The sequence below is a fragment of the Pararge aegeria genome, chromosome 4, assembly GCF_905163445.1.
Source record: "Pararge aegeria chromosome 4, ilParAegt1.1, whole genome shotgun sequence".
Classification (NCBI taxonomy): Eukaryota; Metazoa; Arthropoda; class Insecta; order Lepidoptera; family Nymphalidae; genus Pararge; species Pararge aegeria.
Window position 1 is genome coordinate 19,720,760 of NC_053183.1, and position 72,089 is coordinate 19,792,848.

At 35.1% G+C, this 72,089-nt stretch overlaps 1 protein-coding gene across 1 annotated transcript; it reads right to left on the reverse strand.

Annotated features, from left to right (window-relative positions):
* Positions 1-10,234: 10,234 nt before the first annotated feature.
* LOC120623407 lies at positions 10,235-45,814 on the reverse strand. The gene is made up of 12 exons (XM_039889425.1): positions 45,408-45,814; positions 40,711-40,902; positions 27,399-27,545; positions 26,772-26,960; positions 21,216-21,366; positions 20,084-20,215; positions 16,580-16,747; positions 15,508-15,697; positions 14,472-14,623; positions 13,566-13,681; positions 12,930-13,091; positions 10,235-12,768 (listed from the first exon to the last, which is right to left on the reverse strand). The coding sequence occupies exons 1-12, from the start codon at positions 45,691-45,693 to the stop codon at positions 10,235-10,237; spliced, it is 4,419 nt and encodes a 1,472-aa protein (XP_039745359.1). The 5' UTR covers positions 45,694-45,814.
* Between the last annotated feature and the right edge of the window lie 26,275 nt (positions 45,815-72,089).

Sequence of the window (72,089 nt, forward strand, 5' to 3'; positions counted from 1 at the left end):
ATAAATAATAATAAAAGTTTTACTTTAATCGCGCGTAAAGGTTACACGCACACACTTATTCCAAAGTAATATTATTTGACAATATATATAGAGCAACACTTTACTGGGCGTGCAAGGAACAAATATATCCTGGAAGGGGCCACCCTGTCTACATTAATCGGAGGTTTAGGTGTTAAACCTCATATGCTTGTTATTACACCGGAAACCACGCCCTAGACTGGAGCATAGCATTTGCAACAATGTTGCTTAGCGGCAGAAACGTGGGTGTCGTACTTCCGGACGAGCTCTGGCACAAAAAGTACTAAAACACCGTTCATTACTGCGATTGTTGTGCGATTGGTGTTATAAGTTTGAAGTTTGACGTGTCTCTTGTGTTCGTGTGCGGATGAACCGATTTTGATGATAATCGGTCCAAGGTGGTCGCTGTCACAAAATGGAGAATTGCATTGTTTTTGTGAATTGCATTGTTGCAAATGCTGCTTAGCGGCAGAAACGTGGTTGTCGTACTTCCGGACGAGCTCTGGCACAAAAAGTATTAAAACACCATTCTTTACTGCGATTGTTAATGTAAATTATCAACGTTATTTTTTGAAGATACTGAAATTTTACACAATACAATGTAGGAGGTAAATTTTCTCGCGCATTGAATTTTAAACAAAATCAGATAGGGAACAAGCAATAAAACTGTGCCTCAAACTAGTTTCTACCGGGAGTAGGTAGGTAGGTAGTACGTTAGGTAATATTTCCTGGCTGTTTTGCGTTATCTGCCTCAAACCAGATTGTATTTGAAAACAGCAACGTGGGCAGTATTCAATTGAAACATGTCACACGAGAGGTAGGCGTTGCATGCGATTGAATGGAAATACTGAAACATTTTGGATTAGAGCTGACGTTTTGGTTTTGCGTCCAGTTACGATACTGTCATGTGTGTTAGCTAACACAAAGAGCTATAAGAGAGCTATAGTCGTAGTAGGGCAAAACGGCTTTGGAAACCGGTGTTTTTGAATCTATTCTTACTATATTTATTTGCAACTAATATCATTTTTTCCTTATAGCGACCGATCTAACTAATGATATATTATAAATTGAAAATTTAAATACCCCCATTTTCAATGAAGTGTTCATTATTCTACTAGTCAAGCCCTTTCATATTATATCAAAAAAATGTTGAAAATAAAATGTAATTCTCCGTTTTGTGGCAAACACAAAAGACACGTCAAACGTCAAACTAATAACACCTCGTAATTTTTGCGTCGGGGTTTAAAAATTGTTGCTATTTTAACACTAAAATATTATAAAGATATTGGTAAACAAGTCACATTTTTATGTCGTTTTTGTTAGCTCTTACATAGAGCTGTATAACGAGGTAACAGACGGGTTTTGAAGTCAGTGGTTATGAATAGCATTTTTATTTTGTGGATTGAAGTTCGAATTATTTGCAACATCCTATCATTCATGGCGGCCGACTGGCGCGGTGAGCAGCGACCCTGCTTTCTGAGTGAGTGAGTGAGTGAGTGAGTGGGTTCGATTCTCACGACTGAAAAATGTTTGTGTGATGAACATGAATGTTTTTCAGTGTCTGGGTGTTTATTTGTATATTATAAGTATTTATGTATATTATTCATAAAAATATTCACAGTCATCTTAGTACCCATATCACAAGCTACGCTTACTTTGGAGCTAGATGGCATTTTGTGTAATGTTGTAGTATATTTATTTATTATTAATTTATTCTTTAATTCTCATTCACGCTTATACGAAAACATATTATTATTTTTACAATAAATACAATTTCGGTAAATTTCGGTCTGTTTTATCATCTAAATCATCATCACATCAACCCGTTACCTGCCCACTACACAGCACGGGTCTCCTCCTACAAAGAGAAGGGGTTAAGGCCGTAGTCCACCACGCTGGCCCAGTGCGGATTGGTGGACTCACTCACACACCTTTGAGATCATTATGTAGAACTCTCAGGCATGCAGGTTTACTCATAATGTTGTCCTTCATCGTTGAACATAACTAAGAAAAATTAGAGGTGCGTGCTGGGATTCGAACTGGGCCCCCCGAAAGTGAAGTCAAGCTCCTACCCAATGCGCAATCACTGCTTCAGTATTTGTTCAGTAAATTTATGATGAAAAGCTAAATAAGACCAGTTAAGTGGTTCTATAGTAAGGCGAGCATAGCAAACTGGTTCTGTAGTCGATATTTGGAATAGACTTTTTCTTTTTAGGCTTTTCATTTCAAATTGAGAATTCGAACTGCAATGCAAAAAATTACAAACTATATTCTGTTAATTAACGCTTGTACTATTGACAATAACTATTATAAATATTAAAAATAATTAAAAATTTTAGCACATTTTCTTCTCTTTTATTAATTATCCAAAATATCATTTAAATCAGCCAATTAAACTTGATTCTGTGAGAATAAAGGTACATGCTACAGGATTCTGCATAAACCAGATTCTACTGAAATATACAAGCAGGCGTACAATGCAATATTTGCCCCCTATTTTGCGTAATCTGCCCTAAACCAGATTGTATTGGAAAACAGCAACGTGGGCTGTATTCAATTGAAATATGTCACACCGCGATAGGCGTTCCACACAATCAATGGAAATGCTGGCGCATTTTGGATTAGAGCTGACGTTTTAGTTTTATGTCGAGCTACAATATGCTGACGTGTTACTACATACTATGATATGACGGCCGATTGGCGCAGTGGGAAGCGACCCTGCTTTCTGAGTCCAAGGCCGTGGGTTCGATTCCCACAACTGGACAATATTTGTGTGATGAACATGAATGTTTTTTCAGTTTCTGGGTGTTTATCTATATATTATAAGTTATTATGTATATTATTCATAAAAAATATTCATCAGTTATCTAAGTACCCATAACACAAGCTAAGCTTTCTTTTGGGCTAGATGGTGATATGTGTATTGTCGTAGTATATTTATTTATTTATTTAAAGCTGTGTACAGCTTCCATGCTATAGTGCTAGTTAACAATTTTTTTTTATGTACTCATAAAATGTATATTTCCTTTTCGATATTAAAGAGTTATTAATACGCTTCTTAAATATAATTACAATAAGAGAACTCTTAATAATAATTACAAAATAACATTAATATTTACAATAAATATAAGCCGTCTTCACTTATGAGCATATTACCCAAAATGCTGGCGCTATTGCACCTTTGATTTCTAGACTTAGCCGTTGGGCTAAATAAGCGCCAGCTCTTGGATCACCGGACGTCAAGACTAATTTTTACACGTTAGTAAAAACACGGGACACGATGTTAGTAACATTTTTCGTGTTCGAAGACCATGTGTCCAGAGTCTCAAACGCAAGCGCCGTAAAAACGTAGTCATTATAAATAACGGAGTATTTACTGCGCTTAAGCATTTGTTATTTCAATAGTGCTAGTTGATATGTGTGGGCATTTAATACTTTTTAATGGTAAAATAATAAGTGACGAGCCACCTGTTGTAATAGGAAAATCAGCGCTTGTAAACAGATTAAGACTTTTCAAGGCAAACCACTTCCTACAATGTGCCTTCCTGTGTCCTTACAATTACCCACTACACGCGAATGGGCGGCAGAAGCATTGTAGTAGAACTTATCCGCACGAGCTCTGTCACAAAAAGCTTTACGCTACTATTTATGTTTGCTATAGGTTACGATAGAACTTAGTTATTTTGGTGGACTAGAGTTAACTGATCACCTAATTTTTACTTTCAAATCCCCAACGCAAAAACAAGTTTGACGTGCCTGTGCGGCATATATGTGTGTATGTGTGTGTATGTGTGTGTGTGAGTGTATGTGTGTGTGTGTGTGTGTGTGTGTGTGTGTGTATGTGTATGTGTGTATGATAGGCGAACAAATTGGGAGTGTTCTTAGCTATGTCTCATGAAAATGTGTCGTTAATAGCCACCGACACAAATGGTGGATAAAATATTTTTTTACAATCCTCTATATGAGTATCAACCGATGAAAGGGCTTGACTAGTAGGAACTATTTTGAAAACTATTATCCAAGTCAAGTTTTTTTCAATTTTTATTTATAATAGTTATGTATAAATATAGCAATCGTGCATTCTACTTTTGAGGAATTAATCTATTTTGTGTGTTAGTGCGTTATAAACCCCACTTTGTCAAAAGAAATAAAGAAAATCATTTGTACCAAACAAAATCCCACTTCTGATATTAAATCCTCCAGTCATTTTTAGTCATTTTTATTAAAACTCAGACAATAATAAAGAATTTCTAACCTAACATTTTTTATTCCTAAAAACTATGTAAAATATATCAAAAATGCATACATTCATCTGAGACTTCATTGTTGGTACAAGTGATAGCAGTAGTGATAAACACAACTGAGATCATAAAAGCCTCAAATATCATGGATAATCAAAGCATCTTCTGCTTTTGTACTAAATACGACGCCACTTCTGTTATAAGTGAAATCCGTCCACCTCATTACTCAAATGATAACTACAAATAACCTTACGTTACGTCCTTTATTCCAACCCACGATTCTTACCTCATTCACTCCACATACACTGATATTTGCTTAATCATTCCTCCTTTTCAAATAAATCCGTGTCAACGAAACTCGGGTGACAATTAAAACCGGAAGTTTTATTGCGCTAGTCAGTCTCAATCAGCATCATCAAGCATTCTATCTAGGGTATACACTAAGCGGGAAAATGATATAAAATGAAAAAAAATCTAGTCCGAGTTATAGAAAACCTTAGGATAGGCATCGATAGAGTTATAAAAGACTACCCTTAAATTTTTACAGCTCCTACTGGAGATTATCTTCATTATATACCATCTGCATACCCTGTGCATACCCGCTATACACGCCACTGTCTTCTTGTACGTACATACATTTTGACAATGTTCCTAAACTGGTTTGTATCTAATAAATGGATTGATATATACATTGATTTTAATTGAATACTTTTCGGACTAGCCTTAGAAATAGGAATAAGGTCTACATGTTTCAATGAATTGTTGTTATTGTGGAAGTGTACTAATTTTTAATTCAAATGTATGATGTTAATTCACACTTGTGGCAAGAGTGAATAAAAGTCTTAAAATATAACAAAGAAAGCCACTGACGTTGTACAGAAATTCTTCGTGCTTACTTCCAAATAATTTTCTAGCTCGACTTCACTTTCGGGGGGCTGAGTTCGATTCCCAGCACGCGCCTCTAACTTTTCTAAGTTGTGTGCATTTTAAGTAATTTAAATATCACTTGCTTAAACGGTGAAGGATAACATCGTGAGAAAATCTGCACGCATGAGAGTTCTACATAATGTTCTCAAAGGTGTGTGGAGTCCACCAATCCACACTTGGCCAGCGTGGTGGATTACGGCCTTAACCCCTTCTCATTGTGGGCGGAGACCCATGCCCTGCAGTAGGCTAGTAATAGGTGGATATGATGATGATGATGGGGCAGTTTGTTTGCGCGATATTAATATAAAAAAAATACGAATAGCACCGGTGTTGCGCAATTAAGCCCCCAGATGAAAAACAGTTGAAAGCACCCCGGGTTCATTGTTGCTCGGATTCCATACGACCGGAATAAAAGTGTGTAATCATACTTTTAATTACGATGTCTCCTATAAAATATTCCGAGGAATGGTGTACGTGGGTCCACTGGGTAACTTAACAATCGAAGTTTACAACTAGAACTGAGTGCAAAAAGATATTTGAGACCTGAATTTGTTATTCACTCAACTAGCCAAGTTTCGATGGAGCTGCTTATTTATCTCTAAAAAGTAATGAAATCTAGACAAAGTCGTATCAAGTCTAAGGGTCCTAACTGCGATTTCCTATAGTTAATGTTGTGTGACTTGGCCGTTCAAGGGTACAAAACCAGGTGTTCCATGACACAGTTGACCAATCTGTCGCCAGAACCGCTGCCCATTGACGATGGAAAATTTCCAATTGGAAAACGTTGATTCAATAACCATTCATTTGTAGGCTTGATAAAGCTGTGTATTTCAATAATATTTATGTATAGGCGAGCCTAGAACAAACAGTTTTTTTTTTTTTCAGTACAGACGAACTTCTAATCATTGATAGAAGTCCGTCTGTACGTCCATTTTATGTTTGATCGGTGATCGATTTGGCGCTCAAAAAAGATGAGGGCAGAAGTTGGCATTTTCAATGCTGAATGCATGTGTTGCACAATCTACAACATAAAGTGAGACACTAGCGTCCAATTACCAATACCAGTATGGGCTATTATCGCTTAACAAACATGGCAGTTACAACAAATATAACATTACGTGTAAAAAAAATTTACTTGTCCCCATTAATGTATAAGAATGTTCAACGGCCAAGTCACATAACTTTAACTATAATAGTAAAGAAATCGCATTAAGGAATCTTAGACTTGACACGACTTTGTCTAGATCATTACTTTTTAGAGATGAACAAGCAGCTCCATCGAGACTTGGCTAGTTTTTTACAGAATGTTTTTGGTGGGATAATCCTTTAGGATTACTTTAACATTAAAAAACCTTGAGTAAGAATTTTTGCTTTAACCAGGATACTGTTCTAATAATTTTAAATGACAACGTGTGATGGTGATAAGAAAAAAAAGCACCAAGCTAAGAAGAAGCCCTACTTCCTCTTGGACTAGGGTGCGTTTGGAATCCTTTTTAGTTTTAGTTTAAGTTATCGAACATGGTTATCGCCATTAACTCACTACTATGCACAAATTAAGTGAAATAATGGATTAAGGTGTCATGGATGCCCCATGCTATAAAATAAAAAAAACTTTTTTTTATATTGTGTAGACTTAAGATATTTTGGACTGGAACTTTTTTTTTTCATGTAATCTATGCAAAGACTACGTGTTTGGGCCTTCGTGAATAAAGATATTGTTGACTTTGACTTTGTAGAAGCCTATATTCAGATAGGCTAATCTAGGTTGACGAGAAAAAAACACGACTACTCTGTTATTATTCCACAAAAGTTAGCCATTGACTGCAATGTCACCTGGTAGTCAGTGATGATGCAGTCTAAGATGGTACCGGGCTCACCGGTTACGGAGTATGGTAGTTATACATCACACCGGAACGCTAAATCGTTAGCGGCACGTGTTTGTTGGTAAGGTGGTTACTAGCCACAGCCAAAGCCTCCCACCAGACCAGACCAGAGAAAATTAAGAAATTATAAATTCCCCGGTCGGGGATCGAACCCGGGACCTCTTACTTAAATTCACAGCAGTCACCGTTGCGCCAAGTCGTCAGAAAATTATTCCACGAACTGCCAGAGTTATTGAGACCCGGGCCCTTTCACGTATAAGGCAAGCCAGTAGGTACCTATTATTGTATACAACGTAAATTGACGTTTATCTTACGACCCGTAACGTAAGTAATGTTGGCATCTCAAATACATTAACATTTTCACAAAGATTAAAATACAGATTTCTCTGTTCTGGTTTCGTTTTAAACTCGAAACTTAAGCTAAATTTTCAATAAAATTCCTTTATAAGAAGCTATAAAGTCACAGAAGAGTTAGAGCTATTATGTTATTTTAGTAATGAAAACATCAATTTAAGCGACTCACAGTCCTTAAATAACCCTCGGATGCAAGTAAATTGCTAAAAATTTGCATGTAAACTGTTGAAAATATCTACTGCGGAGTAGTTAAATTGGAAGTTTATTCGTAAAACCGCGACAGAAGTCTCCTAGCACAATATCTTAAACAGATAAATTTTAAGAAAATGTGGATATAAAACCTTTACTGAAAATTATTTACACTACACGACTATGAGATTAACTTAATAATTGTTTTTCGAGATGCATAAACTGCTGCCTTGCTCAGAATATTGTGTTCGAAAAATAATTATAAAGATTGTTTTATTTCTTAACAAGATTTATCTTTAATTAAATGGGTCGATTTCATTTCATCTTTCATCTTGTAATGCGTGCTATTGGAATATATTATATTTAGTCATCATCACATGTATCAAAGCATAACCGGTCCGCTAGTATTAGTATAGCTTTTTGTAGTAATAGTATACCTTTTGTGATAGAGCTCGTCCGACTCGTCTAAAATAGTTCAGCGCATCAAGGCCTCTAAGAAATAAAAATAGACAGTTACATGAAATCGCAATGTTTCTCGCGTTATTAGGACTTCAATGTCATATTAGGAGTTATGGCCTTAGGCCCAGTATATTCGTAAGGTTGCGACAAATTATCCAATAGTGTTAGTAAAATTTGTAAACACAATTGAACATTTGACTGTAAATTAAAGCTTTGGTAACACGGTTCCTATATAGTCTTATTCTTATTCAAATAAATAGCTTTATCATCAAGGGTATTTATATTAAACACTTTTTAATTAATTTCAATCGGAATTTTAATATAGAAGTTATAGCGAGTTTAATAATTTAAGGACTACAACTACACAAAACAGTAATATTAAGAAATACACTTAATTGAAAAAGTAATTTTTTTACCAAAAATTCTATTAACATCGTGTCCCAATAATTGGTCTTGACGCCCGGTGATCCAAGAGCTGGCGCTTATTTAGCCCAACGGCTAAGTCTAGAAAATCAAAGGTGCAATAGCGTGCTTTATGGGTAATATGCCCATAAGTGTCTTCACTTATGGGCATATAATAATTTGTTACGGCTTATATTTTTTGTAAATATATTAATGTTAGTTTGTAATTATTATTATGTGTTTTCTAATTTGAATTATATTTAGGCGAATTAAAAAAAAATGTTTACAATAATACACAACTTAAAAATATGTTTCAAAAACAAAACTAAACGCCGATGAAGTCGGCAACAGCTAGTAGAGTATAAACCTGTATAGAAGGTTGTGTGACTTTTGTCTATGATTCACTATGTGTGTACTTTTTCCAAATCATATCGAACTCGTGTCGTTTACTATAACTAAGACCATTTCTTCAAACCACACGGGAGCCATACCGCCTGTTGTTCGTAGAAAATATGACACGATTACAATAAATTTTTGTGCTGCATTTGAATACACAAATTCTCTATCGCCTTTGAACGTGACATTCCGAAAAATGGAGTAAATCCAACCTGGATTTTATTTCGGAGTCGGTGATAATTTTAGTATATTATATCGCTGACATGTAACGCATCACCATGCTGCGACGTAACCGTATAAATAAATATATATTACAATATTTCTATTTGTATTATTTACAGCATAGGAAATCGAGATTGACTACGATATTCAACAACATAAATCCAGTAGAGATTAAAAAATGTGACAAATTTGTGCGTTTGCCCAGTGTTAATTGTAAATTACTAACTCGTGATGAGTGAGAGTCTGAATCTGAATTGATTTGTAATATTTACAGCATAAGAAATCGACTCAAATATAGCACTGAGCTCAGAGTCATGATAATAGATATTCAACATAACATAAATCCAGTAGAGATTTTAAAACTGTGTCAATATTATTAAGCTAATGAAAAAGTGACATGTTTTCAGCATTATGTGTCTCGAATGTGTCGCGAACCGTGGCTGGGTTTAACTAGTAAATTCAAATCAATTTTTTTTTTGTGACATTTATACGGTTAATATCATCCATTCTCGTAGCTTGCACCATACACAGAGAAGTCCTAAAGATGAAACAAAGTCGTATCACTTCAAATAATTTAAGAGATTAAGGATGTTAACTAAGACTGTTTAACTCAAATTTTGCTAAATGCTTTTGTCTCATGAGAAAACATTTGGTTTTTTTTTATTTTGTCATGTTATCCTTATATAAGTAATACTAGTGATAAGAAATAAAAAAAGAGAATTGGAAGAATGAGTATATTAATAAAGGTTACTAAAATGTGACAATATTATAAAGTTAATACAATGAAACAATGCTTGAGTAAAACGTGTTTTATTTTTAAATGCATATTTTGTTATAAGATAAATTGTAAGGGCAATTTGGTCGGATTTCATTACATGAATTTCTCACTTACATTACAACCATCGAACATCCTAATCTAACTCTAATTTCACTTAACTGATAATCTTATTAGACTAAATTAGATTTGTATAACAAAAACTAAATTTTAAAGCTTCCAGGATCTAATCTCATTATAAGCTAATATACAAAATTAGCGATTTTTAAGATTAACTATTAATAACAATATACAATCAGTTACTAAATGCGATACAGTAAACATTTCTCGTGCTAATATTATTAAAAAAATATTTCAGAATAAGCATTTCACTTTAAATTAATAACAGTTCCTGTACTAGTTTCTGTGTCATTTGAAGAACCAGAATTAGAATGTTCTAGTTTACTAGAGTCACTTTCAAACTTAGCACTCTTACTAGTCTTCGATGACCTATTAAGAAGCCCAGAAGGTTTGATTGTCCTTTTCGTTTTTACTTTTACCGCCTTTTCTGGAGGCCTATTTATACTTTCACTTCTATTCTTTAGCTTGTTCAGACCAAAGTTAGGTTTAATTTTTGCCGTAGGTTCTGTACCACTTATTTCTGGTAATAGCAAATCTGAAATGCATACATAATCATCTTTACTATTAGATCTAACTAGGGTTGGGTTTATTTTGACTGGTACAATTTCTACTTTCTTTTCAAAAATGGTTTCAGGTCCTTTCGAGTCCAATACATCCATGCTTGTAGGAGACTCTACTCCACCAACAAGTTCTTGTATTAGCTTGTCTTCAGCTAAATCATCCAGAAATGTTTCATCAACAACATCATCAATATCGTCATCTGAGCAAAATGATGAAAATGAAGTGACAGATCCGGAAGCATGTGAGTGAAAATCATCCGGCAATCTAACTCTGGCCACATTCCTTGATATTTCTATTTGACTTGGGGAAGGTTTTATTATAATCGTTGGCTCAGGAGTATTTGGCGTATCACTGGAAGCAATTATTACTTTTGGGTATTCTCTATGACTCATTGAAATTATTGGATGCGATTTATCAGTTGAAGGTACATACTCAAAAGATTTATTACTGAGTTTTGTATTGTCCGAATAGCGTGTTAAATTGTCAATATTTTCATAGTTTCTGCTAGATATATAAGATTCTGGTATCTTTTTCATATTTGAAACATCGAAGGATGACAGAGGTTTTGTATTTTTATATGCAAGCCGTCGATCCAAAGTTGTAGTACGCGGCGGTGGCTGCGGTGGAACTTTTGGCCTGTCAACTTGGTTTTCAAAACTCCCAAGTCCAGCATAGCCTCTAAAACTTTGTAAGGATGTTGGTTGTAGAGACAACCTCTTTTGCGCTTTTGGTAAATCTGGAAGAACTTTTGGGAAGTTTCTTCTTTTAATTGTTAACAAACTTTCTTCTGCTGACAAAGGTTGTCGACATTTATCATCTCGAGAAGTTACGTTTACTTCGTTTCGAAATGTGACTGGAGGAAGAATATCAACTATTTCATTTTCCCGTCTCAATTTTTCTTGAAGAAGCTCATAATTAACATCAGTTACCGGATCAGAAGAGGAATGTTTGTGTGTAATTTTTAAGGGGGAATTTTTCCCTAAGGATAAAGTTACCTCGTTAGTATATATTTTGCTTTCTTCTTTTTGATTAAGACTGCTTTCTGCAAGCTTGATAGAATTATCAGTTTTTGATCTTTGCAATTTATTTTCAGCTATGGAATGTGTTGTTTCTTTTTCATCCAAAGACTTTGAAAGTTCTATAGGTTCTTGTTTTAAAATAGAATTAGTTCGTGCTGACGGCGTAGCATCAATTGCAACAGATACTTTCCTTGATTTTATACTATCAGTTCTTTTACTTTTTAAAGAGTCACTTGATTTGTTTGTGCGTTTGCCCAGTGTTGATTGTTGATTACTTACTAGTGATGAGTGAGAGTCTAAAGCTGAAGTTGATGTCGTTTTCTCAGATGTTTTATTTTTACCACTATAACTTTTTGCGAGAAGATTTTTCGGACATATTGAATCATCAACTTTGATTGTTCCTTTAGTAGTTTTTCTACTGTCAGACAGCAACTCTTCTGACCTAGTAAAAGGTTTCGTTCCTATGTATGCTTTATTATTTAATTCACTGCTAGATTTCCTCAATATACTAGGCGAACAACGATGCATTACTTCATTTGCAATCCAATCTCTGACTTTAGTGTGTGCATCTAATGTACTTGTTGATAAATGTCTCCTTAATTGGAATCTCTCCCTAAAACCACCAGAATCATCTGACTTGGGAGTTTTGCACACCTCTTTTTTCTTAACCTTCTTATTGCTACTTCGCATTTTATGAATACTAATGGACTTAATAACGCTACAACCGTTCTTGAACGTTTGCAATGCACTTTTATCGTCCTTAGAACTCTTTTGACCTATCATATCAACTTCTCCTATTTCAGCTCGCGGTTGGTGCGTGGTTTCGGACGTTGTAGTTCTATTTAGAGATTTTTTTTTCTTATAATAGAAAACTGCACATATACCGATGTTAATAGCTACAAAGAGTACTCCAAGAGATACTACGAGAGTTACTGTAGCACTGGAGGTTTTGACAGGCATGTTAATTACTGGTTTGTCTGTTTGTGTTGTATGTATTTCTCTATCTACTTTTTCCATAAAACTAGGAGGGATTTGTCTTGATGGTGTTTTGATTGCCTGTATTTCTCGGTATATGGAATCTGTGTCTTGTTTTGGTCCAGGTAATGAGTACGGTCGTAATTTTCCGTAGGTAGAAGCCGAGCTAAAATGTGAAGGACTGTATACCTGTGGCACGTATGTTTTTCGCCCTACTTCGATGCGATCTGAAAAATATAGAAATATAACATTTTATAGAGATTTTTCCCAATTTCTTTACTATAAAGGTGTCCATCCGAGTTCCTATCGTCCGTAGATAAAAGGCAAATAGGTTTATTAATTAAATTAGCTGCATACTACACGGTTTTGGGATGGCAAAATGTTTTACCGATAGTTGTTCTGTGAGCAGGTCTAGGTTTAGTTACGGCTGGCTTCGGAGTAAATTCAAACAACGGGTCAACCATGAACCTTTTCATTTTATTGGGTAAAGTCTCAATCCAGAAGTTGGTATAATTCGATCTGTATAAGCTGTTAATGACTGGAGGTAAATCTGGAAACAAAAAATTTGTTGTTACAGGCTGAATCAAGACCGTAGGCTACACAAATTTGAAAAGTACCAAATGTATGTCACAAATGTCAATACCCCAGGCTATTGACATTTGTGACATACAACTTGAAAGTCTTTATACGCATGGATTTCTTTTATATTTATAATTGACCAAGCAGATGGGCCACCTGACGGTAAGTGGAAAACCATCGCCTATAAATAGATGTACACTTCAAAGGGCATGCAAGAGCTGCCCTGAGTCCATCAATTTGGGGCGTAGGTGTCAAGCCTCATGTGCCTGTAATTAAAAAATATACATATAAAGATATACGTATTTTATATATTAAATCCGAATTTTCTAAGCACTAGCACCCAATTTTAGGCATCAATTAGCATAAGGATACAAATAAAGAGTATAAATAGATAAATAAATAAGGTGAGATCTTTAAGTACAAACAATTAGTGTAATAATTTTACCTATCCTCAAATATGGCTGATGAACAACATTGTATTCGGGCCACTCGACGTTATACTGGTTCCATAGCTTTTTATCAAGTGTGAAGTACTCATTTACGCTCTGGGTGTTTGGAGAACTGAAAGTGACAAAATATGTAGATTGTACCTCACCATACATTACATACTGCCATACAGTACATTAAAGTTTCATACATAGATTTTTTTTATATAACTTTAATGTTTATTTAAATGTATTCTTTACGATAAAAGAGAATAGGATAGGAATATAAACTAAATGTTGATGTTCTAATAGTTGTTATTGATAATTCTATTGGTTTGGTCTTATTGCGACAGGTTGAATCAAGCGACACTTTCAAGCTTTCAGTAATGAATTTGAGAAATTTTTGCAGACCAATATTTTACAGATGTTTCGAACTATGTATAGCGCTTCCACCATGTGTGGTGAACACGGCGCTATCAGCATATGCCAAGGAAAATCTGCGGTACAATGGGATAAAATAGAAAATCTGAGGCACTCCAAGAAATTCTTGCGGTAATCGTAGCAGGTTTTCCAAACCAGGTAAACAAACTAAGAAGAGACAGGCAAGACATAACAGCACAATATGGCACAGGGTCCATGCTGTGCTATTATGCATTAAAAATAGTCATTATTTATGACCCTACATGTGGGGCCCGCAACAAGAACGTTGAGTCTATGGAGCAAATGCTTTGTGAATGCAACGAATTGGCTAGAAAGTGATTGGAATATTTGGCAGTGGCCTATACACACCCAGAGGATTACTGTGCCTCCAACAGTAATCCTTAGAGTTGGTAATTGAAGCTATGTAGGGTGAGGGGTATTTAAGTGAGTACATAAGATCCTGAACAGTCGAAGATATTTAGATACACTTTACAATAAACACATACCCATTTTTTACGAAATTGGTCCAAAGTCTCATAATAACTTCACTTAATAGTTTCTCCTGTTGCGTGTATTCCGAATGGAAGTGAGTATTGGCGCCTCCTAGAGGAATACCCAGAACATATGGCATTTCTTCTCCATTAACGCTTTTGTTCAGCTGTAACCAAACATCTCTTTATACTTCATATTTCAAAACTTTATTAGAAAAATAGAAATGTCTTTTTGTCTTCCAAGTTCTATCATGGAACTCTTTTCCTTGAAAAATATGTTACTGTTTGACACCTAGTGAATATGAATTATTAAGTGTCTCGCTCGCTTTTCCAGGAATCTAATTTCGTTTTCCATATTCCTGATCGCATCACATGTTTACACAAAAAGCGAGAGCCAAAAGACTATTATGTCGCCTTCTGTCTCTCGCGTTCTCGCAGCGATCTAATATAAAAATCACATCGTGAATTACTAATCAGCTATAACTGATAACGGCGTTTAGTTTCTCTAGCGTTTACACGGAACTCTAAGGAGCCCTCTCTGAACAAAAGTGAATGCAAAAACAACTTTGTTTTTTGATTCCTATATAACTACAGCAAGATTTTATCTTAATTGTCATTAAATCTGTTCTGATATGCACTTGATCAGTTTTGTGTTACTTTTTTTTTTATTCTTCTAATTTTGCCCTGTTTGATACTTTTTCAAAATTACATTTTGATGATAAAAAGAAGAAAATTTATTTAATAGCTTTTCAAGGGAAACAAAGAGTACTATTACACATAAGAGTAAAGCCGTACAGCGTAAGCTAGTTATAGATAAATAATAACATTAACCACATATTATACTAGTATCTTCAGTATTTTTTCAATTAATTTATTAAGAATTATTTTCTTTATATTAGTGAAGAGCGTCTAAATTTCATAATTCATGCAGAGTAAGCCTGCAAGTGGGGTATAAAATGTATAAATTATAATAGATTTTAGACATTGTATAACGTTAGCTTCCTAATAAATAAATAAATAATTTTAAAAGTATATTTTTTTATGAACTTACCGGTGCATACTCTGTGCTGACCGAGTTATGGGCAAATACATAGAAGTATGACTGTCTGTTAGCTTTAGATTGGTAATTGGCGAAGTTGATCATGGGAGCAAGGGTCCTGGCATCACTGAAGAGGTTCAAAACCACATCGCGGTTAGTTTCCACGTTCCAGCGTTGTGGATCCAGCTTTGACGATGAATATCTGTTAAAAATATTTTAACACTTATAATATTCAAACATCTTATACTTGCCGTGCCATAATTTCATTTAGTTATTAAATTTTCAAATGGTATGATGATAATAACAGAGTTAAGTCTTTTAGCAGTTTAAGGAAATCCTACAGAACGGGATGGTACTATTCATCACCATCATCATATCAACCCTTTATCGGCCAACTACAGGGTACGGGCCTCCTCCCACAAAGAGAATGGCTTAGGCCGTAGTCCACCACGCTGACCCAGTGCGGATTGTTGAACTCCACACACCCTTAAGAGCATTATGGAGAATTCTCAGGCACACAGGTTTCCTCACGATGTTTTCCTTCACCGTTGAAGCAAGTGTTTTTAATGGCTAAAAACGCACATAACTTATAAAAGTGAGAGGTGCTGAGATTCGAACTCGGCCCCTCGAAAGTGAAGTGAACCTAATGCCCTATCACCGCTTCAATAATACTGCTTACTATTGCCGCCCGATTACCGGGAATCGAAACCACGCCCCAAGGCCGTGGTTTCGATTCCCACAACTAGAAAATGTTTGTGTGATGAGCATTAATGTTTTTCAGTGTCCGGGTGTTTACATGTATATTCTAATTATTTATGTATATTATTCATAAAAATATTCATCAGTCATCTAAGTACCCATAACACGAGCTACGCTTACTTTGGGGCTAGATGGCGATGTGTGTATTTTCGTAGTATATTTATTTATTTATTTATTTACTATTAGATAATATTTAAATATAATAACTTGTAGTGCAATAAAAAAGTCAAGTTCCATTTCTAGACTTGTATCTACGTCTAAACTGAAATGATGTATTGTTTAAATATTAATTGAAAATTGTATATTTGATTTTATAGTTACGTACTGTTTCAATATTTCGTCCAGTGCTTCGTCTTCAGCACCTTCGAAAACCATTTTCACGAATTTTGTGATAAACTCGTCCCTCTGGTTCTCCAATATACCGTGATCTAGTTCGATTACACCAAAATCGTGATAGCTCTCTAACTCAGTTACACCGCTCAGCAACTGATATCTGAAAAACATAAACCTTAATAAATGTTGCTACTAACTTCGTCTGAGTTCGGCTTGTTGAAAATCCCACGGGGACCGTAAGTACTGCTGCAAGGCATTGGCAGTAGACAGACTTCATTTTCTTCAGTTTTACCAAATCTCCAAGCAATGGCCAACGAGTGGAAATAATTTCCAAATAGTATACATGTAAACACAGTATTAAGAACATACATAATCGTCATTCATCCATTATTGCATGCATTGTGTCCAAAATCAGAAGACGTTCCGAGTTCGTCTAACTTTACACCAGCCGAATGTTGCTAGCTCACAAACTTTTCCCATTTTCCTCATTTTGCGGTAAGCGTTTAAAACATTAGTGAAGTGACTGACCGCCTTGACTGACCGTTCGAGATACACTACTATAGTGGAATGGTTTTTGACGATTTATTTACGTGTACACGGATTCTGTATGCTCTTAATTCTTTGCATGTAATAATAAACGGGGGTAAACTTTTCAATTTTCCAGTGCATTGGCAGGTAGACACGTAAATAATATCCTTTGATAGGGTATATCATTAGGGGAATATAATTTCTGTATTTGACGGCCGACTGGCGCAGTGGGCAGCGACCCTGCTTTCTGAGTCCAAGGCCGTGGGTTCGATTCCCACAACTGAAAAATGTTTATGTGATGAACATGAATGTTTTTCAGTGTCTGGGTGTTTATATGAATATTATAAGTATTTATTTATATTATTAATAAAAATATTCATCAATTATCTTAGTACCCATAACACAAGCTACGCTTACTTTGGTACTAGATGGCGGTGTGTGTATTGCCGTAGTATTTTTTTTAACCGTGCTCGGTTTAAAAGCAGCCTATGTATGTCTCGACGCAATCTATCACTATGTAAAATTTTACTGAGATCATTTGTATTTAAAGTTTTGCATGCCTAAAGTTATTAAGGCAAAAAAAGATCAGTAGCCGTAAGATCAGTGGAATAAATTGCCTACGCTGGGGTGACAAATTGATGATCGCAGTATATGTTGGTGGTATAAGGATATTCTTATTTCCGGTATTCTTATTTATATACTTCTTATATATCCGGATAAGGAATTCTTCGCAGATTAAAAATAAATTTGAAAAATTTTGAATTAAAATTAATCTATGTGTTTTATACGTGATCATCTTATTTTCAAAACTTTATTAATAGTACGTTAATTTTTACAGTTACGAGTAGAATATGTCTAATTTTGTTTATCCTACGAATCCCTTTGAATACATCATTAATGTTGATTACAAATTGGCAAACTTTTGTCATTTCAAATAGAGCATATTCATTCGTTATTATCACCATCATTAATCTGTATATTGTCCATCATTTAAACCAAATTACAATTTCAATTAGTTTTAATTTGGCTTTATGTCCAGCGTTAAATTATGAGAGTAAATTATAGAATTGATTGCATTGAGCGTGCGGATAACATCAATTAATCCGTCTTTTACAATTAATCATTTAATTATGACCTAGAACCTCATCTTCTATCTATCTATATATATAAAAGAGAAAGTGTGTGGGTATGTTCCGTATAGGCTCCGAAACGGCTGGACCGATTTCAATGAAACTTTCAGGGATTCTCCGGATTGACCTGGCGAGTAATCCTGTAAAGTTTGGTGACGATCGGAGCACTCCTATTTTTGAACTGTCAAACTGTCAAATACAGCTTTTATTTACTATGATGATATTCTATTGTTGTACATGGGTGTAGATAATGATCTTCACCCACTCGAGAAGAGAATAGAAGAGAATGAATACGGAGAGAAATAAATGATTTAATATATTATGAGACTTAAATTAAAAATTTAATGATGTAAGTTTATTGTTTAAAAAAATAAAGCATAATCTAGCCCGGCGAAGCGGGCTGGGTACGCTAGTGACCTATAAATGAACTAGCGTTAAATTATAATTATCGACGATGTAAAGTGACATTTCTTAAATATAGTTCAACGGGTACATACCACGATAATATTTTGGATTTGTCGACATTTCGACCCAGTTGCATGGATCGTGGTCACGACGGGACTGCGTAGGTACAAGATGTCAAGTTGGATGTCACGAGCAGAATCTAACTACCCGATTTCGTGTTTTTTTTGTCGGTATTTCACGAACTGAATTCAGAGTGATAGTAATAACCGCATTCGTTAACTTAAAACTAAAGCTAGGAGGGCTCCAAATGCGCCCTGGTCGAAGAAGAGCCCACAATTAATTTAGCCAGGTTTTTTTTTGCTATCACCATCTCACAGTCTATATCCCAGAGTTATTGTTTAGCTATGAAGTTAGCGCAAGTCATACCTAAGCTTTTTTATCATATACATGAATGAAATTTATAATAGGATTTTTCTATAAGCTTACGTTTTATATTAACTTATTGAGAGACATCTCAAGGAAAATATATTTATATTTAAATCTCCAAATATTCGCACTGCTGGTGAACTGCAGAACAGACAGACAGAACTCTCTTATGTTATTTTATTGTAGCGGCAAGAGATATCTATGTATACTGATATCATAATGACAAACAATTCCTTTTTTTGGATTTAATTTTCTATGCCTCTTATTTTTTCTTTTTTTTTTTTTCACTGTTTTTTTTCTTCCTTTCCAGTGAGTACCATATGAGTACAGAATAAGATTTCATCCTGAATTAATATTATTTGTAAGGTAAGCGAGTGTAAAAATGCTATTTTTATTCAATTCTATTTTTTTCGCTTGCACTAAATAAATAGTCCATCACATGAAAATACTACGCTAAACAAAATATGCTATATATATCTATCTTTTGACGGCCGATTGGCGCAGTGAGTAGCGCTGCCCTGCTTTCTGAGTCAAGGCTGTGGGTTCGATTCCCACAACTAGAAAATGTTTGTGTGATGAACATGAATGTGTTTCAGTGGCTAGGTGTTTATTTGTGTATTATAAGTATTTATGTATATTATTCAGAAAAAATATTCATCGGCTTCTTAGTACCCATAACACAAGCTACGCTTTCTTTGGGGCTAATTGGCGATGTGTGTAGTGTCGTAGTATATTTATTTATTTATCTCTTATAAAAAAGTCACGAAAATGCCTGTTACATTGAAAATAATTTCAATCTTTATTATAAGGCAGAATATGAATAAATGAATGAATGAAGGAATACACTTTTATTGCACACCAAAGAAAAAAAAGTAGTTACAAAGATATAAATACATATCAATATGAATCGTTTTAAAAAGCTATTTTTTTATTAAGATATTCTTACGTAGATATTCAATAAATGGGGTACACGAAAATAATAAACAAAAAAAATGAAGAAACCTTACGTGCTTAGCAGGTTGGGGAATGACGCCATAGTATTGGCTGGTTCACTCGGTATGAAGGAGCCCGCTACAACAGGTCCGAGTGGCGTCTCGAACCGCCGCGCCAGAATTTGTACCTTCTTGATTTCTGATAACCTGCAAGGCGTAATTTGAAAAGTTTCTGAATTTTCTTCGCGTGGCTAGTTACTACTCAATCGGCAAAAACCGCCAAGCGATTCTGGTACAGTGTTGCGTAGAAACTGATATGGATATAATTTAACTGCCATACCCCAAACAGGTTAGCCCGTTACCATCATATACTGCATCATCACTGAACATCTGGTACGATTGTAGACAAAGGCTAAGTCGTAATGAAAAAAAAAGAGACCACAGCTTAGACAAGTTGATATCGTGGGTTTTGCCACTAGCATCAGGGGTCCTAATTAAAATTAAAATTCAAAACTGTTTTATTCATGTAGACCTTGTCACAGGCTCTTATGAAGCGTTCATACATTTATAATGTTAATACTAATGTTAGTGATGGTGATAACTGCATTCGTTAACTTAAAACTAAGGATTCCAAACGCGCCCTGGTCCTTTTCTTTTTAGCCTACTAAGTAAACTAGTAACAGTGATAGCCTAGGAGAGAACGGCTTTAAATTTTCTTTCTGGGTCGTTCCGTGGGACACATGCCTAACTTTTCGGAGTTATGTGCTTTTTAAGTAATTAAATATCACTTGCATCACGAAAACGTCATGATGTAACTTGTATTCCTGAGAGTTCTCCATAATGTTTTGAAAGGCGCATGGATTCACTAACCCGCTCATAGCCAGCGGTAGTGGACTACGGTTTACACCCTTGGCATTCTGAGAGGAGACTCTGTGAAGATGCCTGACAGTTCTTTACGTTTTAAAGGTCGTGCGAAGTCACCAATCCGCACTTAGCCAGCGTGGTGGACTACGGCGTAAATCTTTCTCATCTCAGGAGACCCCGTGAAGAAGCCTGTATGCCTGACTGTTCTACATGTTCTCAAGGGCATTTGAAGTCACTATTCCGCACTTTTCCAGCGTGGTGGGCTTCAGCCCCTCCTTATGCGGATTAGAGACTCGTGCGTTAGTGGGTCGGTCATGGGTTGATAATGAAGAAGAAAACTTACGGTTTATTCTGCAAGCATGTCATCATGTTTTTCGAGCTGGGGTTACAACCGAGGCTCTGAGCAACTTGCAGCGTGTACTGTGTAGGATTCCTCGTCATAGCTGCGTCAGATAACGCTGAGCCTGACATAAGGATCGCTCGGTGGAATAAGCCTGGAAATAAGTGGAACATTAATATATCACCAAATAATAGATATTTATCTCCATCTATATATCTTGTGGTGGAGCTCACTTCGGGTGATGTACTTCGAGGTTTTCACGCTTTTTAGTGGCTATATTGCTATATCTAAGTCAATTGTCAGTTGTAAGCCGCCATTTTGTTATAAAAAATGCACATGCAACTGTTACGTTTCTAGCGCTGTGTTTATATAACGATATTTTTTTTTACTTGGACCGGTTTTTTAGCTCCTTAAAGTAAATTAAAACTGCATTACTCTTTATTTAAGATATATCAAAAGTATAAAAGTAGATCAAAAGATGCAGTTTTCTTGTTCGCTGTTTTTAATAATTATGTACCTACCTGTACTTTTTCATGTTTAGAATATGTTAGAAGATTTTTATTATACGTATTAATAAAAAAAAGTAAAACAAAATCAAAGTTAACTGTTTATAACCTTTTACAAAATAATTATTTTTTTGAACCTGGGACGTTTATGGTTTAGGGGTTCTCCCGGCACTTCACCTTAAACAGCTTTATTGTGTTATACTTCCTGTATAAATGCCTGTGTATTGAACTGCCTACGAACTATAATCGAATCCCAACCCGTGTATTATTACTGTGTAGAACCGTTGGCCATCCCTAGTCTTCATCATAAGTTTAACTTGACCAAATGCTGCTCGTCGAAAGCAAAAGCATAACTTAACTCGAAGAGTTTCCTTAATTTCTCCGGGATCTTTTCAACAGACTTGCTGAATATATACACATGGAAGGTATACCGTTTGCAATAAAAAAATATTTTTCAAATCGGTTCATAAATGACTGAGTTCTGAGATTTTATATTCGATTTTATATCATAAAAAAAAATACTTTTTGTGAGTTGGTTTTAAAGTACCAAGATTAAAGTAAAAAGTTAAAAACTTTGCTCTGAGAAATAAGTGAGTCGTGGTCACATTGATCAAGGCACTGTGGTCATGACAGCTTGAATAACTTAAAAATAATTCTACTTCTAAAAACTAAGAAATTATTTACAGTTTAAAGAACAAAAATATTTCTCTTCATTAAACAATTTTCGCCAAAACTTCGTAAACAATCGTGACTTTAGCGGACGTAAGTCGCCCTTAGTTCAATGAGATAGGCTTGAAGCTTAGATCGGTTATTAGATGTAAAAAATTGTGACTATACAAAACATTTAACTTTAACTTTCTCTCGTCTATAATCTCTATGCAACATGTTTAAGTACAATTTTTCTTTTGCCATGACAATTGCACATTGCATGGTCATTTATTTTATTTATTTATTTAAGCCTTATAACTTTCCTGTACTTAACTTATACAACTACTATACAACTACAGTGAATTATGTACTACTTAATCTATTATTCAACTATTATTACTTTATGTATAATTTTTATGTATCAGGAACCCTCTTCGGTGAAGGCCTCCTCCAAGACTTGCCATCTTTCCCTATCCTGAGCTATTTGGATCCATTGTGGACCCGCGATTTTCTTAATGTCATCATCCCATCGAGTACACGGTCTGCCTCTGTTGCGCTTGCCTGGTGGGCCTCTCCATGTGGTTACTGTTTTGGTCCACCTGTGATCTGTGAGGCGCGCCACGTGACCCGCCCATTTCCACTTTAGTTTTTTTGCGTAGCTTAGTGCATCTATTATTTTCGTGGCTGATCTTATTTTTGTGTGTCTTATCTTGTGTAGCTTTTTAATGTTTAACATGCTCCGTTCCATTCCTCTTTGACATGTATTTATATTGTTTTTTGTTTTATTTGTAAATTTCCATGTTTGGCATGCATATGTCAGGCATGGAATAAGGCATGATTCCATAACTTTCTTCTTAAGTATTATAGGTATATCGCTCTTAAATATCTCCTTGCAGCTCCAGTATTTGTTCCACGTATTTTTTATTCTTCTCGCAATTTTTTTATCGTTTCTGTCTCTACTGAATCCAATTAATTTTCCTAAGTAATTATACTGTTCGACATATTCTAATTCGTCATTTTCAATTTTTATAGCTGATCTTTTGTAATTGGTCATGGCTTTCGTTTTTGTTACATTCATTTGTAGACCTACTTGTATGCTAGCCTTGTGTAAGGATTCTATCATATTTTGAAGTTCGTTACTCATTTCTGATAGCAAACCTACGTCGTCTGCAAATCTCAAGTGGTTCAAGTATTTGCCTTGGATGTACAAGCCTTGATTTTTCCAATCTAGCTTTCTAATGATGTATTCTAGTATTGCAATAAAAATTTTTGGGGAGACAGGGTCACCTTGCCTAGCTCCTCTACTCACTGGAAAACTTGGTCCAATAGATTCTAGCTTTACTCTACTAGTGCTGTTTTCATATATATTTTTTAGTATCGTTATGGATCTCTACATTTTGTGCTTTTAGTGTTTCCCATATACATTCGTGTGAGACAGTATCGAAGGCTTTTTGGTAGTCAATAAATGCAATGTAGAGAGGTCTTTGCTGCTCTTGATATTTTTCTATTACTAACTCTAAAGCATGTATATGGTCCAGAGTAGAGAACTTTTTCCTAAAACCAGCTTGTTCTTTGGGTTGATGTTGTTCTAAGGTTGCGCTTATTCTTTGATTTAACATTGTAGAGAAGATTTTATATATACTTGGTAGTAGACTAATGGGCCGGTAATTGCCTATGTCTTTAGGATCTCCTTTTTTGTAGAGCAAGATAATATTAGATTCCGACCATTGTGATGGAGTATGGGTTGTTTTAAGTATCATATTAAACAATTTTGCTAGTGGTAGAGCCAGTATAATACTGGCTGCTTTAATTGCATCGTTTGTAATATTGTCTGACCCTGGGCATTTTTCAGGTTTAAGTTTGTTTATAATTCCTAAAATTTCCATAGCTTGTACTGGCTTTATAGAGCGTTGTGGTCCCTCGGATTCAACGGATTCATTCAGATCCAGACTGCAACTGCTTTGCGTTTTTGGTGCGCTATATAAGGTTTTGTAGAAGTCAGTCGCAATTTTAATGATATCTTTACGGTTATTAGTTACTATACCAGACTCTTTTAAACCTTCAACCCACGTTTTCTTTGTTCGAAGCTCTTTGTATCCTCTTTTTAGGCTTCCTTTTTGCTATAGGTACTTACTAATGACTTCGGTTCTGTATTTCTTGTAGTCATTTTTTATGCATTTACTTGATAATTTGTATAGAGCCTTAAGTTCGTTTTTCATGGGCAGAGTTTTGTTTTTGGCTTTTTGTAGTTCTTGTCTTCTGCATTGCATGGTCATATTTAATGATTATTAAACAAAAAAGGCACATTATGTGGTGATTCTCTTTGCGTTAATTCCATCGTCTAACAAAAAAAAAAAGTATATAATAAAAGTATCAACAGGTTGTATAATGTAAAAATGTATCAAACAACAAGCTCATAATATACATAATAATATATCTAAAACAATGTAATAAATAACAAGCTGCAGAACTCATTCGTACACTCGCTTGCTCGTTTTACATATTTTTGGAGAAACCATATTAGCGTTACAGTTGGTTTCAAGCCGCTCAGTCAACGATGAGCGTGATTTGTTGCCATGGAAATTATGACTCTGGGTAAATATCTACGTAGCAACTAAATCTTATTGAGCAAGATGCATGAAGCTTTTACAAAGCAAAGAAGGAATAAAGGATTTGACGGCCGACTGGCGCAGTTGGCAGCGACCCTGCTTTCTGAGTCCAAGGCCGTGGGTTCGATTCCCACAGCTGGAAAATGTTTGTGTGATGAGCATAAGTGTTTTTCAGTGTCTGGGTGTTTATATGTATTTTCTAAGTATTTATGTATATATAATTCATAAAAATATTCATCAGTTATCTTAGTACCCATAACACAAGCTACGCTTACTTTGGGGCTAGGTGGCGATGTGTGTATTGTCGTAGTATATTTATTTATTATTTATTATATTTATTATTATTATTATTTATTTAAAAAGTAAAGCTGATAATGCGCAGAAACCTTCACTAAACTTCATCCTTTGTACTAGACTTTAACCTTGCCATAATTTTTGTGGGCTTCTTTTTTACATTAGGGGTATTTAGGGGTATAAACCGAGTAAAACCTCGAAAATATTGTCGCTCTTTTTTCAGAATTTAAATTTCTGGACGTTGTTCTGACTTTGAAATTGTATTGTCCTATCTGATGCTTTAAAGTTTTGAATACATCTCCGCCTTAGATTAATTACTCGCGTCTCAATGGTCAGATGCCTTGAAATTCCCTGTTTTTGATAACGAAGCACCATTAGTCAAAAGATTGTTTTCGCTCGTTAGCAGTTTTCTTAATAACATCAGAAAATAACAGGAACAGGCATTTGTTGGTAATTAAAAAAATGAAGCGAGAAAGCAGCCATTTATGCTTTTAAGAATTTGGTAGTAAATTCTAAATTTAAAATTATTGAATCGAATAAGTCTATCATCATCATCAACAATGGGTCTCCTCGTGTGGCGAGAAGGGGTTAAGGCCGTAGTCCACCACGCTGGCCCAGTGCAGATTGGTGGACTCCACACACCTTTGAAAACATTATGTAGAACTCTCGGGCATGTAGGTTTCCATATTATGCAAATTAAGCTTAATTTGCTATACTCCGAGAACAGCAGGAGAATCTGTATGGTGTAATTATAATTTCTTCAATCCTTGTACTGTACACCAAACAGATCTTCGGCAATGTACCCTCTACCCTACGCTCGCACGTTTCGCTCCTTAACCTGAGCATCTTCAGGAGATGTTGACTTTACAATGAATAATTGTTAAGACTATTGACTTAACAATTATTCATTGTAAAGTCAACATCTCCTGGGTGTGGAGTATAAGGATTGAAGAAATTACACCATACAGATTCTCCTGCTGTTCGCGGAGTATAGCAAATTAAGCTTAATTTTCATAATATATTATGGATTTCCGCAAAGTAACGCCTGCTTCTATCTAATACGTAGGTTTCCTCACGATGTTTTCCTTCGCCGTAGAAGCAAGTGATATTTTTATTGATTAATTTTTAGTTTAACTTCAAGTTAGTAATTGACTGCAATCTATACGGTAACTACTAGGATGATAACACTTATATTAAACTCGTAACTCTTATCGGCGTCTAGGCGCCATCGTACCAGAACGCTAAGTCTGTAAAATGTAATTTCATTACCATGCGGTTAGTATTTAGTTAATTAAGCCATAGTTAATATTATTGACCAAACTTATGTAAGAAAAACAGGTGCTTGTGCACGGTGCATTTATTTTGAACGCAGTGTTTGCAGACAGATGACCTGAATAAAGTCGCAAAGAGTCGCTGTATACAGGCGGTAAAAAACCGCAGTGAGTGGAAGTCCAGCAGTGGACGTCAATCGGTTGAAATGGTGACGATAATGCTGACCATACCATTGGAAATAGGTGACAGCATCAGGAAGTTGACGCACGCTGCCCCAGTGCCGTGGCCCATCAGTGTCACAGAGTGCGGGTCTCCGTTCAAGTCCTCTATATTGTCTTTGATCCACTGCAGCCCCGCCAACTGATCTAGCAAGCCGTTGTTACCATAGACGTGCTCGGTTAGACTGGGTTTCATGAAACCTGTACATAGTTAAATTCATATTATTTTCGTACAATTCCTCATCGCTTAAGGGAATATTTATATTTATGACGATGTAGTGTGATAGAGAACTATGAAAATCGCCAGGTTGTGAAATTAAAATTAAATGTTAAAATGTTTATTAACATAAGAAGCGTTCATACAAAACGTTAACATAAAACGAAAAGCTGTACAGTTGATCGAACTCGGTGCCCCAAAAGGCAGGCTCAACTCTCTAACACTAGGCTATCACTTTAATTATATATTTTTTATGGTCCTAAGTACTAACCACTTATTCATTTGTAAAATACTAAGGTAGTTAATAAAATTATATAATATGGATTAATAAAGTCATAATAATAATTTTGTGTTTTAATATGTAGTCTACATCAAATAAAAAAAAATTATATAAGATTGTTTTTTTGTAGGAATTTACTTACCCAGCACACCGAGTCTAAAGTTGACTGTCACCACCATGACGTTACCATACGACGAGAGTATCCTACCATCGTACGGATTGCCAGAACTCCACTCGAACGAGTCCCCGTGTATGAAAACCAGAACCGGGAATTTCTTAGATTTGTGCTCTGAAATAAAAAGGTTTTCGATTCAATTCAATTCAATTCTTGATTGGTTTTACAATGTTGGTAAATAAAATACGAGGACAAACAATCCGCCTTACATGGCATACAAAAAAAAATATATACTTTCTGACACTAATTCCTACTTTATATAATAACTAGCTGTTGCCCGCGACTTCGTCTGCGTTTGATTTTGTAATCGCGTTTTTGAAATCGGTTATAATTTGTTTTATTATGGTGTAAAATCGACAAACACTCATCCCCTCTCCCAAAGGAACCGAGCTTAATGTCGGGATAAAAAGTATCATATATTACTTCTAACATTTCCAAGAATATATGTACAAAGTTTCATGAGGATAGGTTAAGTAGTTTTTGCGTGAAAGCGTAACAAACAAACTTACATTGACATTTATAATATTAGTAGGGATACGATCCTAAATCAATAGACATTATTAAAATAAGAATCAAATTTCAATACTGACATCAAAATTACAAAGATCTAATCTATTAATACTTATATCAAACATTACATGCATTTGCTATACGCATGTATGTTTGTCGCACATTTTTTTTTTAATAGAAATGTTTGACTACCCAAGAAGATAGCCCACCTGATGGTAAGTGGAAAAACCATCGCTTATAAACAGCCACACTTCGCAGGACATGAAAGGAACAAGTTCCTGCCCTGTCTCCATCAACCTGAGATATGGGTGGTAAATATTTTGTGCCTGTAATTACAGCGGCACCCACGCCCTTCTGCCGCTAAGCAGCATTGCAACAATGCTACTTAGTGGCAGAAATAAGCATGGTTATGGTACTTCCCCGGACGAGCTCTGGCAAAAGCTCGACTACTATTTTAATAAAAGAAAGAATTATAAGAGATATTTTGGTTTAAAACTATAGTTTACGTAACGTTGACGGCCGATTGGTGCAGTGGGCAGCGACTCTGCTTTCTGAGTCGTGTTCAATTCCCCGTACTGGAAAGTTCATTAGTCATCTAAATATCCATAACACGAGCTACGCTTACTTTGGGGTCGTAGTATATTTATTTAGTACTAGCGTACCCAACCCGCTTCGCCGGGCTTGATTTTGCTTTATTTTATATAAACAATAAACTTACATCATTAAATTTTAAATTTCAGTCTCTTAATATATTAAATCACTTATTTCTCTCCGTATTCATTCTCTTCTATTCTCTTCTCCAGCGGGTGAAGATTATTATCTACAGCCATGTACACCCAACAATAAAATATCATCATAGTAAATAAAAGCTGTATTTGACAGTTTACCAGTTCAAAAATAGGAGTGCTTCGATCGTCAACAAACTTTACAGGATTACTGGCCAGGTCAATCCGGAGATTCCCTGAAAGTTTCATTGAAATCGGTCCAGCCTATACGGAACATACCCACACACTTTCTCTTTTATAAATAATATATATATAAATAGATTATTTTATTTATTTACTATTAGTTGTCACCAAAAAAAATACGATAGAATCATGATAGTATTTTTATAATACCTTTTTTTTGCTATAGTGACATCTATGTCGAGCTTTGGGAAACACTTTCACAAAAAATATTAGACCCATTTTTCAAGTTATATTAAATTTCTTATTTCTTAGCTAGTATTACCAAAAGCTTTAAATATTTTAATTTGATTCTATTATCATAAAAAATACTACGAGGTGTACGTTCAATGAATACAGAATTCATCTCTTGGAAGCGCCATCCGTGTAAAAAGTATGGAACTAGAATAGAACCTCAAACTTGAACACTACGATGTGTTGGTTCTTTTCAACACTTTATGAAAAACTTTCAGCATGTTTTCATAGATGGCACCACAGTTCTGATTAATTTTAATTTTAAATCCTTTAAATATTGTGTTGTGTAACTCTAGTATAAGCGAAAGCAGCTTCGTGCTGACTCCTGAGGTGGAACCCTATTTGTCCACATGCAGTAAGCATGTGGACAAATAGGGTTCGTATTTTTGTTGGGTAAACTGTTCGTATTTTTGTTAATTATATTTTTTGTTTACAATTGTAAGCAATTATGTATGCAAATATAAAATCTCTTTCTTTCTTAGTATATTACTGAACAATATTTTTTAGGCGTTTAGTGGATGCCATCAATATAGGTACTTATTATTGTATACCAAATGTTTAACTAATCAGTTGACACCGAAGGTTAGGATATAATATATAAAAACAACTGATGAGTTGTTTCCCGACCTCTTCTCGAGTCAATGTACAAACAAAAATATAATAAACAAATTTGAAAAAAAATTATCGTCAAAAAACTATAAATCACGCTTGGTATATAAACCAAACTGATTTCTACCTGTTAGTTTAATTTAATCACAAAAGAATTTTAAAATTAACAATAATCCTGGTTTATGGACTATGGATGAAAAATATGATGTTTTTCATCCATAGTCGATAGTCGAGTCAAATTAAAAAAAATCTTATTATTCTATTTGAAATTGGAAATCTTATCAAACAAGTCTATTGTCGTCGATATATCTACAAAGTTTGAACGAAATCAGACCTTTTATAGAGGGTCAAAATCAAGTGCAAGGTAGTCGGTTAAGGTACAGGTAAGGCTAATATTAAGCGTGTAATAATTTTTTTTATTTATATTTATAAATAGTATTTAGTTCGGTTTATTTTAAAGGAAAACATATTATTAAGCTATTTACTTGCCGGAAAGGTGTGAAAGTAATATCCTTCATAAACTTTGTGAATATTTATTTTACCCCGCGTCTAATGGACCGTTCCGAAACTTAGATTGCCTGTTTAGGAACAGAATGGCCGGATTGTGATTCTCAATCGGAATCGCTTTCAGAATATTTCTTGCAAACTTTGATTAAAATCATCTGGCATATCATTTCAGCGGAAAATGGTATGAGCTATATTCGGAAAATCTTTTTGTGCTACCATCAAAAAAGCGGAGATTCAAGTCATGCAGAGTCTCGACGAAATAATATCTTAATTTGCAATAAGAGCGTTGGTTGACGCCTACTAAGTAGGCGTATTAGGTAAATACGATGAACATAGCCGCTGGTAAAAAGTGAAAGAATCCTTGTCCGTTAGTCCCTCGATTGAGATGATGATGCTATTAAAGTACCAGTTGATAGCCTGGAGATGTCTCTTAAAAAGTTCAAGTTAAACGTGAAACGAGCTTATAGAAAAGTCCAATTGTAGAATTAAGTACCACGTCAACGATGAAAAAGCTTGGGTCAGCGTATTGCTCTAACCAAATTCTTAAATAGTTTTAAATGACAATGTGATAACAAGAAACAAAGAACAACCGGCTAAATTTGTTGTGGGCTTTTGGAAGCCTCGTATCTTTATTTTTAAGTTCACGGCCTTATTATAGCCTAATGGATATAATTAAATTCTCACTTCAATGTTATATATTTTTATACGTAGGTAATGTACGCCTCAAAAGTACCATCTATGTGCCTATTTGAATAAATAATTATTTGTATTCAATCTAATGTAAATTAAAAACAACTACATAGCCAAGAAAGTAAGAATGTGGTTTGCATCAGTATATTAATCTTAGTTGGTCGTTATAAGAAAGGTTTTAAAGAACAGTTTTAAAATCACAAACCTAAAGTCTATTTCTTGTCTTATTATGTAAACAATATTTTTGAATGAAGTTTATTTCCAAATTTTTTTTATTGCGTTTGTTTTTTTTTTCGCTCTTGTTTTTTTTATATTTTCAAAACATACTCTACTCCAAACAGTACCGAAAAGATTGCATTATAAGACAAAGATAAAAAATGTAGTGTATATTATGCACAAAAAATACACACAAATATCTAAAATTATATATATTATTTTATATTAATGTGTATGATAAAGATATTTTCAATCATTTATATTACAACTTTTAATGTAAATGAAGTTATTAAGAGCGTGGACCAAACGCGCACGTAAAAGTTGTAAAAATTAAGCACATTATGTTACAATCAAACAAATGTTTATCTAAAATAAACAATCAAACTCTGCTTAGAAACTGCAGAAAGAACTTGTGCGTACATTAAACATAACAAAAACCTTTTTACAAGACATGGTGAAAATCCAAAGATAGTAACCTAATTTGTCAAATAGAAACATTTCAGCACTGGGGATCGGTAACGGTTCTATTATTGGATTAGTTAAGAATTTGGAGACTCTGAGGGACGGAAGTGTATTTATAGCGGCGGATTGAGACCAGGCGCCGGCGAGTTATTGTTCCACAATCAATGATTCAGCAATACTAGAAACTAGTTCATCACCAAACTACGCAACGCAAAAGTGTGATATTTACTCATTATCGTCATAAGAAGCTGTATGTATGATAGCCTATGGTTAGGACGGACATCCTCAGGAGATGTTGACTTTACAATTCAAATTACAATATAATTAATAATATATTTTCAATATATAAAGTCAACAATTTTCTTGGAGTGCAGTCAGATATACGTTCTTGTCGTACGCTGACTTTGAGCATGCCGTTTCATAAAACTAAGTTTTATAAGCATTCATTCATTGTTCAAGCTACTGAACTGTGGAATGCACTCCCAATAAGCATACGACAGTCAAGGTCACTAGACATATTCAAAAATGCTGTTAAAGCCCAATATCTTGAGCAATAAAGACGACAGTGATTAACTAGTTTATTATTTTTTATATTTATTATTATTAGTATTTTATGTGTGTAATCTTGATAGGTATTAGTGTGTAATTGTTCGTAAGTATGTATATAATAATAATACACCCCACCAATCGGTTTCTCTTGGTTTTCCTAATCCTAAGGTTGCCTGGAAGAGATCGCTACTAAGCGATAAGGCCGCCCTTTGTATCCTACTTTTTAAGTTTATTTTTGTTGTGTCCATTGTTTTTTTTACTATTTGTGGTGTACAAATAAAGTGTATAAATAAATAAATAAATAAACATCTCTTGAAGATGCTTCGGTTATGGAGCGAAACGTGCGTAGAGGGTATTTTGCCGAAGATCTGTTTGGTCTGTTTGGTGTTGAAGAAATTATAAATTACATCATACAGATTCTCCTGCTTTTCGCGCAGTATAGCAAAATGAGCTTAATTTTCATAATTAAAAGTATTTACTGTCTTGTCCAGGCAGTTAAATTAGAGGTCATAATTTTCAGTGCTTTCCTAATTCAAACCAAACAATGCCTGTGCAGGAGTTTTTCCTGTCACTTTATTCAAGATGTTACTAAGCCTCCATTGGATTTTAGAGACTGAGTCGTCCTTAGAGTTTCAGAGGTACCGGAATTGGTAGCTGGTGATGCAGACGATACCGTCTGATTATAACGCTCCACCTTGACAGTTAGCGATTGGTGAGAACATGAAGCAGTCTCCAAGTAAATTATTGAATAAGAGTGACCAAGTTCGACCCTCAAAACACACCATATCGTAGTAATGTGCATTTTAAAGAATTAAATATCACTTCTTTAACGGTGAAGGAAACTATCGTGAGTAAGTCTGTGTTGAAGACAGTACTGCGCTCTGGATACAACCTAGCAGTTGAACATGATAACTACTAAACCAACGAAGCAGATGGCTCAAACAAACAAAATAAAATGATTCTTTGTCTAGATAATTAAACGTGCAACAAATTTGAAAATAATTAAAGCTTAATGAAAGGCAGCATTTTAATTGTAAAAATTTGTAGGTAACTTTGTACCTTTAAAGCGTTGTCGAGACAAAACGCGTGTATAAATCGTGGCACGAAAATAGAGAAACTATCTTACTCAAGATTTAACTAACAGGTACATGTGAATAAATGCAATTTAATCTCTTTTCGCATCATCACCATCCTCAGTCCAATAATATCTCACTTCTGGGTACATTACCACTTAATGCGTAGGAGATAAATTAGGAGTCAACCCGCTGTTAAAATGGATTCGAAAGATTTGGTAGCATTTATGTGACATTATGTCACACACAAATCGGTGTAAATCTGTTAATTTACTAAATACAGTGTAAACTCTTTATAACGTTATCCTTTATAACGATAAACTCCCTATAACGTTGGAGTGAGCCCAAGTTGGTTGGTTTGCGTTAAAACTCACATATTGAAATGATTCTCTATTACGAAGAAATGTGTTCATATTTGTAGACAGTAAATATTTATTATCGGTATTATTTTTTATGTTATGTTATCAGGTAACAAAAGACTTTGAAGCTCCGAAACATCCGAGGTCGGTCTAGCTTTTGTTATCCTTAATTGCCTTGTACACGTGCAGTATGACGCATTGTTTTCTCGGAAGTGATGGTCTTCGACCAAGCATACTGGGTACCTATCGTATTATCAGTCGTAAACCTACTTTGAAACTGTTAACATGGCCAGTAAACGGAAAGCGATTAGTGTTGACGAAAAAATTTGTGTGATACGTGCGATTGAAAAGGGAGAAAAGAAAAGTGACGTTGGAAGGCGTTTTGAACTAAGTCTTGCTGTCTTGTTTTTTTTGTTCACTCCATATAACGATAACTCTCTATAACGACAAAAAATGCTCAGTCCCTCGAGTTTCGTTATAAAGAGTTTACACTGTACATATAATTTCCTATAATTTAATATTTTCTGAATTCCCATTTTTAAAATGCATATCACAATCCAACAGTTCACTAGAACTATTACATGTACATTTAAGACATTCAATACACCTTTTGTGTGACTCCTACTTTATATTGGTGTATATTGTTTGAACGGCGCAACTTTAATCGGTGGGGAATTCTCGCTTAATTTCTCATAAACAAAAGCCGTGGCCGAACAAAGAAATAGGTGAACAATGAGTGGCCGGTTTTGAGCATTGTATACCGTTCAACTGGCTGCCTATTTTAAATCCTACAGTCTAGATCTAGAAAATAACCCTTCTATATAAAAGTTGCAGTATAAAAATTTTAATTCAGTTCCAGGACCAAAGGTTGGTAAGACAATACGAAAATCCTTTTTGCGCGTCTTAAAATGCCGTTTATTATATTAGAATCCAGAGTCAAAATTCATTTAAAGTTGGCCTAAATATAAGCATTTTTGAAACATCGAGTCTGTCTGTTTGTAGTGATTCTATCACTGGATCGCAAGGAATTCTACCGAGAAGGAGCTGGCAAGAAACTCGGCAGAAGAAGAATAAACACTTTATTGCATGTATAACATACAGGAAAAGAAACAGTAAGGAGTACTAGTACAGAGATTATTTAAACAAATAAACTTAATATATATATATATATAAAATATAAACAATATATATAAATACTAGCTGACCAAATTTAGGGGGATAAAAAATAGTTGTCCGATTCACAGACATACCGAATATGCACCCAAAATTTCATGAGAATCGGTCAAGCTGTTTCGGAGGACTTTAACTACAAATAAACGAAAATTTTATATACAAGATATAGCATATATAATATTTATAACTACATTTTAATACATAATTTACAAACAATAATAAAGAATCTACTTTAAATGCCATCACTCAAAGAGAGGTAGTAGTCCTTCAGACGACTCTAAAATACCGGAAGGGAATTACTTCCACGGCGTCTGTCCGTCGGCGGCAGGCAGATTGTTCCAGAGCATAATTGCCATAAAGATTAAGGATTACCCAAGAACTTCGTTTTACAATATGGGAGTACCAGACGGTTACCAAGGCAGGATCGATGGTTGGAATGAGAAGTAGAGTCAGAAATAATCGAAAACAATCCCTTAAATAAGTGGTCAGCAGTTGCTCTCTTCAGCTTTATCATTTTACACTAATTATTCTGTCTTGCGAGAGATGAAATGAAAAGAGATATTTATTTTGCTAAAAAATAGGGTATAAATGTTATAATAATATGATAATAGATATGAAGTCCAACATATTCTGCTGATACATCAACATGCAAAAATTAAACATTAAATTATATTAATAATTAATTTTTATCTTTATATATACGAGTATATATTTCTTGTGTGCGTGTATGTCTGAACTCCTCCTAGACGGCTGGACGGATTTAAATGATTTTTTCGCTATGCGTTTGGGTGGCACCCTGGATGGTTTAGATTCACAAATCAGCCAGACAGATGGCGCTGGGGTCAGCTAGTCAATTATATAAAAAAGTGTTGTAATCTTTCAATAATAAATGTGTTTTAACACACTGTCTAAATTATATATCTTAACCTATACTTATACTTATATTTTGTTTGTTTTTGAACATGCTTTGGAACTTTACCAGTTGGATATAGGTGTAACGCGGTCCTGAGTTGGAATCTCGGGTCGGGCCAAAACTTGTTGGGTTTTACTGAGTATTCTCAGTACCAGCCCCGATTTAGAAAACTGGCATTGTCAACCTCCGCTCCGACTTTGTGAGCAGGTTAATCATTAAAGCCCAAAAATCCGCAATCAAAAATTGAAACGAGCCTTTAGCTAGTTAATAATAGAAGTACTGATAGGAATTCATTGAGGATAATTATTTATTTTGTTTCATTATTATTAGTATATTACTTTAAAATGAATATCCTTTTTATATATTATATTTATATTGGTAGTTACTAGTATTGTTGTATATATATTTTAGTTAGTTTTTACAGGATTATCTATAATAAAATGTATATATTTACCACCATATATATATATTTTCTGTATTTGTTTTCTTTGCCATTGGTTGCCTGAAAAAATCGCTATGAAGCGCCAAATTGTATACGTTGTTTTGTTATACTTTTCTTTTTCTTTATGTACTTTTTCAGTTGTGTAAAATTAAAAAAAATCAAAATTCAAATTGATTTATTTCAAGTAGGCCTAATAAGCACTTGAAACGTCAAGTCTGTCTGTTTGTAGTGACTCTACCAACGGTTCGGAAGGCAGATTCTACCGAGAAGAAGCTGGCAAGAAACTCAGCAGTTGCTCTTTTCCAACAACAACTATTTACATATTACATTTTAACAACCATTTTTCAATCTTGTAAGAGATGAACGCGGAACCGGATGCTTCCAAGCAACCTTGCCAGAAATTCATCAAATGTATTGTAGCGCTGTAATAAATGTGTTTTAACAAATTCTTTAAACTTATGCATTGGTAGGTCAAAAATTACCTTAGGAATCATATTATAGAAGCGTATACTCAATCCCTTATGTAAGGGTAGACTCTGTACCTTTCGCAGACGATATGCAGATGACAATAATTTATGACAATTTCTTGTAAGTCGACTGTTTATATACACTTTTTGTTTATATAGACTAATATGTTGTCTTACAAATACTATAATATTATTATTTAGTATAATATAGTATTTGTAAGACAAAATATATATTGTGAAGATATAGTTAGTAAGTAGAGGAAAAGTATATTCATTCAATATTAATATAATGTGTATAAAAATAATGCCACAATAATGTGCATTACCATTACAAATCGTAAAATTTTATACGTCGATTCCGACGATCCAGGTTTTCTTTTACAGAATTTTGCATCATTACAGCTGTTAACAAGCATACACACTGCAGGCAATGGCCGCAGCAGATGTTCCTAAGCTACAGGCGGTTGAGAAAGTTAGATGTCATATCGATGCATTTTAGGTCGTTTTCTTTTATCACTATTACCTTAGACCAATGCAGGCGTTCTGGCGCCATTTGCGTTTGCTTAAAGACCGCGTACATTCATACGTTGCATCAATACAACAGTTTATAAATATACTATGAATAAATATACTACGATAATACACACATCGCCATCTAGTCCCAAAGTAAGCGTAGCTTGTGTTATGGGTACTAAGATAACTGATGAATATTTTTTATGAATAATATACATAAATACTTATAGTATATAGATAAACACCCAGACACTGAAAAACATTCATGTTCATCACACAATTATTGTCCAGTTGTGGGAAACGAACCCACGGCCTCGGACTCAGAAAGCAGGGTCGCTGCCCACTGCGCCAATCGGCCGTCAAACAAACAAACAAGTTTACTACAATTATCTATATTGCGGGAGATCAGAGCGGATCTGACTGCTTCCAAGCTACCTTGTCATTATTTTACATGCATTTTAAATACATAAAATTGATAATTACTCCAAGTGTAGGTAAAAAAACATATAAAAATTATATAATTATATAAAAGCAATGTTTCATATTTTATTTCAAACTTGTCTCATTGTAATATGGACCTTTGGAAAAGTAGATTGAAACTGCAATGATTCCTATTAGATAACGCTACAGTCGCTATAAGACTGATATAAAAAGGCATACACTAATTTCGGTTTCGGCAAGGTCTATAATTATTTTTCTGTTGATTCACAACTTACTGATGATCAAAAACGATTTCTCGATTGCGAGTGAGCAAATCTTGTACTAAAGCGACAGGGCACGGATGTCCGCTTAGCACGAGAATGGTTTGGGCCGTAGCCCACCACGCTGGCCGAGCGCGGATTGATATACTTTACAGGCTATTGGGAACATTATTGAAAACTCAGAATTGCACATTTCCTCACAAGGTTTTTTTCACCGTTGAAGTTAGTGATATACAATATCACTCTAAAAATTAGAAATGCGTGCTGGGCGTCCGGATCACATAATGTTTACATAATTTCCTCACGATTCAATTCTTTCCTTAACCATTAGAGCAAGTTCTATTTAAATAGCTTACACAAAATATAATAATAAGATAGGCCTTAATTTCAGTAATTATAGGATTTTAGCCTGAAATAATAGTATTTGCATAACAAGCCAGGAAATAAATTGCTAAGCAGATACTTTATCCACGTTCACTTTATTGTAAAAAGATTGTGATAACTTTGCTCGTCAACTTAAACCTAAAGCTACGGGGTTCCCAACGCGCCCTGCTGTAAGAAAAGCTCAAAACAAACGTAGACACGTATTTTTTTTTGTTATCACCATCGCACAGTAAATTAATATTAAGCTATGAAGTTAGAACAATTCACCACAAAGCTTTTTTATCGTTTAAGTAATCCTCAATTTTGTAATAGGATTTTTATGTTTGTAACACTTTCTTATTCTTAGATAGACCTTATTAGTTACATCATGCAGATTATGAGTTAAATAATAAGGACTATCTATCTGCCTCCCGCCCATACTATTTGCCCTAATTCTGAATAAATGAACAATGAATTAAAACTATTGTAAAAAAAACTAAAGGGAAACCCCAAGAGGCCATTGGAATCAGCTGACATCAAAAGCAAGTGCTGTCAGGCGGTGTAAGCGTTTTCGCTGTTTTTAGGACAGACCCGATTGCAGTGGAGAGCCGCTTCACTGTTAAGCTGACCTGGTTTCAAATGGGACTGTCCTATCTCCCGACATGTGGGGAAACCGGGTTAAATGGGAACTGTTTTGGCGAATGATTGAAAAAACAAATATTAGGCTACGGTTACCGATATAGCGCGACCATTTGCGAAGCTAAAGTTACAATTCGAACGCGTAGCTTTATAGTCACTAGCGGTCCCTCGATACTTCGTCCGCGTATAAGTCAAGTTTTAAAAGATAGAAACGTTAGTTAACGTTTTTAAATCCTTGTTATCCTATCATTTATATTTAATAATTGTATAAATTGTGGTGTTTTTCCTGACTTTATGAAACATAGTAAATTTAGTTCCTTTGTTCAAATCGGGTAGTACTACAGACACTTCTAACTTTGGACCAATAGTACTACCCACTCTCAGTAAAATCTTTGAAAGTCTTATATTAAATCAGTTACTTAACTTTTCACATAAAAAAAAATATTGCATGCCAATCAATTTGGTATTACACGGGGTTGCTCAACAACCGACTCTTGTGTTGAGTTAATACATAACTAGCTGACCCGTGCAACTTCGTCACCACCAAATCGGTTATTACCGGAGAACACAAATAAAATGATATTTTCTAAAAATGAATCCTAGCTAAATCGATTTATCCCCCCGAAACCCCCTGTATACTAAATTTCATGAAAATCGTTGGAGCCGATTTCGAGATTTCAATTATTTATATTGATATATATACAAGAATTATACAAGAATTGATCGTTTAAAGATATAAGATAAGATACACATACATATTTGAAGCCTGGGAGGCGTCACGAGACGCGTTGTGTTCAGCATGAGACATTAATCAGAAAATTACACCACTATTGAATTCAGGGCATAACTCTAGATTTAATGATTTCTAACTAGAGTGTGAGATGGTGATAACAAAAAAAAACCTGGCTAAGTTTGTTGTGCGCTCTTCTTAGACCAGGGCGTGTTTGGATATCTCCTAGCTATAGTTTTAAGTTAACGAATGCAGTTATCACCACCACTAACATTAGTGTTAACATGTTAAATGTATGAACGCTAAATAAGTGCCTGTGATAAGGTCTACATGAATAAAACATTTTGGAATTTGAAATTGAATTTACTTTTTATGCCAGGAAAACAAACGGTTCTCACGAGATTTGTAAAAACCCTAATATACGCGGGCAGCCAGTAAAATAATTTTGACTAAGTATATACATATTTCATATTCCTACATTCCACAATTTTTTTAAAAATCTAACCTCCAACTTATATAATGAATGTGAAAGTGAGTTTAGTGATTCATAACATCTACTGAGTAATAAATAATGTATTACTGTTACTGTATCATCATCATCATGTCGGCCCATTAACGGGATACTACAGGGCAAGGGCTAGACTTTAACTAGACTGTGAGATGGTGATAACAAAAAAAAAACCTGGCTAAGTTTGTTGTGCGCTCTTCTTAGACCAGGGCGCGTTTGGAACCCTTCTAGCTTTAGTTTTAAGTTAACGAATACAGTTATCACCATCACTAACATTAGTGTAACATGTTAATTGTATGAACGCTTCATAAGTGCCTGTACATGAATAAAATATTTTTGAATTCGAATTTGAAATTTGGGCCTCCTACCACAATGAGAAGAGGTTAAGGCCGTAGTCCACCACGCTGGTCCACTATTTTGGTGGACTCCACATGCCTTTGAGAACATTATGTAGAACTATCAGGCATGCATTCCTTACGATGTTTTCCTTCACTGTCGAAGCAAGTGATATTTTTAAATTACTATTCCTTAAAGCTTAGATATTACTCAAAGCTTACAGCCTAAACCCTTCAGAGGGGGACCTTAGCCCAGTAGTGGGCCCAGTAATGGGATGGTGATGAAAAGTTTTAAAATTAATAGCTTATTTTTTTACTCACCTCTATAAGGCACGTAGATGTTCAGATACAAACAGTCTTCTGACTCCTGAGCAAGGAAAGGCCTCAGTCTGCTGAGGTAATGCTGCCTGCCTAAGGACGGTGGGTTCCCTTTCTTGATGACAGGTAGAGATTGCGGACAGACGGGTGCGAAGCGCGTTGCCATCCGTACCGCAGGCCAGGGTGGAGCACTGACTGAAAGAAAAACCGTCTTAGGCACACAGATATATTTTTTTTATAATAATAAGTAACGTATTGGATATTGGATAGAAGCAGGCGTTACTTTGCGGAAGTCCATGATTATCAAAATTAAACTTAATTTGCTATACTCCGCGAAAAGCAGGAGAATCTGTATGGTGTAATTTATAATTTCTTCAATCCTTATACTCCACACCAAACAGATCTTCGGCAATATACCCTCTATACGTTTCGCTTCGAAACCGGAGCAACCTCTGGAGATGTTGACTTTACAATGAATAATTTTGTTAAGAATTAATTTTGATAATAATAAGTAACGGCCCAAGAAGATGATGCGCGATAGTTTTTTAACTTAACATCAGAAGTAATTTAAAAGTCATGTAAGGAGCACGTTCTGCAACATGCCGCCCTGTATTCATCAATTGGAGGCGTAGGTGTTAAGCCTCATGTGACTGTAATTGCCCTAGCAGGCACGCCATCCAGACTATTGCAACAATGTTGTTTAGTGGCCGAAATGGCGATAGTTCTTCACCGGACGAGCTCTGTCACAAAAAGCTTTACTTATGACGTCAGGTGCTTAAAGTATTGGATAGAAGCAGGCGTTACTTTGCGGAAATCCATGATATATTATCAAAATTAAGCTTAATTTGCTATACTCCGCGAAAAGCAGGAGAATCTGTGTGGTGTAATTTATAATTTCTTCAATCCTTATACTCCACACCAAACAGATCTTCGGCAATATACCCTCTACGCACGTTTCGCTCCGAAACCGGAGCATCCTCAGGAGATGTTGACTTTACAATGAATGATGATGATGAATGAATTCTTAACAATTGTTAAGAATGAATTCTTAACTTCTTTGCGATCAATTGGGTGCTTTATAATTTTTACCATATCGTGAACAGCGGCAATACACTAGAGTCAAATGTATAGCATTATAATTCGAACAAATTTTTTATATTGCCGTCGACGGCAACGTAAGGCCGCGTTCGTCCACTTTCTGTCTTACCATCACGATCTGATAAGAGTATAGATTAGAACATAATAGATACTTATTTGAATAATACACACGATTACATAGATGCCATTTAAATATCAATTGCGAAGTCACGGTGTGTTGCCATTATGAAAATAATAGTAAAACTTAATTCGATCATCTCTCCGTTTTTCAATTATACAATGTTCAAAATATTTCACTTTGAGCAGCGGTTGCTTTTTCTCTGTTTAATCTGTCTCTATTTACGTCTTAAGCGCAGTTAATATTTATTAATATTCTAGCTGATACCCGCGACTTCGTTCGCGTGGATTAAGGTGTTTCATTCCCACGGGAACTATCTTATGTCCTGGGATTCAAGGTAACCTATGTTCTTTTCCATTTCAAAGGCTTCATGCATACGAAATTTCATTAAAATTCGTTTAGCTGTTTTTGCATTATTGATTAACAAACATCCACACTTTCACATGTATTATATACTAGGGTACCCAGCCCGCTTTACCGGGCTAGATTTTGCTTTATTTTATTTAAACAATAAACTTACATCATTAAAGTTTTAATAAAAGCTATATTTGACAGTTTGACAGTTCAAAAATAGGAGTGCTCCGATCGTCACCAAACTTTACAGGATTACGCCAGGTCAATCCGGAGAGTCCCTGAAAGTTTCATTGAAATCGGTCCAGCCGTTTCGGAGCCTATACGGAACATACCCACACACTTTTTCTTTTATATATATATGTATATATAGAAGTAAGATATACCTATTTATATGTAATTTTTTTCTTCTCCATAATTTATAGCTCATTATTATTTTTATCACCATCACATAACACCATCTGAGATTGCAGTCCAGGGCTTGAAGTAAACATAACAGATGTGATAATAAACGAGACAGACGGCTTGTAGTGCTCTCGAGGCACGTGCGTAGACACCGCCAGTTTCCTAACTCCGTGCTGTCTGATAACATCGTGAGGAAATCTGCATACCGCTTCCTTTACTTTTCCATAATGTTCTCGAAAGCGTGTATAGTCTACCAAGCTGAACAACGGCCTGTTATTTTGATATAATATTACTTTTGCTCTGTAGTGGGCCGGTAATTGATTTTTAATACTAACTACCTACTGTAATTTTTAAACATAAAAAGAGGTAAACGAGAAGGCCATGGATAGAAAAGGTTAGAAAATCACACCGACAAGAGCAGCTCTTAAGTTTAAGAGTTCAAATCCCAGCACGCATCTCTAACGTTTCTAAGTTATGTGCGTTTTAGCAATAAAAGTATCACTTGCTTCTACGCTAAAGTGAAACACCTGCATGTCTGACAGTTCTTTATGATGTTCTCAAAGGTGTGGTGTCCACCAAACCACACTGGGCTGCAAGGTGGACCCCCCACAACCCCTTCTCATGGTGGGAGGAGGCACGGTCCCATTGCCCTGTCCTGGTAATGGATGATGATGATGAAACACAAAGAGCTAACAACATTTATACTTTAAAAGATTTAGAGTTTCATTATGGAAATATTATTACTCTTATAGACGCAATTATGACATTTTTAGTAACTCTTATATAATCTAAAGCCAAATTTAGACTAATACAAGTCACTTGTTCACTTACAGGTAACGTTTTCAATCTCCACAATTGTCTGAATTACGCTTTGCACTAAAAAACACAATAAATACTTTCATTTGAACCAAGTTATTTAAAAATAAAAAGGGCCATTCATTTCTATACGCGAAATTAATGTCTCAGAAAAGATAATAATGGTGAAAAGAAAATCCCTTTAATGTATGAAAGGAACTATTAGAATTGTAAAATACAACAGCATCTGCAGTTTTACATCGTATAAACTTTGGAGAGAAATGATAGCTATTAATATAACGGTATTCTGTTATCTCGCTCAGTGGGACTTAGATTACTGAAATAGAATGAAACTGCAGCAAAAGTAATTTAGAAAAGTAAATGAAAAACCGTGGCTGGTAACATTTAAAATGCATTTGCACCCAGATATCATCTGAATGAAGCAAACTTCATACAGAATTGTACTATATACAAACAAAGGCGAACTTTGTAGAAAATTGTACTGTTTGTGCAAACTAGTGGAAGCCCGCAACTTCGTCTGCATAGATTTCTTTCATCCCGTAGGATGGAATGGTGGAATTTATTTAATAAGTTAAATTTAGAACGTATGAATAGTGGTATTTTTAATAGCATTCTGGCTTCTCCGTTTTCACGAGAGGCTAGAATGCTATACAAAATGATTTATATAACAAGTCGGCGTAGAGAGTAATTAAAAGTAAGTGTAGATATGAGGGTGACATGTTCAGTGTTGAACAAACCCTTTAATAAAAGTAAAAAAAAACAACAGTTTCTACGGTGCGCATGCCAGTAGCCAGAACGCAAGTTCTGTGGTTTTTGGTTGGAGGCCCCGGGTTGTTAGATTTGGGAATTTATTATTTCCGAATTTACTCTGGTCTGGTCTGGTGGGAGGCTTCGACCGTGGCAAGTTACCGCCCTACTGACAAAAACGTGCCGCTGAGTGATTGAGCGTTCCGGTATGATGTCGCATAGAAACCGATTAGGGGTTAAATATAACAGCCATTCTCGCTAACAGGCTAGCCCGCTACCATTTTAGACTGAATGTTAACTTACCACCAGGTGAAAATGCCAAAAACCAGTTTAGCAGTAAGTAGTATTTTTAAAAATCTTAAAATACCTCCCCTTTTTTACCATAAGCCATAACTGGACACCAGACAAGAATGACGGAATCTCATACAAAGTTTCAACCTCTGTTCAACCAGTTTAAGGGAAAAATAAATATATATTTTTCTTAAAAAAAAAAAGATTTATTTATTTTTATGACCTTGACAAGTTCAATTTTATACAGAATTTTAAATGGCATTGCATGAAAGATATTATAAGGCTGTTTAGTTTTTACCCGCCATAAAAATATGCACTCCTATGCAAAACAGTATTAATCAATGTTTATAGATAGATTTTATTAATATAAATTCCCATGAAAACGCTCGCAGGTTGTCGTGGCCGCACTTGTGACGTCATAAGTTAATCAGAGCTTTAGCAAGCCTGTTCCAGTTCCAGTTTTTTCTAAAGTTTATTGATTTTGTATTGATTACAAGAAAGTTAGCAACTGATAGTTTTAAATCATAAAGTACTTGATATACGCAGATATTATCGACGTTTAAGCGGTACGAAATTGACGAGGCGTCATAATTTTGAATTCACCGTTTGTCATGGCTGATCGGTAGATTTTGCAGTTTTATTTATTGAAAATAACCAATCTCACTTGGAATAGAAATAAAAATACGTTTTTCATGATACATGAATCATATATCCTTAGGTAAATACAATATATAGCGATTATTTGTTACTGCCATGATACCTTACCTTACCTTTTATACAGTTTCTTCATCGCTTCACCTCTGTGTCGCTTAGGATGTGCTCCTATGGTGGAATAGGTAATATAGCTTTTTAAATAGTTCTGTAAATATCTTACCTGGTGGCATAAACCGCAAGTTGCCAACCGGTGGTGCTGCATACGGGATCCCTAAGAACATCTCCACTGGCTGAAGATCATAATTCTTTCCTGGCTTTACAATCAATCCTCTCAGAGCACCCTGTCTTAGATGATATTCCCTCGTCAACCGCTTTTCATCTTTCGAAAAGCTATGGGGGTCATCGTACACAGCTGCCCCTTCGTTTGCCATCGGCATTAAGAAAGAGATAGCTATATAAATAAACAAACTGTGGCTTATAAGCGGAGTCGCGTGCCGGGCGGCCATTTTGGTTAAGTCCACTGATTTGCTCTCATTGCACTGCTTAAAATACTCTTTGGTTTTATAGTTTGTTTGGTGATTTGGTTTTACAGCCGTGCATGTGAGTCACTTTTGAACTCTGTTCTTTAAAATTAATCGTTGCTGTATTTACCATAGTCATTATATTATCACTGAATTTATTTATTTGCGTCTTTGGTATATACGTTTAAGTTTCAAAACTTTGTTTATTAATTTTTAATATTTATAACATGCCTTCTTGATTACGATGCATTTTAATTTTAAATTTTAAATTTGATAATGGTCTTTTAAATTTTATATAGAATTTAGTTAATCCTTTTTTTTCTAATTTTGTTATATTTAAATGTATATATACTCGTAACTATGGGCTATGCCTGAAATTAAGACTTTTATTGTTCTTAATATTATTAAAACAATCACTACTATTATATATACTACTATTCACTGCACTTTACAACCATCAAAAGGTTGTTATCTTCGAAATATGTATGGCAAATATTGTTTGTAATAACACTTAAATCCATTCCGATTATAATTGGTTCATGTGCACGAATACATATACTCGTAAGCAAGGTTTACCTACAAACCAATTTGAAAAACACAATTGTACTAACATCGATTTTTAGCACAATCACAAATAGTCACGCACTGAAAACAGAACGAAAAATTTCGCGATTTCAATCAACCCTCACATTCCGTTGTGTAATTTTTTCACCCGCGATTTTTTTATCATTTTCGTTATACACGTTTCACGATCAATAGAGCGGTGCGCGCGCGCACAGCTGGATCGCATCCAAACTGTCCCTGCTCGACTCAAATACCGAAATAAGACGGAATGCGCGACAGAGGGGTAAACGTTTCTAAGATATATTTCTAAACTTATATATACCTAACCAATCCACGTCCTGTACAACGCAAATTAAGAAAATGAATGGCTGTTAATGTATGGTTTGGTATTTTGCTAGTAGGTACGCAATATAGCCCTTAATTTTATTTAACTGTTAAATTACATATGTTAAATAGGAAGAGAGTATTTTGCACGACACAGGGAAAAAGTAACTTACGGAATACGTACGTTCTTACCGAGGACTGAAATTATTTAATGTTAACTTTAATAACTACAGGTACTTCAATTTCCGATGTTGTTTTCAATTTCCTTCGGCACAGGCGAAGATCAATAGCTATACAGCCTATTTAGTTGTATATGTTTATAATTCACTTTTAGAAGCAAATGTCTATTGGACGGGTATTTTCGAAACCTCTCAGAACTTTTTCATCTGCCGTCGATTTTCCCTGTCATTTGGATTCATCCAGTAGATGCCACATTTCACTCTTAGCCACAGCGAAAGTAGCGCGAGCGTAAATTAATTTCTATACACATAATAAGACACTGCTGGGATAGTTATATGAAAATTTGAATGATCGTAAATTCAAATTCATTTATTTCAAGTAGGCCTACTTTATAAGCACTTTTGAAACGACAAGTATGTATGTTTGTAGTGACTCTACCACCGGTTCGGAAAGCAGAGTCTACCGAGAAGAGCCGGCAAGAAACTCAGTACTTGCTCTTTTCCAACATCAACCAAATCATTTTGCTATCTTGCGGGAGATAGCAAAATGATTTGGTTGATCGTATGTATGGATGTTTTATTTATAACTAGAGCTTCGAGAGTTCCAAACGCTCCCTGGTCTAAGAAGAAGTCCACAGCAAACTTAGCCGGTTTTTTTGTTGTTATTACCATCTCACATTTGCATTTAAAAATATGTTTCTTCTACTATCTACTGCGATCACTAACACGTCTGCCCAGCGTGTTGATTATGGGCAAACCCTCTCGTTGGTAGACGCCTTTACTCCCTTCAGTGGACTGTTAATGATGCAATTTAACGCAAGATTCGACTTACACGTCTAAATTCCAGGCCTACGCAATTGTGCACACAAACTGGTTCTATCAAAAAACATTAAGAAAACGCGGACAAAATCTAGTGACAAATGAATTCCAACTCGTCTCCGTCGAACAATTTGCGGGACTAACCATTTCCATGTTTACAGCGAACAAGCTTCATTTACTTCATACCGCACATTTACATAGATCCATTTTAATGTAACGCTTCGACGGGAGATTTGGTTAATATGTAGTTTCTGCTCGCTTGTCTGATGCGTTAGTATCTGATTAGTTTCGTTAAATGTGACTGAAGTTTGCTTGGTTAATTAAATGTTATTCAAGTCTACTTAAGTCTTTATAAGATGTTGTAATAAGTGCTTTCAAGGGTTTTACTTCCGTTACATGACTCGTCTAGTTTTATAGCCTAAATAAATAGCTTTCGTATTAGTTATTTGATAGTATTTATGTTCTTACATCCAGTAGTAAATTTTGGGAAAGTTAGATATTATGAAAATTAAGCTTAATTTGCTGTACTCCGCGGAAAGCAGGAGAATCTGTATGGTGTAATATATAATTTGAAAAGATTATTATATTTTTCAATTTTTAAAATAAGATTTTTGTTCATTTATATAATTTTCATCTATAATAGTAAGTCGATATAAATAATCGACCTAAATCTCTACCATAAAGGGTTGTCTGGAGGAGATCGCTTAAAGCGATAAGACCGCCTTTGCGCATCTTATAAATATATATTTTCATTGTTTTGTTATTTCTTGTTTTTGCTTTTAATTTGTGCAATAAAAACTTTATCTATCTATCTAATTGACTTACTAGAAATGAACATAAATTATTTATGTTCATTTCTATATGCATCCTTTGTGGATGTGTTTGTTGATATATACGTTTCTAACATCATACTGAAGTAAATAATAGATCTACCTTTACCTAAGTTTAAACAATGAATTAAAACGCAATTAATTAATCGTGGTTACCACACGATCAACGAATTCCTCAACCAGCTTGGAAACCTGCTCTCATCTCTCACAAGATAGAAAATTCTAAAGATTGTTAACGGTATTGAAAAAGAGCAATCTGCTGAGTTTCTTCCCACCTTCTTCTCGGTAGAATCTGCCTTCCAAATCGGTGGTAGAGTTACAAAAACAGACTTCATGTTGAAAACTGCTTATAAACTAGGCGTACGTGAAAGAAATAAATTTAGAATTTTGCATTTATCATTTTTATAATCAACCTCATCCTCTGGCGACATTTTACTTACTTGATCCACTGTTGACCTAGCAAGCTGCTCCAATGTAGGCGGGTTTATTTAAAATAACAAGTTTTATTACTTAATTTTTTATTTTTTAAATATAATAACTGTTATATATATTATTTAATTAGTGTTTCTGTAATTTGTTAACATTCTTGAGATAGTAATCTTTAGAAGCATAATATTTTAAGTCAATCTCATGTGCACCCACCTCGGTTTAACACGGCGCATCTTTATAAAGCGGGGTATTTTCGGCCCCGCACCACCACGTGCTGTAAACATCCGGACGGCACGGGTTAGGAAGCGAGGAAATAATCACTTCGGTTTATAGGCGATTAAAACGATACTGTTGGCGATTTCACGAAATTAATTTTTTTAGAAGTTGATAAATTGTCACTTAATTATATTTTTATTACAATCATCAGCTAAAATAATATTCCACTTCCATTACTCACATCAGTTTTATTACGGTTTATTACAAATTTCTTGGGAACCGTTCGTTTTCTTTGAAAATAGTAGCCTATTCACCGGAGAATGTATCTGTATTTTTTTTTCTATGTAGCATAGTATATTTTTGGCATAGATAAAGTTGAAAGAAAAGATATATTATGTAGAATCTTGTTAATATTTAAATATATTGCACATTTTTAGTAGTTATTAACCTTTATTTGTCCCATACCACGATAAAATCATCTTACTTGGATCCTGCAGTAGCTGGAATGGATCTCTTATAGAGATAAGCTTTCCTTTGTACACTTCATGTATCATATGTTCACATTGACAATTGATGGTACATAAATAATAAATATATAGTTAGTTCCACATGACGATAATCTGATGAAAGCTGAAAAGGAAAAAGTCTTGCTAACGATATAACCGCCATGCGGGGTGTTGAGTCGAATACAGTGGCGTTCATAGAGGGTATGCACAGGGTATGCAGATGATATAAAATGAAGAAAATCTCCAGTACGACTCATAGAAAACTTAAGGATTGGCATTGTAAGAGTTATAAAAAGCCTACCCTTAAGTATTTATAACTCTTACTGGAGATTTTCTTCATTTTATATCATCTGCATACCCTGTACATACCCTCTATGCACGCCACTGGTCGTATATCTTAATATATATAAATCTCCTGTCACGATGTTTGTCCGCGATGGACTCCTAAACTACTTAACCGATTTTAAATTAAATTGGCACACTGTGAGTAGTCTGGTCCAACTTAAGAGATTAAGGATAACTTAGATCTTTAATTATAGTCGCAATTTTATTTTATTGCAAATTATTTGGCTATAATTAATTGACAATCACATGTTATATATATATATATATATATATATATATATATATATATATATAGTATAGTAGTATATATATATATATATATACTACTATACTATATCATTCAAGGCTTAGCGATACTGAATACTTTAAAAACAAAATCAAACGCAGACGAAGTCGCGGGCAACAGCTAGTATAATATATATCTCTTATATCTTTAAACTGATTTAAGAAATTTAATATACATGGGGTTTCGGGGGAGATAAAACGATCTAGCTAGGATTCATTTTTAGAAAATGTCATTTTATTTGTGTTTTCCGGTAATAACCGTTTTGGTGCAACAAAGTTGCACGGGTCAGCTAGTATATATAATGCGCAAAGGCAATCTCATCGCTCTAAGCGATCTCGTCTAGACAACACTTTATGGTAGAGTGAAGTAAGGGAAAACGGGATAGTGCAACAGGTTAATTATTGACATATGAATATGTATACGTACATAGAAACATACAACACTATATTATATTAGATAAATAAAATTCTTCAAGTGGTCTTATATCTCTTGGCAATTTAATCCACAGATTTACCACTTTTACAGTTAAATACGCCATGGAACGACTGGCAGGAACGTGCAACCTGTTATATCAAGTTAATTATTGTTTTATATAATAAACTGACAGACTTCAGGAAAGCATCGTTTCCGCGGTACGATTATAAGCGTAGTAGGCACTAGTTTAAATTAACGGAGGATAGGATCTGAATTTTCCTTTCAGTTATCATTACATTTTACAAACCATTGAGTGCCAAATTTTTTTTTTTTGCTTCTACAATTTACGTTTGTCGAGGCATTCCCAACATGACCCATGTTTAGCATAATTTTATTTTCAGTATAATTATTTTTTCTACTTTCAAACCCAAGCGGTTCAACTTTTGAAAACATTTTCGCTGTCATACTCGCATTTACAATAACGCGTTGATTCAAAAAAAAAAAACACTTTTTAACTTTCCAATTTCGTTTTGGCAAAATTTTCGTTTGAAATTTCGTGTTTTTAATAAAAACGTGACCGCCAAAGGGTTTTATTCACTTTGTATATTCAAACAATGCTTTCAGAAGTGTACTCGTTAACTGACATCAAAGGAATAAAACGCAACGAAATATAAATGTCACTTTTGCAATTTCACTTCTACATTTTTACAACCTTTCACTGAACAATTGTTTTGATGGTTTAACCTTCTTTAGGGTTCCGAACGTTGTTATAGAAGAAAAAGAACCCTTAAAGAAATAATTCGTTTTCGACATGTCCTTTTGTTTGTTCGCCTATTCGTCTGCTTTATAACAATTATCTTAACTTATAACTTTTTTAACTAAAAACAAAAGAAAGTTACAAGTGTACCAAATGCACCGTGATCTTAAAAGTTACCCACAATAAATGCAGCAACGAATTCTTTTGGTTATTCACTGTATCAGAATACATAGAACTGAGTACCCAGCGTTTTTAACGTAAGGTTAAATTTAAATTTAGTACTGAGTACCAATAGAATTACACCTATCCCTTGTCAATGTAGCCTAGTGCAAACAGAGCGATGAAGTGCCACAAATCCAAAAATATACTTATTTTAATTTTTAATATAAGCTCGTCAAATATATTCAAATAATGCATACAGTAAAGGACAATAAACAAATAAATAAATGATTCATTGACAGAGCCAGTCAATTGCGCAGGATATATTAAAGTGCACAAGTGAACGCGCAAACACAGATGCACTCCCTCGATCACACTCCCTTGGAAGCTATGGTACAGCAAACCGCCACAATCGGAAGAAAGTGGCTTGCCGTGTCTAGCCGACGATAACTTGACTTCTATCGCCGCCTTAGGCCTTCCACCGTTGCCTCGCTACCCCGCCAAGTCCACCAATCTCTTTTGCTTTTCAGCGCTGAGATGCCTTCATCACCGGGGTAGACTTTTGCACTACGCAGGGAGTAGCCCCTTTCAGGTGTTCACCAGGTTTGGCCCACGAACCAACGTGGTTACCGGGGTGTGGCCGCTGCATGCAAAACAGCTTCTGGGAGCCAGTGGTGGGAGTTGGAGATTGCCAATGATTTTAACAAAGATCCCGTTACCTTTTATTTAAAAGGTTGGCTAACTGGGACAGACACAGATACTCCCCTACACCTCGTTAATAAATAAATAAATATACTACGACTATACACACATCGCCATCTAGCCCCAAGGTAAGCGTAGCTTGTGTTATGGGTACTAATATGATTGATGTTTATTTTTATATAAATATATAACACATAAACACTTATAATATTTAGACAAACACCCAGACACTGAAAAACATTCACGTTCATCACACGAACATGTTCCAGTTGTGGGAATCGAACCCACGGCCATGGACACAGAACGCAGGGTCGCTGCCCATTGCGCCAGTCGGCCGTCAAATTCATTCAATGTTAATCTACACAACACTATCGAGATAAAAACATGTCTAATAATAGTAATAAAAAGTTTCCTTTGTCCAAACGATACTCCGGGATGCCAGCTATATCTATGCCAAATATTGCCTGGATCGTAGTTTTTTGTAAAGCTCCCGGGGACCGGTTTCTGGGTACTTTTCCAAAGTAAAAAGTACTTTATGCCTAACAGGAACAAAGATAACAGAATTTTAGTCCAAGACAACGGTTTAATGTGGAAAATAATCTGCTTTGAAGTATGACGCAATGATCAATTGGTTAACGCGGGTGAAACCGCGGGCTAGTAATCTGACATAATCGCATTAATTTGCGTGTATTATCGCATTAATTTGCGTGATTATATAAATCGTCCACTCCAATGGCTCCCTTTTAATTTGTCCCCTACGGGAGGATAATGTATTTAACAGACGATGCATGTATGAACAGATGTTCTACTTTTGTGTAGATTTTAATAGTCAAATCAAACGTAGGATCGCGAGCAGCTCCAACATTGTTCTGAAGGTTTTTGCTAACAGGCAGGATAGTGTATTTAAAGCGCACTGGACTTGCTTTAGTATGTAGTAAATGTAATTATATTAACTAACATAGATATTAACTGAATATTGAACTAGCGTGACCTCGCGACTTCTTCCGCGTTTGAGTCAATCGAGAAGCTAGAATAGATCTGATGCTAACATCATAATCATCGTGGCTAGTTGTGTGCCTACTATTGTTTTATATGTTGGTAAGTTGTCATTATTTTAGTTGATACATACATACATACATCCATCCTTACAAACTTACGCATTTATATTATTAGTAGGATGGTACGCATGCATTCGATCGTTGTCACATATGCCTTGCGACTTGCTGTTATGAAGAGTTATATATTTTATCTCCGAAAATATTTATCAGATCCTTATTGAAATAAAACAATACATGCTTGATAGTATACACATTCAAACAAAAAATATCGGTACAAATTTAACGGAGCTATAAAGTAAAATTGATAAAAAATTTCATCCCATTTCCCGGAGGAAACTTATTGTTTATTGGGATAAAAAGTAATATATATGTATGTATGACCCGGAATATCAGCTACCACTATACCAAATTTTATTTAAATCCGTTCAGTAGTTTTAACGTAACGCCCGGACAGACAGACAAAAATTAAATAAAAATCTGTTTTGGACGCAGTATGGATTATAAAGCATCCCTCGGTCAAAACTTTCAAAATATATTAAATGTACAGAATCTTCCAGTTACAGTTTTGTTATAAGTATAGATGATACATGGTCCTTTGTAGTCTGAAATAAATGCAATACAATACAGGCTTTCTCTTAGCGTCAATATTTGCGAAGCTATGTGAAGTTACAAAATATTCAAAATAACAAATTTGAAAAACCCAAATACGCAAAGAAAAAAAATATTGAAGGGTTTATAGGGGTATTCTGTGTTTGGTATTTTGTTTTTCACTACAAGTAAGCCCAATCTCAACTGGTGATAAATGATGGTGCAGTCTAAGATGGTAACGGGCTAATCTGTTAGGGAGCACGGCAGTTATATTAAACCCATCGGTGTCTACGCGACATCGTACCAGAACGCTTAATCGCTTTGCGGTACGGCATCTTAGACCACATCCCACCAGACCAGTCCAGAGAAAATGAGAACAAATTTCATTTAAAAATTCCCCGCTAACCTGCATGTAACAGGTTACCTCACTGCCATCTTAAACTAAATCATTACTTCCCATCAGATGAGATTTCAGTCAAGCGCTTACTTGAAGTATAAATAAGTAGTTCTATAGTATAGAACAAATGTTTGAGTGAATCCGAGTATTATTTAAGACAAAAACTCTGCAACACTACTTAAATTAATTAACTTTATACTAGTTTTTGCTTTTACTATTTGAACTTTCCCTAACAATAACTTACAAAAGTTAAAGTACTCATTTTCAGAAGAAAATGCTTCGTTTTTCAAGAATAACTTTATCAAGAATACTTAAAACTTTACACCGACCGAAAATATGATATTTGCAGGCAAAAAGCGAACCCGTAACATGACGCTAAGCACACAGCTCTATCATGTCAGTTTGTCTGTCCTTTTTGCAATCGATATCTCTGGAACGGAGCAGCTGCGTCTAAGCTTCCTTTTGCTCGCGGTGACAGTTTATTTTGAGCTATTTTGAGCGTCCGTACAAGCTTTAGATGTCTCGGAGATGCCTGAATAGCTTTATTAGGTTTTATATTTTAGTGGATATATTTTGTTGGAGCTGATTCCTTTGCCATTCTACTAGTTAGATTCTTCATCTGTAGATTAAGAGATACATGATTTAGAGTCCCGAGACTAACCAAAAACTATTGGAAAAAATTATTAATCCAAACAAAAATTTACAGAGATAGCTCGCATCTCGGATATGAACATAGAATACTTTTATTCCGGAAAAACAAAGGCTTCCTAACGGATTCATAATAATTTTGTCTTGACAGCCAATTGGCGCATTGGCAGTGACCCTGCTTTCGAGTCCAAGGTCTTTGATTCCCACAACTGTGATAATGTTCGCGTGATGCACATGAATATTTTTTAGTGTCTGGATGTTTATCTTTATATTATAAGTATTTATGTAAAAAATATTCATCAGTCGTCTTAGTACCCACATCACAAGCTATAATAACATATTAAATCAATGAAGTTATGAATAATGTGAGTCGCAAAGCTGAAGTGGCAATGGGTGGGGAACATAGCTCAGAGAACCGATGGACGTTGGAGTCCAAATGTGCTGGAATGGCGATCCCGCACAGGTACCGCAGCGTTGGTCAGCCCTCGACGAGATGGACAGATGACACGCTGGGAGCCACTGGAAACTAGCAACGTGGATTTTGTGACCACCCTACAAGAGACCTATGTTCAGCAGTGGATGACGCTTGAAGTGATCGTGACAATGATAAGTTAATTTGATGAATCTAGCTATCAGATTCAACATAATATTACCACACACAACAAATATTTCAATTTTGAAATATATCGTACTTTAACTAATTTAGACGCTTATTTTAACTCCACAATCTCAGGAAGGCCTCTAGTCCAAAACAGTTCCCATCTATTAATTTAGCGGGAACCAAGCGGGTGACAGTGACGTGACGAGCTGTCAACAAAACAAGCTGTTTGGCAAAATACGTACCATTGCGACCGTAATTATTTTAGTATACTGATTTGGTCTAATTTTATATAAATTGGCGAGTTGGTGGTTAGGTTGTGTTACTATTGGCCTCATAAGAAGGTTCGGAGTCACTCGGCGGGCGATGGAGAGAGCTATGCTGGGAGTATCTCTACGTGGTTGAATCCTTGGTATTTGGAATTCCAAAAGAGATGGTTCGGTAAAGAAGGTCTTATTTAAAACGTGGGGTAAACGTGGGTATCTGTGTGTGTGTGTGTGTGTGTGTGTTCTTGTCAAGCCACTGTGTGTGGCTTGCTACTACACACACACACACACACACACACTATCACAAATTTCGAATCCAAGATGGTCGCCACAACGAAAAGGTGAATTTCATATCTTTTTTCATAAATTCCTCAATCTAGGTATCAAATACAGGGGCTTAACTAGTGCAGTAATATATAATGCATAGTCGGGGGTTTAAGTGTGATTACTCGAATACAGGGTATTTTTTTAATGCGTGATATTCGTGTAGAGAATCTCGAATAGTGTTTGAAAGTTTGAAATTACTGAACAAGTATTTTCATAAGGATTTTAAATTAGTTTAGTATTTTCATGAAAATATGTAAGTTTCTTGAGTCATAATAGAATATTTATATTTATAGGCGGATGCCTCGCAGCCAATCTTCTTATTTGTGAACAACTGCCCTTTACCGAGAATCTCGAGCTTTGAACGTGCGTTGATGTATGATAGCACGCTGCGATAACTAGGTATGGTGGGCTACTGAGAAATTGTTAGCTATTTGTGAACAGAAAAGTTAATATATTCCTGTGGTTATATGGTACCCTGGTGCCGTTCATCCATCTTATTATTAGGTACTGATATTGTATCATGTGATTACACCGACATTAATTTAGTTTCTAATAGACAAAGATGCCTTTGTCCTTACTAATGTTATAAATGCGTTTTATGTTTTTCCTAACTTAACGACCTGCCAAGCAAGCAATCAATCAATTCGATTTTTGGCATAGAGTTATTTGAAAGGACGGGATTTGAAAAGGCGCGAATGAAAATCGTGGGAAAAAGCTAGTTGTTAGCTAATTGTGAACAAGTGAGTCAGTTTATTCTTGTGGATATATGGAGATGATGATCTGTTGCAATTGATTATTTTTATCATTACTATCTGATGTGGTATTATGACAATAAATTAAATTAATTACTGTACAACACCAGGCGTTAAAAATCCTTTCTAACGCCTTAAAAATGTCCCATTATAATCAGTTCAGCAGTTCCTGAAATTAATCCAGATAAGCCAACAAAAGAAATTGAAAAAAAAAATGTCTTTCAATTTGCTTGTATTGCTTCAAAAGTCTCAGATAGACATTTGAACTTAATTTTTGCGTTGTTTCATTTTTGCAAGATACGAATAATGGTTGAGATTTGAGTTATAGTGTTTCAGAGTTTTTTTGAGTTTTTATTACCTAACGTATATATTTCATTTATTGCAAGTTAAGAAATAATTGTTCAGAGTTGAGTTACAGTGTTTACGAATATTATCTGCATAAAGTTTTAATCGGTATAATTCAAACTGGCCTTCCAAAAATCTGCCTAGACAATAGATGTGCAAGTATAATTAGAATCAAAAGTTCCAACAGATGTTAAGATGAGTATGTCAGTTGAATTGTAATGAGATCATGAAAAGAAACTCGGCGTATAGTGCCGTAAATCTTAAGTGACGTCATCTGGCCATGTTGGATTTATACCGGGAAGTGCGGTTAAGGCAGACGATACATGTAAGATAGTTGATGATAAAATTCATATGCCGTGTCGTGATGGCAGATTAGAATACTGTTGTCATCACGCATCCTCAACCCGTGGGTGTATTTTGAGGCAACTAAGAGAATATGACCGAAAAGGGGCTGCAGCGTATTCTGTGCTACTAACATCTTCTGCGATCACCAACTGGTCTACCCATCGTGGGGATTTAGGGCAAATCCCTCCCATTGGGAGAGGCTTTATGTCCTGCCACTCCACTAGTAATATAAACTATTGATGATGCTAGAAATGTCTTACTTCTTGTGAAATATTACTAAGAAAAGTTATATGAGACTTATGGCTGTGCTATGGAACGAGGTGAGTTTCCAAAGAAGGAATCCTTACCAGGGCTCAACTCACGACTAACAATAAAATTGCTACAATTAAATCGGGTCAAACTTAGAACAGGTGTACGGTTGACAACACAGTCCATTAAACAAACACCTCTTAACTCTTAGAACAAGCAACAGTCCTCAGTGCGTAGACACGGAGAAAACACCATAACACAACAATGCATTGTATATCTTGCCTCCTCAGCACCACTGCCTGAAGCTGTCCGACATGCTATTCTTCAGGAGTGAGCTCAGCTTGCTGGAGTGAACCAGCGGGGAGCCGCATCAATGAGTCTACGTATAATGTACAAGGATAGTTCTGGCCAAAAAATTACAGAAACAAATCAGGAACCAAAGAAGAAGATGCCCTTAGGGCTAGCATGAAGAGTGGCAATGAGCTGGTTATTTTGGAGTTGAAAAGTCCTCGAGTCAAGACTGCCTAAACAGGCAAAGTGGGTGCCTTTTAAGTAGATGAACCGAAGAGATCGGTTTGTAAGGGTGTGTGTTTTTCATAGCTTAATATTAATTTTCTGTGAGATGGTGATACCAAAAAAAATTACCCGGCTAAGATTTTTGTGGGATCTTCTTACACCGGGGCGTGTTTGGAACCCTCGTAGCTTTAAGTTTAAGTTGGCGAATAAAGTTATCAACATCCCCTTACAATTATGTAAACACATATGTATGAACGCTTCATAAGTGCCTGTCATAGGCCTACATGAAATGAATTTCAATTTTGACTTATGTTTGTTACTCCTTCGCGCCGTAAACCCTAAAAATTAAATACTACAGGTGTATTTACCGTGGGGTTCAGATAGTAAAAAACAAATGTCTCTGTACGCGATTATTAGTCTGAGCCGACTGAGTGGCCTTATCAAAGTAGTCCTTACAATTTGAGTATCGCTACATTTGGTATTCAAGAAGGTCTTTGTAAAAATGATAAGGAGCTAGCTCAACGAGGTACCAACGCGATATTAAGGTCCCATTAACGATCGCCCTGTGATAAAACAACGACAGAATTTCAAATGCCCCATTAGGGTGTATTTCCACTGAAGCAAAGGTGAGAGGAGCGGAGGGGAGAAAACCGGAAGAGTGGAACGAGGTGGATGTTTTTACACACTTTCATATCTATTTGTCTCACTGGTTTAAATTTAAATTGTAAGATGGGTACAAGAAACTAATGCGGTGTGATGACGGCAGATCAGAATATATTTGTCACCACCCCTCTTTTTTCCGCGGGTGTCGTACGAGCATTCGAGTCGTATTGTTCTGGAGCAGTTTAATCTCCTGGCGGTATAATCTAATCTCAATTGCACCTGAAATAGTAACCATACCGATCACATGTTACGATCGTAAAATACAATAATTCTAATTATACAAATCAATGCCGCCAAAGATCTTATTGTGAGGATCGAACCCACACTCTTAGACTCAGAAAGATCAACTTTTCCTCTCAGGTTCACTGCCCACTACGCCAATAGGCCGTCCAAGCCAGTTCATTTACTGATTCTATACAAGTAAGTTACAAGGTGAACACAACAATGCATCTGTTTATATCTCTGTAGTACTTACAATATGACGCATTGATGCACGTTCGAACTCTTTTCCGCTAGCGTAGTGGAAACATACCATTAGAGCTTAAGTAATATTTTTTCGCTACCCTCGAATTTATTCAAATTAATTGCTTTTTTATGATCGCGACGTTATCCAGACCCGACTATTTCTGTTTGTCTCCGCACATTATCTGTGGCCCTATAAAATTTAACAGCATATTTTTTTATTACTTGTATGACAAATTGTATCCTGTATTTTTATAGGTAGGCGTGTAACTAAATTATTAATATATCTATTGACCCACGGATTCACACGCACACGATTTCTGTTTCGCATTTTTCTCGGTGTAAAGTACTTTTAGACTGTACTGTAAAAGTTATCTCTCAGATCCCGCAATATGTGTCGTTACATACATTTTGCATTTTATTTTATCAACGAGATTTGGTAAAATTTGGTCCCATAAGGTAAGAAGTGGCCATAATATCTTCATTCAAAGTTCGCCATTTGACTGAAAAAGTCTGGTCAAAATCTAATTGATGCTCTCAATTGAGTTTACCGATAAAATGCATATTAACGTACTAGCTGACCCGCGCAACTTCGTCTGCACCAAATTGTTTAATATCTTAAAAAACGTAGAAACTAATTGCAGCGCTACCTACCAGGTCCAGTTTTATTTCCAAACTATGTTATTCGCAGCCCGTCGCAACTTCTAAGTTATAGGTTCAATTTGAATAAATTAAAAATGAATTTGAAGGTATATAATCAAACTTAATATTTTTATTATTTTATTTCTTTCGCATTTGTAATATTAGTATTTAGTAGGATGGTACGCATGCATTCGATCGTTGTCCCGTTGTGCCTTGCGACTTGCTGATACCTGTGAAGAGTTATGTCCTTTATCTCTGACAATATTTATCAAATCTACATTAACATACATTTTTAAATAAAAAAGAATTATTAAAATCGGTTTAACTTTAACGGAGCTATGAAGTAAAATTGATAAAAATTTTCATCCCTTATCCCGGGGGAAACTTATTGTTTACCGGGATAAAAAGTATCTTATATGTTGACCCGGAAATCCAGCTACCGAATTTTATTTAAATCCGTTAAGTAGTTTTCACGTGATGCCCGGACAAAATGACAGACAGACAAAAATTCAATAAAAATCTGTTTTGGACTTAGAATCGATTATAAAGCATCCCCCGATTAAAATTTTTAAAATATATTTAATGTACAGAAATCTTCTAGTTACAGTTTTATATAATTATAGATAATAATAAAAAGCATATCTGTGAGAAAAAATAAATAAATATGGATTTAGTGATGTAAGTAAATGCGAGTGATGCGACGCTGTATATCGGGGTATATAGTGTACAATAGCGGATGAAAATTGGTCCCTTAATGCAGAAAATAGCCACAATTACTAAATTAAAAGTCCTTGGGTAAGAAAATCTCTTTAAATCAATAATTTTGGTGTTTACTAAATGATGCTCTAAATATATAAGTTCTTATTAAATTGTTCTTTCCTACAAAAAATGATTATTAATGAAATTATTAAATTTGATGAAAACTTGACCAGAAATCGTATCTATATGAAGTTGCTGGGAGTCGCTACTTATTAATATGGAAAATCATGATACGCATAAGTTAAGGAGATACGCATATTAGGGGTTTTCACAAACACGAAAAGCTCTCGTTTACAATACAAAGTATTTTGATTACTTGTCATTTATTTTCACTTGTATAAATGAGATGTTTCTACTTGGAAATTTTCTTACGGTCGTTAAATCCTGTAATTGTCTGTTACGCAGACGGCGGGGGGCGAAACGACATTGTTTGTTGGAAAATAAATTGGTACAATTTCGAAATGTTGTATTAAAATTTGCTGCACACTTCACTCGTAATTTTCTTTTACAGCTTTTCATATTTTATAGTAATTGTAAATTGTAAAGTGGTGTCTGTTTGCTCTTTTTGATACCTTCTAATATGTTTTTTTACTAAAACAACAAGGTATTTAAATACTTTAATTTGATAAGTCTATGGGCCTCATAAGAAGGCTCAGAGTCACTCAGCGGGTGATGGAGAGAGCTGTATCAAATCAGGAATGAGACGATATGTAGAAGAACCCGAGTTACCGACATAGCTCAACGAGTCGCGAAGATGAAGTGGCATCGGGCATATAACTCGGAAAACTGATGGACGTTGGGGTCCGAGGTGCTGGAATGGCAATCCGCTCTGGTAAGCGTAGCGTTGGTCAACCCCCATTGAGGTCGACAGACGACATCAAGCGCATCGCAGGGAAGTGCTGGACGCAAGCTGCACAAAACCGTGGAATTCGGAACACCCTACAAAAGACCTATATCCAGCAGTTCGTGGCGTGCATAGAGGGTATGCACAGTGTATGCAGATGATACAAAATGAAGAAAATCTCCAATACGAGTTATAAATACTTAAAGGTAGGCTATTTAAAACTCTCACGAAAGCCTTTCATTAAGATTTTAATAACTCATACTGGAGATTTTCTTCATTTTATATCATAAATATACCCTGTGCATACCCTCTATGCACGCCACTGCCAGCAGTGGATGTCATGATGATGATTTATATAATATAAAAACTTTATCTTGGTTAAATTTAATAAAATATTATTTTAAAAGATTTTCACTGTAGGTTCCCATCTTTTATCCGTTATCTTTTAGTCAAGTGATAAGAATTGAATAATTAATCTTATCTACGGATGGCACATTTAGATGAGTAGTGCTATCATTTTTCTACTTTTCCTTGTTGATAATTAGAAATAATATTAGCTTATTTGCGGAAATGCTTATCAATTTATTAAACTTCACAAAATGAAAGTAATTTCTCTATTGATGATATCCTTGAAGATACGTACCTTTTAGTAGATTATATAAGTATGATGTAAGAAGTAGGTTAACAATAATACATTTTAACTCATAATAGGTGGCATGATGCCTTACCAAGAAAAAAAGTTGGCCAATATTGGATAGAAGCAGGCGTTACTTTGCGGAAATCCATGATATATTATCAAAATTAAGCTTAATTTGCTATACTCCGCGAAAAGCTGGAGAATCTGTGTGGTGTAATTTATAATTTCATCAATCCTTATACTCCACAACAAACAGATCTTCGGCAATATACCCTCTACGCACGTTTCGCTCCGAAACCGGAGCATCCTCAGGAGATGTTGACTTTACAATGAATAATTGTTAAGTCTTAACAAGCAAATTAAGCTTAATTTTGATAAAGTTGGCCAAATTCAGATCTCCTAAGTCAACTCTTTCACTTCCCCATATGGTTAAACGTTGCTTTACCAACTTAATGAACTGATTTGAACTCGCAACTAGGTCAATTCATCCTTTATACAAAACAATCCTATATACTTGTTCACCTTACTTAATCCTTAACTTAGATCAATTAAATAATGATTGGTACGACTCAATTTATTTTAATTTAATTTTCTGTACCTATTGTCCCCGTTTGACGTCACTTTAACACCCTCAATTTTACCACCAAGCCTAGTTTCTTAGGCTGGGCGCACATTTTCTTTTATCAACTAACTCAATATACTGTTAGAAATAACTTAATTACAAGGATATTTTTTTCAGTCGCCTTATCCTACGATTTCTGCTGAAGTATTTATCGGAAGCATATACTGTAAAAAAAATGTATCGAATCTCAACACGCACCTCTAACTTTTCTAAGTTATGTGCGTTTGAGGAATTAAAATATCACTAGCTTCAACGGTGAAGAAGAACATCATGAGGAAACCAGCATGCCTCAGAGTTCCCTATAATGTTCTCAAACGCGTGTGGAGTTCACCTATCCTCACTAGACCAGCGTCCTCACTGGACTACGGCCTGAACCCGTCATTGTGAGTGGAGACCGTGCTCTGTTGATGTGATGAAGTTTAATTTATCATTTTAAAATTATGAATTTCTCAAATATGAAATTAACAAGTTGCAACTGAAAAAAAGCCTCTTCAAAGTATTATGTGTAAAAAAGCGTCACAATTTTTAAAGGGTTACATTAGTATGCTTAAACCAAACTTACCAGCTGTTGCCCGCGGCTTCGTTCGCGCTTTTTTGGTTTCATAAATCCTGCGAGAACCATTGGGGAACCCTGGGATAAAAAGCAGAATATGTGTTTATCTAGGGTATAATTTATCTCCATTCCAAAATTCAGTAAAATTAGTTTAGTAGTATTTGCGCGATAGAGTAACAAACATCCATCTATCCATACAAATTTTCGCATTATAATATTAGTAGGATAGGATAATTTTGTTGTGTATTGTGCGGCCGATCTTACGTCACCCGCTGAGTGGTTCAGCCCACTTTAGGACTGTGATCTAAATCTAAAACCTTATTATAACTTAATATTATAGTTAACCCCAGATTGGAAACACTAATACATATTTATGACATGTCCTGTTTCAGCTGAGAAACTAATTTCAAAAACAATTTTCACTGTAACAAATTTAATTATGGAAGTTAGATTGTTTACATTTTTATCATAGCCAAGTCTTAAGAATTATTTTTTGAATTAATTTAAAAGTTTAGAGAATTTAAATTTAAAGTGTTCAGATGAAAAATGTTTTGAGAAGGATAATAGAGAAAAATAACTAATCAAGAGCGAACACTCAAGTTAATGTTCCGTAGTCTAATTAAAATTATTTGTGTTATTTTTTTAAATTATTTATTATATAATTACTTTTTGTATTTTTATTATAGTTTGTAGTGCTTATGAAAATAAATAAATCAATGATTAGAAAATAGAGATTTCCTTTTTCTCCCTCTCTAAGTTTTTTCTAATAGATGCTGAAGCAGTTACATTATATAAAAGAAGATTCATTATTTCGTGTCATTGTATCGAGTTATTTGATACAATATAATTTTGATAATTTTGTAAATTATTTTTAGTATGCATTGATTTAATAAAACATAAAAGTTACGAGACGTTTTTTAAACACATAAACAACCAATTTAGGGCAATTTGGTATTTTCAAGAAAAGACCACATCTTCAAACTGTCTTCTGGATTCACTACAAAATAACAATATAAATAAATAAATAAATAAGTATATTAAGACATCGCAAACATCACCATCTAGCCCCAAAGTAAGCGTAGCTTGTGTTATGTTCCCAAGATGACTGATGAATATTTTGTGATTTATATTTTTATAAATACTATAAATACCATTTAATATACATATAAACACCCAGACACTGAAAAACATTAATGCTCATCACACAAACATTTTCCAGTTGTGGGAATCGACCCCACGGCTTTGGACTCAGAAAGCAGGATCGCTGCAAACTGCACCAACCGGCTGTCAAAGATATAAAAATAATGTTATTTTTCTAATACAAAATGACTTAATAGGTTTATTTGTTGGACTACAGTACCCTAAAAAAGAGAGTATCCTTAATTAACTATTACGAAAATTTCACTTAAATTTTTTCGCGCTTAATGAGTCGGAAAGCTGATGGCCATTTAAAATTTATCGACACCAGTTAAAGAGAGTCATTCGAATTAAATTGGAAGTGCTTGAATTTGTTTTTATTTTGTACGTTACTTTTATTTAAACAGGAGAGACAGAATGGGAATTATCTATACATAAATACAAAGATGTAAATACGTTAATAGCTATACGGTCTTATCTGCTTTAGCTGTGGATCTTAGTTGTGTAATATTGTTTTATTAGTAACTAGCTAATGCCCGCGTCTTTGTCTGCGTGGATTTCAAAATTGGGCCCAAAGCTTCGCTCGCTAAATTTTTTAATCTTACTACGGGAACTGTTTGAGAGATCGGTATAGAAAGTACATGTCCTTTTCATAGCATAGGTGAAATGCATGCCAATTTTCAAAGCTGTCTGCCGGTGGCTTAGCTCATAAACAAATTTCAATTTTCCCTCGGGAACTACTTAAGGAATCGGGATAAAAGTTAGACTATGTTATTTTCTATGTCAAAGGCTACATGCCTGCTAAATATCATCTAAATCCGTTCATCTGTTTTTGCGTGATTGAGTAACAAACATCCACACTTTCACATTTACAATATTACCGGCTGTTACCCGCGACTTCGTCTGCGCTTGTTTTTAATAGACATGTGGCATTCAATTCAGGTGAAGTTCTACTGAAATTTATAAGTTGTCAATTTTTCGAAAAAAAAAAACTGGTGTGGTCTTTTAAGAAATTTTGTTCGTAGTTGGTGTAAAATCGTCAAACACTTTTATCCCCGCTCCCAAAAGAACTAAGCTTAATATCGGGATAAAAATATAAGAATCTTATGTATCCTATGTTACTTCTAATACCTCAAGTACAAAGTTTCATGATGATCGGTTCAGTAGTTTTCGCGTGAAAGCGTAACAAACATACTTACAATCACATTTATAATATAGGGGATTAGGATTAGGTTAGTAGGATATATCTTCTATATATATATATAAAAGAGAAAGTGTGTGGGTATGTTCCGTATAGGCTCCGAAACGGCTGGACCGATTTCAATGAAACTTTCAGGGAATCTCCGGATTGATCAGCCATCTAGCCCCAAAGTGAGCGTAGCTTATGTTATGTACCCAAGATGACTGATGAATATTTTTATGATTTATATTTTTATAACTACTTAGAAAATACAAATAAACACCCAGATACTGAAAAACATTCATGCTCATCACACAAACATTTTTCCAGTTGTGGGGATCGCTGCAAACTGCGCCAATCGGCCGTCGATTATATTAAGCCCATACCTCTCATGTTTTCTAACCGGTAACTTACCGGCTTGATCACTTCGCGGCACGTCTTTATTAATATAGTGATAAGACATAGACAAAGCCATAGACAAAGCCTTCCAAGGATATACCTGGACAAGCATATCAGGAAATCTGGCCGAAAAACAGTCGGTTGAAATCAAAATCTCCTTTTTATGATGAAAGCTTTGCCAAGATCCATTTAGCTCTGAAGCCATGCTAATAAACAAATTCACAAAGAAACAAACATAGAATATTCGAAGAGTTTTGAATTTGTGTTTTCACGGATGATGATCCGTTAGGAATTTCAAACAGAAATGTGATACACCAAAATGATACAAATGTGAATCCTGCCTAACTTGATTAAAGCAAAAAGTTGATTCAAGTTGATTATGTAAAGGCATAAAACAGGATTAAAATCACTGATCTGTCCCACGTGTACCCGGTTTTCAAATTTTTACGCGCCACGCTGCCAGTAGGTATGGCCCTACCCCCATTAGGGGTAAACAGTGCGCGTATAAAATTAAATAGCTGCCAGATATAAAGGTCCAATTTTATGGTCTAAGTGATAGACTGAAACCTTTTTATATTTATTAAAACATAACCATAGTAATGGTGCAGTGAGTTAAGAATAATATGTGAGGAGTCAGGCAGTATATGTTAGTACTCAAAAAGACAAGTTTTAAAACATCGCATTCTCGTCTAAGTGTATTAAGTGTTGCCCGTGATTTCGTCAGCTTTCTTTTTTGGCAATTTAAAAATCCCGTGGGACACTTTTGTTTCCCGGAATAAAATGTATCCGTTAGCCGTGTCCAGGATTCGAATTAGTTATATGCGAAATTTCTCCAAGGTAAGTTAAGCGGTCAAGCCACGGGTTTCAATTTTTTTTGAATCCCGCTGGTAAATTTTGCCAGCAGCTGTTCCGGTATGAAAATTATCTTATGCCCACGTGCAAGCTAAATGTGCAAATGTCTTCAAGATCGGTTCAACAGTTAAGCCGAGCTTACTAAGAAACTAGTCGAGACTAGTTAAGCAACAAACAAAAAAACAGATATACTTTCGCGGTTATAATATTAGTATGGATAGAAAAGAACTTGACAATAACTTGAAATAGTGTAAATTTGGGGCCCTAAACTCACTTGGCCACAAGAAGTTTTGGCCACAAGAGATTTTTCTTGCGATATTAATTTAAAATTTAATATGTATGAATCAAACGTTCAACTTATTTACCTTAAGCACTATTTATTTTAGTGCACGTATTATTTTTTTTAGATTCTCGATGAAACTAGGTACGTTTGTAGCTTCATTAAAGTTAGCAACAAAATTCAAGATTGCCTGTTCATCAGTATCGGTGTGATAGACTCACGAATCCTTCCTCAAAAGTCATCCATCGTATGTCGAGCACTAGGTTCTTTCTCATTATGAAGTTGATACACAAATTTAAACTACTTGTACCACCCTTTTTGTTTTTTATTAATTTATGTTTTCTTCTTATTTGCAATAAAGTATTTTTAATCGATTCCACGAATAAGTAAAAAACTTTGCTTGCGTGTTTCTTATACCTAATGCCAAAAAAAGAACGGCAGCCTGCATTCTTGGTTTGAAGGTAAAAGACGGAGAAAACATGTACCCCTTATCTATCTTGCCCTACTGTAATCTTTATTTCTGGAACTTGTTTGTCTGTCGTGTAAAATAAAAGGGTGTTTATTCATACATTTATGCATTCATTCGTTCATTAGTACACACTGCTTCCCGGTTTATAATTATAAGTTAGATAATTTATATTATCATACCAGCTTGTAAAAGGTGGCCATGCTAAATTTTTATAACTTATACCACACAACCCACAGCCGAATCTTCATTAAGCGAAGTTGTTTACTGAGGATGGCGTACACGAAGCCGTGACGAGCCATGGGATTTAAATCCTAACACCCGCACCGATCGATTCTTGTTCAACTATCTACGTTCAACTATGCCAATTGTCAAACAATCCAAATTACGACGTAGAGTGAGTGGTCCTCACTATGGACCTCATAAGAAGGCTCTGAGTCATTAGTGGGCGATGGAAAGAGCTATGTTACGTGATCAAATCATAAATGAGGAGATCTGTAGAACTAGAGTTAACGACAGAGCTAAAGGAGTCACCACAGAATTAAGAACAGACAGAACCCTCATTCAGCCATTATTACATGCAGTCCGAAATAGTAAAAAACGCCCCGCGTACAACTCACTTCACACCCGCGGAATGTTACTAGCTCACAATATGACTTTTTCCATTTTCCCTGTTTAATGGTAAACGTATACAACATGAGAGGTAAAATAATTACTTACCCGCTTAACCCGCTTGTTTGGAAAACATTAGTATTGTAGTCGGTTTTTGTATAATCTCAGTTCTGTGGGAGTCGCAAAGCTGAGGTGCCAACTCGGATACCTGATGGACGTTGGGTGCCAAGTTGGTGGAATGGGAACCCTGCATATGTAAACGCAGCGTTGGTCGGCAGACTACACCAAACGAGTAACTTTGAGCCGCTGGGAACAAACAGCCTCGCACCGTGAATTTTGGAACTTCCTCAAAAAGACCCCTGTACAACAGTGAAAGTTAATCGGTAGAAGTGATGATTATGATAAGTGAGCCTAAGCTTTATACTCATCATCCCTGTTGATTTCTTTCAGATTAACCAACTAAGTCAGCGCGGCGTTGGTCGGCAGACGACATCAAACGAGTCACTTTAAAATGCTGGAAACAAGCACTCTAGTACTGTGGAATGATGATGAGTGAGTCTAAGCTTTATACTCATTACCTGTTGATTTCGTTCAGATAAACCAACTAAATACTCACTCCTTGGGCTAAATTATGTACCCACTCACCCGCCTCGGCTTCATCGTATTAAATTTGTGTTCCGGGACGATATTATGGGTTATTTCCTTCTTTTTTATATGGATAGCTTCAGTAACACATAGCACTACACAAATATTATGTTACGATTAAGCGTCTACAATTCCATTTTATTGCGGGTCTGAGGTGGGTTTTTGATTCACAAAGATGGCGCAGTGAGAGGGCGCGAGTTACCGCGCGCTCGAAAGAAATGTCTCAACGCAGGGCGTGCTGCGGGAATTTTAAATAACCCATGATTTTACAATACCTATCACCCTCTCCATTCCTTATTACAATCCCAATACCTTGATCCAGTTGTGTTACGGCTCGTATGACTTTTTGCGTTTAGTCACACCTACACTTCATCAGCCTCTTATCAATTATCTACACTTTGGTATATCGTCGACGGAAATAATCAAAAGTTTCCAAAAACTTTTCCAAAATCCATTACAACCGAAATGATACCGGAAAAGCGAAGCAATAAAGAACTCAACTGATAAATTAAGACAGCTGACAGATAAGCAAACACTCAGGCAAGTTCTAACTTGTTCTAGGCTCTTATCAGCCAATACTAAACGTTATCTGGCATTTCATTATGAGTTGGCGTACACCAGCGTTTTTCGGTCTTATTTTTTTTAGATCGCAACAAACTTAGGACTTGCAAATTGTAACCATACTCGTATCTTTACCACAGAATATTGTACATTAATTAAGATAGATCAAATTCGAAACTTATTTTCTTTACTTCGACAGAAAAAAAAGCTATCGCATGGAAAGTTTCAGAATAACTCATTTTAAGTAACTCATGATACATAATGAAAGTTCTCTATACTAATAAGTATTATAAAAAGAAGAGAATTGATTTTTAGTTGAAAAATAATTATTATGTTGGTACATAATGGATGAACTAAAAAGAGTTAAGCACAATTGTTCATTGTAAAGTCTCCTAAAGATACTCCGATATCTGAGCGAAACGTGCGTAAAGAGTACATTTTTTATTTAGTTTTTATAACATGGTTTATTATAACTGCCATACCCCTAACAGATTAACCTGTTACCTTCTTAGTCTGAATCTGAAATCTCACCTTATGGTTATAACTTACCATCAGGTGAGATTTCAGTCAATGGCTAACTTTAAGTGGAATAAAAAAAATAAAAAAGACACCAAGAAATTTAACAGTTACTGTTTTAATTACCAATGTTAAAAAATATTGATAATTATCGCGGTCTCGCCTAAATCATTTAGTTTATTTAAAGATCAAAGAGTTTATCAAGTCGCTAGTATGCGACATCTCCAAAAAATTCCTTTTCAAGTTATCAAGAAACAAAGTTAGTGAGAATTGCTTTGGAGCAATAATCGAACTTCGTATATTAAGGTTGATTTTATTACTCCGTTCTGAGAAATAAAGTAATAAAATCTATTGGCAAGGATTACACGTGTAAACACTATCTCAGAGAGTAGGAGTTATTTGAATATATTTTAACTCTATCAAATGCTCGTGCTTTAACGACTTCTATTATTACGTAAATACGTTACGCGGACAGTAAATATTCCACTTCTATGCCGCGTCCGTCCAGATTTCATCACATTTCCCCGGGAACATTTGAAACGCATAATTGCCGACCAAACTCGGACATTCCAGCTTTGTTCATTACCGATGCATTTGCATGATAACATCATTAAATTTCTATCGTTCGTTCATTAATTTGCTGCGAGTCCAAAATAAACCGGCGGTGATATTAGTTAGACCAATTATGGCCGTCGATTGAATATTAGCACTAATTGAGTGAATTATTGTCCGAGTTATTTTTAACTATCCTCAACCTTACTCGCAGAACCTGCCTTTTGTGCTTGAATCTGAATATACTGCTTTATGTTACACTAGCGACGCGCCTGGCTTGCATGGTATAAATCAATAAACACTTTTTGTGACTTAAATCTATACTTATAATAAAACTGTAACTGGAAGATTTCTATACATTTAATATATTTTGAAAATTTTGACCGGGGGATGCTTTAAAATCCATACTGAGTCCAAGCAGATTTTTATTTAATTATTGTGTGTCTGTCGGTCTGTCTGTTCTGGCATCACCTGATAATTACTGAACTGATTTAAATAAAATTTGTTACAGTGGTAGCTGATATTCCGGGTCAACATATACAATACTTTTTATCTCGATAAACAATATGATTCCTCCGGGAAACGGGATGCTAATTTTTATCAATTTTACTTTATAGCTCCGTTAAATTTGAACCGATTTTAATATTTCTTTTTTATTTGAAAGTGTATACCTACTATCAAACATGTGTTGTCTAATTTTGATGAAGATCTGATAAATATTGTCGGAGATAAAGGACATAACTCTTCACAAATAACAGCAAGTCACAAGGCAAATGGGAAACGATGAATGCACGCATACCGTCGTACTAATAATATCAATGCGAAAGTCTGTGAGAATGGATGTATGGAGGGATGTACGTATGTATGTATCAACTTAAAAAATGACAACTTATTAACTCAGCATACTACGTAAAATAATAGAGGGTAGATAGCTAGCCACGATGATTTTGATGTCAGCATCAGGTCTATTCTAGTATCTCGATTGACTCATACGACACTCACAAATATTATAAAATGGTGAATGAATTTTCAAAATCGATTCAGATTATCCAGAATTTACCCCGTGCAACCTTACAAACTTTACCTCTTTATACTATCGTATATATGAGTAGTTCCGTAGATTAATCAAAGTTTACGGCATAGAATGAGCGTTGGTAGCACAGTGGGTAAGGCTTCGACTCAATGGCGCGAACCTCTAACTTTTCGGAGTTATATGCGTTGTATACAATATAACTTGCTTCAAAGGTGAAGGATAACATCGTGAGGAAACGTGCATGCCTGATAGTCCTCAATAGCTTGCATTATCTACGATTTCGCAATAAAGGTATCAGGACAACACATAAGATGTTGTGTAAATTGGCCAAACTGTGATAATAAATT

Coding starts and splice junctions, on each gene's coding strand:
- LOC120623407 (XM_039889425.1), bottom strand. CDS start 45,693: ATGGCCGCCCGGCACGCGACTCCGCTTATAAGCCACAGTTTGTTTATT. Junction 15,698..16,579: donor CTGGACGAAATATTGAAACA/GTACGTAACTAT, acceptor TATTTTTAACAG/ATATTCATCGTCAAAGCTGG. Junction 13,682..14,471: donor ACCAATTTCGTAAAAAATGG/GTATGTGTTTAT, acceptor TGTCACTTTCAG/TTCTCCAAACACCCAGAGCG.